Below are 66,159 nucleotides of genomic sequence, written 5' to 3' on the forward strand. Positions count from 1 at the left end.
TTTTACTAACTTGATCACTAATAATCAGAATAATTAGAGAGTGCTCTTCTCGACCATTGATGACCTGATAAATCCTACCTCTGCAAACCTATGTGAACTTTCCTTCACATGTAAATGTGATGAGTCTGTGGCATATTTCAGAGATACCCAGCCTAATGTTGGTTATCAGGGAAGACCTGATGAGAAGTTTGAAAGTATGTGCCCTAGCCGACCACGCAAAGGCACTATGGAGTCATTTTCCCTGGTTGCCACAGACATGCTCAGGAAAGTGACATCACAATTTAAGCCTTCTACCTGCCTTCTCCATCCTATCCCCACCACCTTCTTCAAAACACTTTTTAATTGCATATCTGAAGAAGTGCAAGCTATTGTTAATCCCTTCCTGTTCACTGGCACTTTCCTCACTGCACTAAAAACTGTTACGATGAAACCCCTTCTAGATTCTTCAGCTTTTAGCAATTTTCGGTCAATCTCCAACCTTCCATTCTTAAGCAAAATTCTGCCAACTGTTATTTTAATTGTTATTCCAATCTGGTTTTTGTGCCCACCACAGCACAGCGACAGTCTTAGATAAAGTGGTACATTATCTAATGGCCAACACAGATGCCAAACAGCTCTCTGTACTCTTAGATTGAAGCATTCAACACTATTGACCATGATGTCCTTCTGAACAGACCGGAGAGGTGGGTTGGCCTCTCTGGTCCAGTTCTAAATTGGTTTAGTTTAGTTTTTGGTTTAGTTTTTTGTCACCCTTGGTGAACATAACTCTGAGAAAATAGATATCACAAGTCGCGTTCCACAAGGTTTCGATTTTGGGTCCTGTACTGTTCCGTTTATACAGTGACTTCGGAAAGTATTCAGACCACTTGACTTTTTACACATTTTGTTACATTACAGCCTTATTCTAAAATGGAGTAAAAATAAATAAATCTCAACAATCTACACACACCGCCCAAATATTGACAAAGCGAAAACAGTTTTTTATACATTTATGTAAATGAACAAAAACACAATGTTTTTTACATAAGTATTCAGGTCTTTTGCTATGAGTCTCGAAATTGAGCTCAGGTGCATCCTGTTTCCATTGATCATCCTTGAGATGTTTCTACAACTTGATTGGAGTCCACCTGTGGTAAATTCAATTGATTGAACATGATTTGTAAAGGCACACACCTGTCTATATAAGGTCCCACAGTTGACAGTGCATGTCAGAGCAAAAAACAAGCCATGAGGTCGAAGGAATTGTCCATAGAGCTCTGAGACAGGATTGTGTCGAGGTACAGATCTGGGGAAGGGTACCAAAAAATGTCTGTAGCGTTGAAGGTCCCCAAGAACACAGTGGTCTCCATCATTCTTAAATGGAAGAAGTTTGGAACCACCAAGACTCTTCCTAGAGCTGGCTGCCCGGCCAAACTGAGCAGTCGAGGGAGAAGGGCCGTGCTTCTACACCTGCATTGCTTGCTGTTTGGGGTTTTAGGCTGGGTTTCTGTACAGCACTTCGAGATATTAGCTGATGTACGAAGGGCTATATAAAATAAACTTGATTTGATTTGATTTGATTTGGTCAGGGAGGTGACCAAGAACCCGATGGTCACTCTGACAGAGCCTTAGAGTTATTCTGTGGATATAGGAGAACCTTCCAGAAGGACAACCATCTCTGCAGCACTCCAACACCAATCAGGCCTTTATGGTAGAGTGGCCAGACGGAAGCCACTCCTCAGTAAAAAGCACATGACAGCCCGCTTGGACTTTGCCAAAAGGCACCTAAAGACTCTCAGATCATGAGAAACAAGATTCTCTGGTCAGATGAAACCAGGATGGAACTCTTTGGCCTGAATGCCAAGCATCACATCTGGAGGAAACCAGGCACTGCTCATCAACTGGCCAATACCATCACTACGGTGAAGCATGGTGGTGGCAGCATCATGCTGTGGGGATGTTTTTCAGCAGCAGGGACTGGGAGACTAGTCAGGATCGAGGGAAATATGAACTTAGCAATGTACAAAGAGATCTTGATGAAAAACTGCTCCAGGGTGCAAAGGACCTCAGACTGGGGCGAAGGTTCACCGGACAATGACCCTAAACACACAGCCAAGACAATGCAGGAGTGGCTTTGGGACAAGTCTCTGAATGTCCATGAGTGGCCCAGCCAGAGTCCAGACTTGAACCTGATTGAACATCTCTGGAGAGACCTGAAAATAGCTGTGGAGCGACACTCTCCATCCAACCTGACAGAGCTTGAGAGGATCTGCAGAGAATAATGGGAGAAACTCCCCAAATACAGGTGTGCCAAGCTTGTAGCGTCATACCCAAGAACACTCGAGGCTGTAATCGGTTAAATCACATTATCTGGTGTAACAATCTACAGCGAAGAGAACTGGTGATCAGCAGATGATGTGAGAGGTGGTCATGATGAAACTGTCATTCCAAAGAAACATACAGAAAGTTCAGGGAATACTTGTAAAGCTGTGGGAGGAGTGTGCTCATGACCAAACTGCCATTCAGCTCCTCATGAGTCATCAGCTTGAAATTCAGCATAATATCTAATCCCTCAAGAGGGATATAGATCACGGGATACAGTTCTGCTGCAATGACACACGCAGGCAAGTTAATGATGTTTCTCTCCATATAGAATCGTCTCCAGGAAGAAGCCCAGGAACCACACGTTATTGTCTGTAAGACAATTTCTTTTTTACACTCTATTGTACAGTTTGAACAACAGTTGAACCATGCCAGCATAACATCAACATTAGGGTAGACTAGTTCAAATCAAATCACATTTTTATGTTCATATACACATTTTTAGCAGATGTTATTGCGGGTGTAGCGAAATGCATGAACATGCGTACATGTGCATAAGTAGGCAGACAGTATCTAGCTACAGCATGCTTAGGCAAATATCTTTTTTGTAAAACCAGCTTCAGTTTTAGAGATTTAAAACATTAAATTGTTGTATTGTTTTTTCTCCTCACTGTTTTCTAGTAAACTTAGCTAGCTAGCTTGCTGGATATGCAACACTTGTTATTTACATCTGTTTGGAATCCTATCTTGTGTCATGCATATTATTTTGTGAGATTAAAATGCATCCACGGTCATAATCATAACCAATGTGAACCCTACAAAGCTAGCTAGTAAAATGATTTACAGTTGCTTATGTTACATAGCTAGCTAGTAAAATTATTTACAGTTGCTGATGTTACATAGCTGGCTAATAAAATGATTTACAGTCATTTGTTACACATTTGCAAACAAGTTACAAATGTGAGGTGTGGTGCATAACAAGTTAGCAGGTGCCAGGCTAACTAGCTAGCCAACTCCAGTCATGTGCTAATGTTGGCTGGTAAACCTAGCGTTAGGTGGCTGGTTGTACGTTGTAGCTTGCTGTTTAGTAGTCATATCTACGACTAAAAAGAGAAGCGCTTTTACAATCGAGATACAAAAGATCTGATTGTACAACATCTTCTATTTTTAGTCATAGATATGGCTACTAGTAGTTGTTTAGCTAGCTACCTACCTAGCTAGCTACCTACCTAGCTAGCTACCTACCTAGCTAGCTGCATAGTTAGCAAACAGAAAAATGATTGATTACCCCCCACTGTAGTATGTTAGCCACCAATACACAATATGTTTTCAGTAGATAAACTAAAGTTGCCCTCTTGGTGCATCGGCTTTAGCGGAGCTTCTAACGTTAGCTAAATCCAACTCTTTGTTTCAAATCCTCTTCGCTATATTCAGGTTTAATGTCACGGTGTAGCTAATAGATGCTCCATCGTCAATGTTGATGAGAGGAATCACTTGAAGCCATTGCGTCTGATCAGTGCTTTCAGTTTTGTCCTCCACCTTCATCCTCTTAAGGATTAGCCCCTTTTTTTTCTCAATTTTCTCCTAAAATGCCATACCCAAATCTAACAGCCTGTAACTCAGGCCCTGAAGCAAGGATATACATACTCTTGGTACCATTTGAAAGGAAACACTTTGAAGTTTATGGAAATGTGAAAGGAATGTAGTAGAATATAACACAATAGATCTGGTAAAAGATAATACAAAGAAGAAGAAAAAAAAACATTATTTTGTATGTTTTTTGCACCATCATCTTTGAAATGCAAGAGAAAGGACGTAATGTATTATTCCATCCCAGCTGCAATTTAGATTTTTGGCCACTAGATGGCATCAGTGTATGTGAAAAGTTTTAGACTGATCCAATGAACCATTGCATTTCTGTTCAAAATGTTGTATCAAGACTGCCCAAATGTGCCTAATTTGTTTATTAATAACTTTTCAAGTTCATAACTATGCACTCTGCTCAAACAATAGCATGGTATTCTTTCACTGTAATAGCTACTGTAAATTGGACAGTGCAGTTAGATTAAGAATAATTTAAGCTTTCTGCCAATATCAGATATGTCTATGTCCTGGGAAATGTTCTTGTTACTTACAACCTCATGCTAATCGCATTAGCCTACGTTAGCTCAACCGTGGAAGGAACACCGATCCCGAAGTAGATTTATATAAAAAACGTCGGACTTTGGGGAGGGGCCGGAGCATGAAGCACCGCCCAACACAAGTTGTAGTCTTTCAGAGAATGGAAAAAAATGTGTCTGCTTGTACATTTAGCAATGAATCCGCCGATAGGATCATCGCTGAAAGACATCCAATGGCTCTATGAAGCAAGGACAACCATATCTCACTCACAAAAACGCAGTGGTATAAAGTACTTAAGTAAAAATACTTGAAAGTACAACCAGTTGTTGAAAAAGTACTAAAATCTCATACTTGAGTAAAAGTAAAGGTACCTTAATTAATAGAAAATGACTCAAGTAAAAATGAAAGTCACCCAGTAAAATACTACTTGAGTAAAAGTCTAAAAGTAGTTTGTTTTAAATATACTTAATTATCAAAAGTAAATGTAGTTACTAAAATATACTCAAGTATCAAAAGTAAAAGTACGAATAATAAAAAATTCCTTATTAAGTAAACCAGACGGCACAATATTCTTGTTTTTGTTTATTTACAAGAGAGAGAGAGAGAGAGAGAGAGAGAGAGAGAGAGAGAGAGAGAGAGAGAGAGAGAGGGGGAAGGAGAGAGGTGAGGAGAGAGGGGGAAGGAGAGATGTGAGGAGAGAGGGGGAAGGAGAGATGTGAGGAGAGAGGGGGAAGGAGAGATGTGAGGAGAGAGAGGGAAGGAGAAATGTGAGAGAGAGGGAAGGAGAAATGTGAGGTATTGTTCCCACTCTCCAACTATGCCCCGACTTTTGCCAGAAAGCTTCTCAAGTCATTCTTCAGAGCTTCTCTGTGACAAACTGGCACGTCTCCCTGGTCTCTGGTGACCAGAATGTTCTACAGCTGTATTTCTCCTTTATGTATTGTACTTTTTGTCTATTACTCAAGACAAGTACTGGCACTTTTGACCGAGGAGGACTCGTTGTTCTTCCTAGATACTTTTTGGCCGATCTGTAAGGTGCTTTTAAGTTAACAAGTCCTAGACACACCAGTTAAATCCTGGTCTATACCACCCAGTGTCATCAGTAGTCCGATGTTTTCAGCCCGTCAGGCCTTTCTTCTACTTAGGAGGTTATATTTTCACCAGATCAACAGGTCAATGTGATTTTTATTTTACAGGAGAGGTTTGTGTGAGATTAAATCTAATGTTATTAGTCACATGCTTTGTAAACAACAGGTGTAGACTAACAGTGAAATACTTCAAATGTTATTTGCAGTCCATGTGGTTTAAATAGAGAGGTTTGGAATGCGAGGAATGCCTTCATTCCCGTAAAACCCAAACGACTGACTGTTGAGTAAAACCATTACTCTCTCTCCTTTCCCTGTCAGCTGTGTCATTCAGCTCACCTGAGGGACGGGCCCTGAGGGACAGGCCCTGAGAGACGGGCCCTGAGGGACGGGCTGGGGAACACTTCAACGTTCCCCAAGTGTCCACAGTTGTGGCTGTGCTATCTGCAATCGATTAAGTTTTAACACACAGTACTGGATACTGGATGAATAAGTAGTAATTACATGCCAACATGGATTGTTCCAGCCAGCATTAGTCCACATGCAAGTAAAGTAGAGATTATCTGTTTGGGGACGGGAGTGCATTATTCAGGCGAGACAAAGTACCACAGAAATCTGGACAACATGACAAATTATTATTTTGTAGACACACACACAGACACACGCGCAGACACACACACAGACACACGCGCAGACCCACACACAGACAGGCAGTGTGACAAGGTGAACATAATCAGACTGGAAAACCATTTAAAGAGCAGTAATATAAATCAAATGGGATTTCCTCCATCACAGACCTCTCCTCTCATAGACTGTGTCCCAAATGGTACCCTATTCCCTACCAAATGGCACCCTATTTCCTCCCAAATGGCACCCTATTCCCTACCAAATGGCACCCTATTCCCTACCAAATGGCACCCTATTCCCTACAAAATGGCACCCTATTTCCTCCCAAATGGCACCCTATTCCCTACCAAATGGTACCCTATTCCCTACCAAATGACACCCTATTCCCTACCAAATGGCACCCTATTCCCTACCAAATGGTACCCTATTCCCTACCAAATGGCACCCTATTCCCTACCAAATGGTACCCTATTCCCTACCAAATGGCACCCTATTCCCTACCAAATGGCACCCTATTTCCTCCCAAATGGCACCCTATTCCCTACCAAATGGCACCCTATTTCCTACCAAATGGCACCCTATTCCCTACCAAGTGGCACCCTATTCCCTACCAAATGACACCCTATTCCCTACCAAATGGCACCCTATTCCCTACCAAATGGTACCCTATTCCCTACCAAGTGGCACCCTATTCCCTACCAAATGGCACCCTATTCCCTACCAAATGGCACCCTATTTCCTCCCAAATGGCACCCTATTCCCTACATAATGCACCCTATTCCCTACCAAATGGCACCCTATTCCCTACCAAGTGGCACCCTATTCCCTACCAAATGGCACCCTATGCCCTACCAAATGGCACCCTATTCCCTACCAAGTGGCACCCTATTCCCTCCCAAATGGCACCCTATTCCCTCCCAAATGGCACCCTATTCCCTCCCAAATGGCACCCTATTCCCTCCCAAATGGCACCCTATTCCCTCCCAAATGGCACCCTATTCCCTCCCAAATGGCACCCTATTCCCTCCCAAATGGAACCCTATTCCCTCCCAAATGACACCCTATTCCCTCCCAAATGGCACCCTATTCCCTCCCAAATGGTACCCTATTCCCTACCAAATGACACCCTATTCCCTACCAAATGGCACCCTATTTCCTCCCAAATGGCACCCTATTCCCTACCAAGTGGCACCCTATTCCCTACCAAATGGCACCCTATTTCCTCCCAAATGGCACCCTATTCCCTACCAAATGGCACCCTATTCCCTACCAAATGGCACCCTATTCCCTACCAAATGGCACCCTATTCCCTACCAAATGGCACCCTATTTCCTCCCAAATGGCACCCTATTCCCTACCAAATGGCACCCTATTTCCTCCCAAATGGCACCCTATTCCCTACCAAATGGCACCCTATTCCCTACCAAATGGCACCCTATTTCCTCCCAAATGGCACCCTATTCCCTACCAAATGGCACCCTATTCCCTACCAAATGGCACCCTATTTCCTCCCAAATGGCACCCTATTCCCTACCAAATGGCACCCTATTCCCTACCAAATGGCACCCTATTCCCTACCAAATGGCACCCTATTCCCTACCAAATGGCACCCTATTTCCTCCCAAATGGCACCCTATTCCCTACCAAGTGGCACCCTATTCCCTACCAAATGGCACCCTATTTCCTCCCAAATGGCACCCTATTCCCTACCAAATGGCACCCTATTCCCTACCAAATGGCACCCTATTCCCTACCAAATGGCACCCTATTCCCTACCAAATGGCATCCTATTTCCTCCCAAATGGCACCCTATTCCCTACCAAATGGCACCCTATTTCCTCCCAAATGGCACCCTATTCCCTACCAAATGGCACCCTATTCCCTACCAAATGGCACCCTATTTCCTCCCAAATGGCACCCTATTCCCTACCAAATGGCACCCTATTCCCTACCAAATGGCACCCTATTTCCTCCCAAATGGCACCCTATTCCCTACCAAATGGCACCCTATTCCCTACCAAATGGCACCCTATTTCCTACCAAATGGCACTGGTCAAAAATAGTGTCATAGTCGTATTGCCTGGCGACCCAAACTACTTGCTCCAGCCAAGTACTACTCTTCTCCGCAATGAGTACCTCCCCTATGATCTGAGTACCTCCCCTATGATTTCTAGAATGGAAACACATTCTAGACCGTCTGATTGGTCCCAGAAACCAAGGTGTTGAGCCAGAGCATAGGTAAATAAAGTTTAGAAAATGTGTCATTGGCTTCGTTACTCTGATTGGTTAGAGATGATCCAATCACTAATCACTTTTGTTTTGTACAACAACCCTCTTTATGACGTCACCACAAACGACTTCTACGATGTCAGTCTCAGACAGAAGAACGTAGCGAACGTAGAGCAGAGAGGATGAATTCAGTTCGAGTCGTCAATCAAACAGTCGTAACCCCCCTCAGAATCTCCAGGGGGAGTCCTGCTAGTCTCAGAATCTCCAGGGGGAGTCCTGCTAGTCTCAGAATCTCCAGGGGGAGTCCTGCTAGTCTCAGAATCTCCAGGGGGAGTCCTGCTAGTCTCAGAATCTCCTGGGGGAGTCCTGCTAGTCTCAGAATCTCCTGGGGGAGTCCTGCTAGTCTCAGAATCTCCAGGGGGAGTCCTGCTAGTCTCAGAATCTCCTGGGGGAGTCCTGCTAGTCTCAGAATCTCCTGGGGGAGTCCTGCTAGTCTCAGAATCTCCTGGGGGAGTCCTGCTAGTCTCAGAATCTCCAGGGGGAGTCCTGCTAGTCTCAGAATCTCCTGGGGGAGTCCTGCTAGTCTCAGAATCTCCTGGGGGAGTCCTGCTAGTCTCAGAATCTCCTGGGGGAGTCCTGCTAGTCTCAGAATCTCCAGGGGGAGTCCTGCTAGTCTCAGAATCTCCTGGGGGAGTCCTGCTAGTCTCAGAATCTCCTGGGGGAGTCCTGCTAGTCTCAGAATCTCCAGGGGGAGTCCTGCTAGTCTCAGAATCTCCAGGGGGAGTCCTGCTAGTCTCAGAATCTCCAGGGGGAGTCCTGCTAGTCTCAGAATCTCCAGGGGGAGTCCTGCTAGTCTCAGAATCTCCTGGGGGAGTCCTGCTAGTCTCAGAATCTCCAGGGGGAGTCCTGCTAGTCTCAGAATCTCCTGGGGGAGTCCTGCTAGTCTCAGAATCTCCTGGGGGAGTCCTGCTAGTCTCAGAATCTCCAGGGGGAGTCCTGCTAGTCTCAGAATCTCCTGGGGGAGTCCTGCTAGTCTCAGAATCTCCAGGGGGAGTCCTGCTAGTCTCAGAATCTCCAGGGGGAGTCCTGCTAGTCTCAGAATCTCCTGGGGGAGTCCTGCTAGTCTCAGAATCTCCTGGGGGAGTCCTGCTAGTCTCAGAATCTCCAGGGGGAGTCCTGCTAGTCTCAGAATCTCCAGGGGGAGTCCTGCTAGTCTCAGAATCTCCAGGGGGAGTCCTGCTAGTCTCAGAATCTCCTGGGGGAGTCCTGCTAGTCTCAGAATCTCCTGGGGGAGTCCTGCTAGTCTCAGAATCTCCAGGGGGAGTCCTGCTAGTCTCAGAATCTCCTGGGGGAGTCCTGCTAGTCTCAGAATCTCCTGGGGGAGTCCTGCTAGTCTCAGAATCTCCTGGGGGAGTCCTGCTAGTCCCACCGCAGGATGAAAAACACCAGGGATAATAATAACATGACTGCCTGGTTTTCCAGATGAACTTCTAGGAAGTAATACCGGACTATTAACCCTTTCATAATATTTAGAGGGAAGAGCCTAGCGAGGGAAGTAACATGTTATTAGAAGGGCTTTACTCCTGACTGGCGTGTTAAAGACATCCAGTAAGTTTTACCAGGAGGTTTTACCAGGAGGTTTGTGGCTTTGAAATGTGGAGGTTGAGTGGCAGGTCTACTCGTGACTCCTCAGGTGCAGGGCTGGGGGCGCTGGGAATGAACTCTGGGGTTGGGCCGGACTGAACTGGGCTGAGCTGGGGCTGCTGGGGGCGCTGGGAATGAACTCTGGGGTTGGGCCGGACTGAACTGGGCTGAGCTGGGGCTGCTGGGGGCGCTGGGAATGAGCTCTGGGGTTGGGCTGGACTGAACTGGGCTGAGCTGGGGCTGCTGGGGGCGCTGGGAATGAACTCTGGGGTTGGGCTGGACTGAACTGGGCTGAGCTGGGGCTGCTGGGGGCGCTGGGAATGAACTCTGGGGTTGGGCTGGACTGAACTGGGCTGAGCTGGGGCTGCTGGGGGCGCTGGGAATGAACTCTGGGGTTGGGCTGGACTGAACTGGGCTGAGCTGGGGCTGCTGGGGGCGCTGGGAATGAACTCTGGGGTTGGGCTGGACTGAACTGGGCTGAGCTGGGGCTGCTGGGGGTGCTGGGATTGAGCTCTGGGGTTGGGCCGGACTGAACTGGGCTGAGCTGGGGCTGCTGGGGGTGCTGGGACTGAGCTCTGGGGTTGGGCCGGACTGAACTGGGCTGTCCTCTCCCTAGGTGTCAGGCTGTGTTGGGTCCTAACCCATACTCAGTGTTTAAAGCTGCACTGCGGAGTGTCTGAGCGGTATGTGAGACGTGGCGGAGCTGTGGAGGCCTGGCCAACCGGTAGATCTGCTCCATATGTTTGTCGAGCTCCACTCTCTGATCAGACACACTGAGACTCAATGTTCCCTATGTTTGTCGAGCTCCACTCTCTGTTCAGACACACTGAGACTCAATGTTCCATATGTTTCTAGAGCTCTCCAATCTCTGCAGAGCAGACAGACCTGAGACCCAAATGGCACCTTATTCCCTATATAGTGCACTACTTTCGACCCTATTCCCTATATAGTGCACTACTTTCGACCCTATTCCCTATATAGTGCACTACTTTCGACCCTATTCCCTATATAGTGCACTACTTTAGACTATAGTGCACTACTTATGGGCCCTGGTCAAAAGTGGTGCACTACATCAAGAATATAGGGTGCCATTTGGGATGCAGCCAGTCTCTCCTCGACCTCCCCTTGGCCTCACACAACCTGCCCCCCTGATCAACAGAAAACAACTTGCAACTTTTCTTTTTTGAGGGAGAAAAAAAAGAACAAAGCATTCACATGCTAAGACAGTGGACATATGGCTTTAACAAAGCATTCACATGCTAAGACAGTGGAAACATGGCTTTAACAAAGCATTCACATGCTAAGACAGTGGAAACATGGCTTTAACAAAGCATTCACATGCTAAGACAGTGGAAACATGGCTTTAACAAAGCATTCACATGCTAAGACAGTGGAAACATGGCTTTAACAAAGCATTCACATGCTAAGACAGTGGAAACATGGCTTTAACAAAGCATTCACATGCTAAGACAGTGGAAACATGGCTTTAACAAAGCATTCACATGCTAAGACAGTGGAAACATGGCTTTAACAAAGCATTCACATGCTAAGACAGTGGAAACATGGCTTTAACAAAGCATTCACATGCTAAGACAGTGGACATATGGCTTTAACAAAGCATTCACATGCTAAGACAGTGGAAACATGGCTTTAACAAAGCATTCACATGCTAAGACAGTGGAAACATGGCTTTAACAAAGCATTCACATGCTAAGACAGTGGAAACATGGCTTTAACAAAGCATTCACATGCTAAGACAGTGGAAACATGGCTTTAACAAAGCATTCACATGCTAAGACAGTGGAAACATGGCTTTAACAAAGCATTCACATGCTAAGACAGTGGAAACATGGCTTTAACAAAGCATTCACATGCTAAGACAGTGGAAACATGGCTTTAACAAAGCATTCACATGCTAAGACAGTGGACATATGGCTTTAACAAAGCATTCACATGCTAAGACAGTGGACACATGGCTTTAACAAAGCATTCACATGCTAAGACAGTGGACACATGGCTTTAACAAAGCATTCACATGCTAAGACTGTATAAACATGGCTTTAACAAAGCATTCACATGATAAGACAGTGGAAACATGGCTTTAACAAAGCATTCACATGCTAAGACTGAACACATGGCTTTAACAAAGCATTCACATGCTAAGACTGAACACATGGCTTTAACAAAGCATTCACATGCTAAGACAGTGGACATATGGCTTTAACAAAGCCTTCACATGCTAAGACAGTGGACATATGGCTTTAACCGAGTATAGCCCACAAAGATCTACGCCACGGCACAACCCAAGGGGGGGCGCCAACCCAGACAGGAAGACCACGTAAGTGACTCAACCCACTCAAGTGACGCACGCCTCCTAGGGACGGCATGGAAGATCACCAGTAAGCCAGTGACTCAGCCCCTGTAATAGGGTTAGAGGCAGAGAATCCCAGTGGAGAGAGGGGAACCAACCAGGCAGAGACAGCAAGGGCGGTTCGTTGCTCCAGAGCCTTTCCGTTCACCTTCACACTCCTGGGCCAGACTACACTCAATCATAGGACCTACTGAAGAGATGAGTCTTCAGTAAAGACTTAAAGGTTGAGACCGAGTCTGCATCTCTCACATGGGTAGGCAGACCATTCCATAAAAATTGAGCTCTATTGGAGAAAGCCCTGCCTCCAGCTGTTCGCTTAGAAATTCTAGGGACAATTAGGAGGCCTGCGTCTTGTGACCGTAGTGTACGTGTAGGTATGTACGGCAGGACCAAATCGGAAAGATAGGTAGGAGCAAGCCCATGTAATGCTTTGTAGGTTAACAGTAAAACCTTGAAATCAGCCCTTGACTCTCCTCAGTTTCATCAACAAAATAAAAACAAACGCTCTGGGGGAAAACAGTGCCGGTGTTTCCCTTTACTCAGATTTGAGCTTTCAGGTGAAGAAGGGCAAAGATGGTGTCGACAGAGATGTTCGCCTCGCTTTGAGTCCTTAGGAAACTATGCAGTATTTTGTTTTTTATGTATTATTTCTTACATTGTTACCCCAGGATATCTTAAGTCTTATTACATACAGCCGGGAAGAACTATTGGATATAAGAGCAACGTCAACTCACCAACATTACGACCAGGAATACAACTTTCCCGAACTGATCCTCTGTTTGGACCACCACCGAGGACAAAGGCTCTAATACCAGAAGCCAACCCAAGACAATGGCGAAGTAGAAGGGGCAGACGGAGCGGCCTCCTGGTCAGGCTTCGTAGATGTGCACATCACCCACTGCTCCCGAGTATACTACTCGCCAATGTCCAGTCTCTTGACATCAAGGTAGACAAAATTCGAGCAAGGGTTGCCTTCCAGAGAGACATCAGAGATTGTAACATTCTTTGTTTCATGGAAACATGGGTCTCTCTGGATATGTTGTCGGAATCGGATCAGACACCGGGCCGACAGAGATGAACACATCTCTGGGAAGAGGAAGGGCAGGGGTGTATACTTCATGATTAATGACTCATGGTGTAACCATAACAACATACAGGAACTCAAGTCCTTCTTCTCACCCGACCTAGAATTCCTCACAATCAAATGCCGGCCATATTACCTGCAAGAAAATTATTGTCAGTTATTGTCACAGCTGTGTACATTCCCCCTTCAAGCAGACACCAAGGTGGCCCTCAAGGAACTTCACTGGACTCTATGTAAACTGGAAACTATATACCCTGAGGCTGCATTTATTGTAGCTGGGGATTTTAACAAAGCACATTTGAGAACAAGGCTACCTAAATTCTATCACCCCCTGTCCACCGGACGTGCTACCTGTCCCAGACCTGCTGTTTTCAACTCTCTAGAGACCGCAGGAGCGGTAGAGATACTCTTAATGATCGGCTATGAAAAGCCAACTGACATTTACTCCTGATTATTATTTGACCATGCTGGTCATTTATGAACATTTGAACATCTTGGCCATGTTCTGTTATAATCTCCACCCGGCACAGCCAGAAGAGGACTGGCCACCCCTCATAGCCTGGTTCCTCTCTAGGTTTCTTCCTAGGTTTTGGCCTTTCTAGGGAGTTTTTCCTAGCCGCCGTGCTTCTACACCTGCATTGCTTGCTGTTTGGGGTTTTAGGCTGGGTTTCTGTACAGCACTTCGAGATATTAGCTGATGTACGAAGGGCTATATAAAATAAACTTGATTTGATATCAGCATATTGATTACACTACGCATGGGGGTAATACACTCGACCACTGCTACTCTTACTTCAGCGATGCATACAAGGCCCTCCTCTGCCCTCCCTTCGGCAAATCCGACCACGACGCCATCTTGCTCCAACAGTCCTGGCAGAAACTCAAACAGGATGTCACGAATCCCGCTTCCTGAGTCTGTTTTTGCCTGTGTTCTGTCCTGGAGTGTTTTTTCCGGTGTCCTGGAACGCACCCTGTCTGGTTGCCGGGCGACGTAGCTAGTTGGAAGATCTCTGAGTACCCGCACCTGTATCCCATCAGCTATCTGCACACCTGGTCCTGATCATCACCCCTCCACTTCATAAGCGCTGACCTGACATCCATTCACTGCCGGATCGTTAGCCATGAACAGTATGTTGTGCCAGCGTATCAGCCTCCAGTTTGATAGAGTTTGTTTTGTTGTTTTGTACGTCTTGCTTGCCTTGAACTTACCTCCGTTTGTTCTGTCTACAGTCATTCACCAGGAACACTCACCCCATTCCTGCCTGGTCGTCGGTGGCTTCTGTTACTCCCTTGGATCTGCCTATTCACTCCCATCAACTCACCTCCACTGCCCGCTCCGCCACCTGGATCTTTCTACCGCTACGTTTAAACTTGTAAATAAATACTCACCTTCATCCTACTCTCCTTGTCCTAGTCTGCTTCTGGGTTCAATTGTAGAAGAAGCGTGACACAGGATGTACCAGTGACTAGAACCGAACCATTCAATGCTGGTCTGACCGATCAGAATCCAAGCTTCAAGATTGTTTTACCACGCGGACTGGAATATGTTTCGGTCAGCCTCAGAGAATAAAATCGACCTATTTATTTATTTTTACTTTACTTAAACTTTATTTAACTTGGCAAGTCAGTTAAGAACATATTCTTATTCACAATGACGGCCTAGGAACTGCGGGTTTACTGCCTTGTTCAGGGGCAGAACGACAGATTTTTACCTTGTCAGCTCAGGGATTCGATCTAGCAACCTTTCGGTTACTGGCGCAACACTAACCACTAGGCTACCTGCCGCAAAAAACGCTGACTCGGTGAGTGAATTTATAAGTAAGTGCATTGGAGATGTTGTACCCACTGTACCCACTATTAAAACCTACCCTAACCAGAAACCATGGATAGATGGCGTCATTCGCGCAAAACTGAAAGAGTGAACCAACACATTTAACCATGGAAAGATGTCTGGGAATATGGCTGAATATAACCCGTGTAGTTATTCCCTCCAAGGTAATCAAACAGGCGAAATGCCAGTACAGGGACAAAGTGGAGTCGCAATTCAACGGCTCAGACACGAGACGTATGTGACAGGGACTACAGGAAATCACGGATTACAAAAAGAAAACCAACCACGTCACGGACACCGACGGCACGCTTCCAGACAAACTAAACAGCTTCTTGCCCGCTTTGAGGATAATACAGTGCCACCCTCACTGCCCACTAACAAGAACTAGCCCCCCCTTCTCCTTCTCCGTGGCCAACGTGAGTAAAACATTTAAACATGTTAACCCTCGCAAGGCTGCTGGCCCAGACGGCATCCCTAGTCGCGTCCTCAAAGCATGCGCAGACCAGCTGGCTGGTGTGTTTACGGACATATTCAATCAATCCTTATCCCAGTCTGTGGTCCCCACATGCTTCAAGATGGCCACCATTTTTCCTGTACCCAAGAAGGCAAAGTTAACCAAACTAAATGACTACCACCACGTAGCACTCACTTCTGTCATCATGAAGTGCTTTGAGAGACTAGTCAAGGATCATATCACCTCCACCTTAGTGGCCACCCTAGACCCACTTCAGTTGGCATACCGCCCTAACAGGTCCACAGACAATGAAATCGCCATCACACTGCCCCATCCCCCATCTAAGAATGCTGTTCATTGACAACAGCTCAGCATTCAACATCATGGTACCCTCCAAGCGCATAATTAAGCTGAAGACCCTGGACCTCAACCACGCCCTGTGCAATTTGGTCCTGGACTTTGATGGGCCGCCCCCCAGGTGGTGAAGGTAGGAAACAACATCTCCACCTTGCTGACCTTCAACACAAGGGTGTATGCTCAGTCCCCTCCTGTACTCCCTGTTCACCCACGACTGCGTGGCCATGCACGCCTCCAACTCAATCATCAAGTTTGCAGACACAACAACAGTAGTGGGCCTGATTACCAACAACGACGAGACGGCCTACAGGGAGGAGGTGAGGGCTCTGGGAGTGTGGTGTCAGGAAAACAACTTCTCACTCAACGTCAACAAAACAAAGGAGATGATCGTGCACTTCAGGAAACAGCAGAGGGTGCACCCCCCTATCCACATCGACGGGACCGCAGTGGAGAAGCTTCAAGTTCCTTGGCGTTCACATCACTGACAAACTGAAATGGTCCACCCACACAGACAGTGTGGTGAAGAAGGCGCAACAGCAACAAGAGGCTGAAGAAACTTGGCTTGTCACCCAAAACCCTCACAAACTTTTACAGATCCACAATCGAGAGCATCCTGTCGAGCTGTATCACAGCCTGGTACGGCAACTGCTCCGCCCTCAACCGCAAGGCTCTCCAGAGGGTGGTGCGGTCTACACAAAACATCACCGGGGGCAGACTACCTGCCCTCCATGACACCTACAGCACCCAATGTCACAGGAAGGCCAAAAAGATCATCAAGGACAACAACCACCTGAGCCACTGCCTGTTCACGCCGTTACCATCCAGAAGGCGAGGTCAGTAATGGTGCATCAAAGCTGGGACCGAGAGACTGAAGAACAGCTTCTATCTCAAGGCCATCAGACTGCTGAACAGCCATCACTAACTCAGAGAGGCTGTTTCCCATATTGAGACCCAATCACTGGACACTAATAAATGGATCACTAGTCACTTTAAACAAAGCCACCTTAAATAATGCCACTTTAATAATGTTTACATGTCTTACATTACTCATATCACATGTATATACCCTATTTTATACCATCTATTGCACCTTGCCTATGCCGCTCGGCCATTGCTCATCCATATAGTTATATGTACATATTCTCATTTACCCCATTTAGATATGTGTGTATTAGGTAGTTGTTGTGGAATTGTTAGATATTACTGCACCTTTCGGGAACCAGAACCACAAGCATTTCACTACACTCACATTAACATCTGCTTTCCATGTGTATGTGACCAATAACATTTGATTTGATTTGAAATAAAAGGTGACATGTAAATGACAGAAAAGTAAAAGTTGAAGTTTATTTAGTCTTCATAAACAAAGCGTAGCATTAGAACACTGTCGTTTTACAACAGCGAATCATATTCATATGAAGGTATGAATATGAATAGTGTTGAGGAGGTGTTTATTACTGGAGTCCACCACCAGGAGGCGCTATAGGATGCTTGTGATGGTGATAGTCCAGTCCCTACCCCTTTAGATCTGACAGGATATAGGATATCAGCAATATGGTCCAATCTTCCCCTTTGCCATCTGATTCTAGCCCAAGCCTATCTGTCATGTTGTTTCCCCCCAGTCCTTAGAGATGGGCCACAGTGCCAGGAAACAGACCACTCAACTTCCCTGATAGTGGAACATACAACAGATGTGGTGCAACAATACAAGACAATGAAACAGATTGTCACTCAGTCTGTCGTCCAGCCTCTCAGCTGTGATGAGACCACCCTATGGTGTCAGGGTGGATATTGGACAGACACGTGTGCGTGTGCGTGTGCGTGTGTGTGTGTGTGTGTGTGTGTGTTTACGTATATTTGTGTGCTTGATCATGCATGTGGATGTTACTTCCTCCTGTTACCCAGCTGTACCCCTGGTGTCCAGACACACTGTTACTTCCTGCTGTTGTTACCCAGCTGTACCCCGTGTGTCCAGACACACTGTTACTTCCTGCTGTTGTTACCCAGCTGTTCCCCCCTGTGTCCAGACACATTGTTACTTCCTGCTGTTGTTACCCAGCTGTACCCCGTGTGGAACACATATGGAATCATGTAGTAACCAAAAAAGTATTTTAGATTTTAGATTCTCCGGGACAAGTCTCTGAATGTCCATGAGTGGCCCAGCCAGACCCCGGACTTGAACCCAATCGAACATCTCTGGAGAGACCTGAAAATAGCTGTCCAGCGACGCTCCCCATCCAACCTGACAGAGCTTGAGAGGATCTGCAGAGAAGAATGGGAGAAACTCTCCAAATACAGGTGTGCCAAGCTTGTAGCCTCATACCCAAGAAGACTCAAGGCTGTAATCGCTGCCAAAGGTGCTTTAACAAAGTACTGAGTAAATGGCCTTAATACTCATGTAAATGTTTTTATAAATTTGCAAAAATTTATAAAAACCTGTTTTCGCTTTGTCATTATTATTGTGTTTTAGATTAATGAGGGAGGAAAAAAACGATTTAATCCATTTTAGAATAAGGCTGTAACCTAAAAGGCACTGCATATTGTGAATCACCCATAAGGCCATATCGCCATAGAAACACACCATATACTGTAGCGTGGCACTTCCGAGAGACTCTAGCCTATCACGTTGGTCTCTGTCACTAGACCAGGAGTCACCAGGGATCACTAGCTTGTGGACCGTACCCAGAACATGCAGTGGAGTCACCAGGGATCACTAGCTTGTGGACCGTACCCAGAACATGCAGTGGAGTCACCAGGGATCACTAGCTTGTGGACCGTACCCAGAACATGCAGTGGAGTCACCAGGGATCACTAGCTTGTGGACCGTACCCAGAACATGCAGTGGAGTCACCAGGGATCACTAGCTTGTGGACCGTACCCAGAACATGCAGTGGAGTCACCAGGGATCACTAGCTTGTGGACCGTACCCAGAACATGCAGTGGAGTCACCAGGGATCACTAGCTTGTGGACCGTACCCAGAACATGCAGTGGAGTCACCAGGGATCACTAGCTTGTGGACCGTACCCAGAACATGCAGTGGAGTCACCAGGGATCACTAGCTTGTGGACCGTACCCAGAACATGCAGTGGAGTCACCAGGGATCACTAGCTTGTGGACCGTACCCAGAACATGCAGTGGAGTCACCAGGGATCACTAGCTTGTGGACCGTACCCAGAACATGCAGTGGAGTCACCAGGGATCACTAGCTTGTGGACCGTACCCAGAACATGCAGTGGAGTCACCAGGGATCACTAGCTTGTGGACCGTACCCAGAACATGCAGTGATTTGATCCCTTTGAAGGCCTCCTTCTGGACCTTTGCTGATCTTGTTGTCATGGATGTTCCGGGGCAGGTTGGCAGGTAGCTGGGTCAGCTGGTTGTAGGACAGGCAACAGATTTAACATGATCCATGTTAAAGAAGGTCTTGGGATGGATTTTTAGAGATCTTGTTGTTTACCAGGAACAGGGAAAGGGAAGATATTCAGCAACCCTTGGAGGACAACGGAGGTTGTTTAGGAAAAAACATTGGCCTAAGATAAACTAAAAGGGGCCGTCTTTATTTTCAAGGCCGGGTGAAGCTAAGGACCCCAAAAGCAACATCCAGAGTCATATTTTTTCTCGTAGGCAACATTGCTTGGCATTGCTTGGCAAGGTGGTCTGACCTACCTATACAATTACAGTTTAATCATATAGCCTTCTACAGGGTGTTTTACAGAGCCTGTATAGACCGATGGATCTACAGGTAAACGCTGGTTCAGTTTTTCATTCCGTCCGGAAGGAGACTGCGATAAAGCACTACTTGGCTCAGGTATTCCTTCATTTTTGGTTAATCGCAAGCTGTGACCTCAAAGCACAATCAAAGGTCTCCGTCTGAAGAACAGATGTTAGTGGTTTGTTTTCTCTGTTGTCCACACAGCCAATCTCTCCCTCAGCTGTTACAGTGTTAGAGTGGGTCATGTAGTACGGTGTCCATATCAGGACCGAATCACACGACCGTGGACATTCTGATTCTGTCCTAATATGGACACCGTGTTTCATAGAGGCCTATGGGGGATATGGGTGTCTGAAGGTGATTCTGTCCTAATATGGACACCGTGTTTCATAGAGGCCTATGGGGGATATGGGTGTCTGAAGGTGATTCTGTCCTAATATGGACACCGTGTTTCATAGAGGCCTATGGGGGATATGGGTGTCTGAAGGTGATTCTGTCCTAATATGGACACCGTGTTTCATAGAGGCCTATGGGGGATATGGGTGTCTGAAGGTGATTCTGTCCTAATATGGACACCGTGTTTCATAGAGGCCTATAGGGGATATGGGTGTCTGAAGGTGATTCTGTCCTAATATGGACACCGTGTTTCATAGAGGCCTATGGGTGTCTGAAGGTGATTCTGTCCTAATATGGACACCGTGTTTCATAGAGGCCTATGGGGAATATGGGTGTCTGAAGGTGATTCTGTCCTAATATGGACACCGTGTTTCATAGAGGCCTATGGGGGATATGGGTGTCTGAAGGTGATTCTGTCCTAATATGGACACCGTGTTTCATAGAGGGCTATGGGGGATATGGGTGTCTGAAGGTGATTCTGTCCTAATATGGACACCGTGTTTCATAGAGGCCTATGGGGGATATGGGTGTCTGAAGGTGATTCTGTCCTAATATGGACACCGTGTTTCATAGAGGCCTATGGGGGATATGGGTGTCTGAAGGTGATTCGGACTCGGGTGAAAAAGTCTGCGTTTACACAGGCAGCCCCATTCTGATCATTTATTGGCAAAGAGATCTGGGCCAGGTTCACTAAAATTATTCTAACGATGAACTTTGCTTTAAGATGCTTTTGGGAAAAGCAAATTGGGCTGCCTGTGTAACCGATCGCTGCCCGTATCTCTACTCAGCAAATTGGATGCAGTCTATCACAGTTTTGTCACCAAAGCCCCATATACTACCCACCACTGCGACCTGTACGCTCACTTTGGCTGGCCCTCGCTTCATACTCGTCGCCAAACCCATTGGCTCCAGGTCATCTATAAGTCTTCGCTAGGTAAAGCCCCGCCTTATCTCAGCTCACTGGTCACCATAGCAGCACCCACCTGTAGCACGCGCTCCAGCAGGTATATCTCACTGGTCACCCCCAAAGCCAATTCCTCCTTTGGCCGCCTTTCCTTCCAGTTCTCTGCTGCAAATGGCTGGAAGGAATTGCAAAAATCGCTGGAGACCCATGTCTCCCTCACTAACTTCAAGCACCAGCTGTCAGAGCAGCTCACAGATCACTGCACCTGTACATAGCCCACCTGTTAATTACCCATCCAACTACCTCATCCCCATTTATTTATTCATCTTGATCCTTTGCACCCCAGTATCTCTACTTGCACATTCATCTTCTGCACATCTACCATTCCAGTGTTTAATTGCTAAATTGTAATCATTTCACCACCACGGCCTATTTATTGCCTTACCTCCCTAATCTTACCTCATTTGCACACACTGTACATAGACTTTTCTATTGTGTTATTGACTGTATGTTTGTTTTACTCCATGTGTAACTCTGTTGTTTGTGTCGCTCTGCTCTGCTTTATCTTGGCCAGGTCGCAGTTGTAAATGAGAACTTGTTCTCAACTGGCCTACCTGGTTAAATCAAGGTGAAATAAAATAAATATTTAAAAAATGGTTACAGTTTGAAGCTTTTTCTTGAGTGAATAGCTTGATGAAAGCAAGTCAATAGACTTGAGAAAATATACCTCTCCATTGATATCACATACATTATCAAGCATTTCACACATATTATCCAGATAATGACAGACAGAAAGCCAAAGGGTTTGACTTATCCCACCCAGATCACAGGTATTTTACCTACAGTCAGTTACTCCACTACGACCTGATGTCTCCCTAGTCCCTCCATTAGAGAGGAAATAGTGACCAGTAGGTTAACTACAGTCAGTTACTCCACTGTGACCTGATGTCTCCCTAGTCCCTCCATTAGAGAGGAAATAATGACCAGTAGGTTAACTACAGTCAGTTACTCCACTGTGACCTGATGTCTCCCTACTCCCTCCATTAGAGAGGAAATAATGACCAGTAGGTTAACTACAGTCAGTTACTCCACTGTGACCTGATGTCTCCCTACTCCCTCCATTAGAGAGGAAATAATGACCAGTAGGTTAACTACAGTCAGTTACTCCACTGTGACCTGATGTCTCCCTACTCCCTCCATTAGAGAGGAAATAATGACCAGTAGGTTAACTACAGTCAGTTACTCCACTGTGACCTGATGTCTCCCTACTCCCTCCATTAGAGAGGAAATAATGACCAGTAGGTTAACTACAGTCAGTTACTCCACTGTGACCTGATGTCTCCCTACTCCCTCCATTAGAGAGGAAATAATGACCAGTAGGTTAACTACAGTCAGTTACTCCACTGTGACCTGATGTCTCCCTACTCCCTCCATTAGAGAGGAAATAATGACCAGTAGGTTAACTACAGTCAGTTACTCCACTGTGACCTGATGTCTCCCTACTCCCTCCATTAGAGAGGAAATAATGACCAGTAGGTTAACTACAGTCAGTTACTCCACTGTGACCTGATGTCTCCCTACTCCCTCCATTAGAGAGGAAATAATGACCAGTAGGTTAACTACAGTCAGTTACTCCACTGTGACCTGATGTCTCCCTACTCCCTCCATTAGAGAGGAAATAATGACCAGTAGGTTAACTACAGTCAGTTACTCCACTGTGACCTGATGTCTCCCTACTCCCTCCATTAGAGAGGAAATAATGACCAGTAGGTTAACTACAGTCAGTTACTCCACTGTGACCTGATGTCTCCCTACTCCCTCCATTAGAGAGGAAATAGTGACCAGTAGGTTAACTACAGTCAGTTACTCCACTGTGACCTGATGTCTCCCTAGTCCCTCCATTAGAGAGGAAATAATGACCAGTAGGTTAACTACAGTCAGTTACTCCACTGTGACCTGATGTCTCCCTACTCCCTCCATTAGAGAGGAAATAATGACCAGTAGGTTAACTACAGTCAGTTACTCCACTGTGACCTGATGTCTCCCTACTCCCTCCATTAGAGAGGAAATAATGACCAGTAGGTTAACTACAGTCAGTTACTCCACTGTGACCTGATGTCTCCCTACTCCCTCCATTAGAGAGGAAATAATGACCAGTAGGTTAACTACAGTCAGTTACTCCACTGTGACCTGATGTCTCCCTACTCCCTCCATTAGAGAGGAAATAATGACCAGTAGGTTAACTACAGTCAGTTACTCCACTGTGACCTGATGTCTCCCTACTCCCTCCATTAGAGAGGAAATAATGACCAGTAGGTTAACTACAGTCAGTTACTCCACTGTGACCTGATGTCTCCCTACTCCCTCCATTAGAGAGGAAATAATGACCAGTAGGTTAACTACAGTCAGTTACTCCACTGTGACCTGATGTCTCCCTACTCCCTCCATTAGAGAGGAAATAATGACCAGTAGGTTAACTACAGTCAGTTACTCCACTGTGACCTGATGTCTCCCTACTCCCTCCATTAGAGAGGAAATAATGACCAGTAGGTTAACTACAGTCAGTTACTCCACTGTGACCTGATGTCTCCCTACTCCCTCCATTAGAGAGGAAATAATGAGTCATTGTTACTGTAGCAACCGAAAATAACACTAAGTCAGCAGAGAATGTAACATAGCGATAGCGTGATCCAAGAACACATTTTAAGCAGTATGTAGTTCTGGAATAAATGTGACAAGATACATATGCAGTCGAAGAAACAATGTTCATGAAATCAATAACTTGTACTAGTAACCGATAACATTCATGTACTGAAATGCACTTATATAATATCTTTGATGATACAGTGGTAGCAATACATGGTTTTAACATCTTCACAAGATACGGGAATGCCAATGGTGGAGGTGTTGCCTTTTATGCTGAGAGTCATATTCCTGTAAATCTACGAGAGGACCTCATGTTAATGGCTGTTGAAGTAATATGACTAAAGCCCAGTATTGTGGGAAGCTGCTATACACCACTACGTGCTAACAGTCTGCTTGCCTGTCTGGTCCAGTCTCAGGTCGCTATGATGACAAATGGGTCTATCCATGATTATGTGCCCTTGTGGCCTATTTGATGTTGGGAAGACATATTTGAGCATGATAGCCTATTTGAAGTATAATGCATTTGCCAGACAGATTTCTGTGTGCTGTTTAGCTGGAATATTTTTTTTTATGGAAGCACGGATGTATTCTGTTATTTTAATCATTAGCCTCTACAAATCGGTGGGTCCCCCGCTGGACGGTTGAGCTAACGTAGGCTAGTAGGATTAGCATGAGGTTGTAAGTGACAAGAATATTTCCCAGGACATAGACATATCTGATATTGGCAGAAAGCTTAAATTCTTGTTGATCTAACTGCACTGTCCAATTTACAGTAGCTATTACAATGAAATAATACCATGCTATTGTTTGAGGAGAGTGTACAGCTTTGAACATGAAAAGTTATGAATAAACAAATTAGGCACATTTGGGCAGTCTTGATACAACATTTTGAACAGACATGAAATGGTTCATTGGATCAGTCTACAACTTTGTACATGCACTGCCGCTATCTAGTGGCCACATTCTGAATAGCAACTGGGCTTAAATAATATATTATGGCCTTTCTCTTGCATTTCCAAGATGGTACAAAAAAAAATACAAATACAATTTATTTTTATTATATTTTACCAGATCTAATGTGTTATATTCTCCTTCATTCATTGCACATTTCCACAAACTTCAAAGTGTTTCCTTTCAAATGGTACCAAGAATTTGCATGTCCTTGCTTCAGGTCATGAGTTACAGACAGTTAGATTTGGGTTTGTTATTTTAGTCTAAATTTTTTTAAAAAAAGGGGCGGATTCTTAAGAGGTTTTTAAGTGCTCAAAATAAGTTTCTAACTATTAGGCTACTATATAATGAGGAGTGCCGATGGGAAAGTTTCTGTCTCTGCTGTGTAGCTTAAATGGCCCCATAGCTAAGCTAGTTAATGCATCTCTAAAATGGCTCCATAACTGAGCTAGTTAATGCATCTCTAAAATGGCCCCATAACTAAGCTAGTTAATGCATCTCTAAAATGGCCCCATAACTAAGCTAGTCAATGCATCTCTAAAATGGCCCCATAACTAAGCTAGTTAATGCATCTCTAAAATGGCCCCATAACTAAGCTAGTCAATGCATCTCTAAAATGGCCCCATAACTAAGCTAGTTAATGCATCTCTAAAATGGCCCCATAACTAAGCTAGTTAATGCATCTCTAAAATGGCCCCATAACTAAGCTAGTTAATGCATCTCTAAAATGGCCCCATAACTAAGCTAGTTAATGCATCTCTAAAATGGCCCCATAACTAAGCTAGTCAATGCATCTCTAAAATGGCCCCATAACTAAGCTAGTTAATGAGTCTCTAAAATGGCCCCATAACTAAGCTAGTTAATGCATCTCTAAAATGGCCCCATAACTAAGCTAGTTAATGCATCTCTAAAATGGCCCCATAACTAAGCTAGTTAATGCATCTCTAAAATGGTCCCATAACTAAGCTAGTTAATGATTCTCTAAAATGGCCCCATAACTAAGCTAGTTAATCCATCTCTAAAATGGCCCCATAACTAAGCTAGTTAATGCATCTCTAAAATGGCCCCATAACTAAGCTAGTTAATGCATCTCTAAAATGGCCCCATAACTAAGCTAGTTAATGTGTCTCTCATTCATACTCTTTAGCAGCAGCTGGGATTCTCACTTCCCAGTTCCACTTTTGAGTTCTGTTTTAGGAATGAGTCATGGCCAAAATAACCATTGAAATAGGTTGGAATTACCAGAAATGTCACTAACTCATACTCAACAAAAAACACAAAATAGGTCTAAGTGTATGTTTCCTTCAGTGCTTCAAAGCTTTGTGGCATCTGATATTTGCTTGCCACAGCACAAATTGCTCTCTGAAGTGTATATTATGTGAAACCCAGAGGGTCAAACTAGGGTTTGGCTGAAACACACAGCTATAATGGAAAGAGGGTTTTTACTCATGTTTCAGTATCATCTCGTATTGAGTTGGCGTGTAATATTTTCCTACACAAGATCAGTCGGTAGACTGAGATCTTGCGCTAACATCATAGCTTAGTATTGTGTACATTAAAGCCGGCTTCACTCTCTATCAATCAAAGTCTTTCAAGAATCAGTACGAATCATTTTCAGTTGATTTGTCTGCATGGTTCAGATTCATTAGACTTTAGGGCCATCATTTTTAAAACAGATTTGTTCTTAACTGACCTGCATGAATAAATAAAGGTTAAATAAAATAGATTCAAAATATGCATCTTCCACAACACAACCAGATGACTCGGTATCAAGCATAGAGCCTGCTTCACTCTCCTCTCACATTCTGCACGCTTAAATATCGAAAGGATTCAAATCTTTCAAGAATCAATACTATCATATTTACTATATTGAAACATGAATAAAGAGCCCTCTCCATTCTATTCTATGACCATGATTAGTTATGTCTGTGCTCATGAGATCGATAGATAGTCGACCTTTTCATATGAGTTCCATTCAGTGTAAACAGGATATACTGTACCCTTATTATGTCCAATTAGCTTAGCACCAGACACAGAGAGTTTACAGTTGATTCCATGGACACCAATAAACTGTGTATGTCCTCCAGACCTGGGTTCAAATACTATTTGAAATAGTTTCAAATACATTAGCTGAGCTTGCCTGGCATAAATTAAACCAATAAAATAGTCCCAAAACTGTAAACCCAGCCCATTTGGCACCCCAGGCAGGATGAAGCAAACACTCAAATTACTTGAAAGTTTTCAAATAGTATTTGAACCCAGGTATGATGTTCTCATTGAAATTAGGGGAAAATATGACTCGGCAGCTTACGGTAAAGTGAATTTTCCTATCTACTTACTGCATCATCAGAACAGAAGTCATGTGACAGGAAGAGATGTGATCAGTGGTTCATGGCTGATTCCTGGTGACTTTCTACAATGCCACCCCGAATAATGGCACATTAATAATGTATACATATCTTACATTACTCATATCACATGTACTCTACCGTTCAAAAGTTTGGGGTCACATAGACATTTTCTTGTTTTTGAAAGAAAAGCACATTTTTTGTCCATTAAAATAACATCAAATGGATCAGAAATACAGTGTAGACATTGTTATGTTGTAAATGACTATTGTAGCTGGAAACGACTGATTTTTTAATGGAAGATCTACATAGACGTACAAAGGCCCATTATCAGCAACCATCACTCCTGTGTTCCAATGGCACGTTGTGTTAGCTAATCCAAGTTTGTAATTTTAAAAGGCTAATTGTTATTAGAAAACCCTTTTGCAATTATGTTAGCACAGCTGAAAACTGTAGTTCTGATTAAAGCAGCAATAAAACTGGCCTTCTTTAGACTAGTTGAGTATCTGGAGCATCAGCATTTGTGGGTTCGATTACAGGCTCAAAATGGCCAGAAACAAATATCTTTCTTCTGAAACTCGTCAGTCTATTCTTGTTCTGAGAAATGAAGGCTATTCCATGTGAGAAATTGACAAGAAACTGAAGATCTCGTACAACGCTGTGTGCTACTCCCTTCACAGAACAGCGCAAACTGTTTCTAACCAGAATAGAAAGAGTGGGAGGCCCCGGTGCACAACTGAGCAAGAGGACAAGTACATTAGAGTGTCTAGTTTGAGAAACAGATGCCACACAAGTCCTCAACTGGCAGCTTCATTAAATAGTACCTGCAAAACACCAGTCTCAACGTCAACAGTGAAGAGGCGACTCCAGGATGCTGGCCTTCTAGGCAGAGTTCCTTTGTCCAGTGTCTGTGTTCTTTTGTGTCTGTGTTCTTTTCTTTTTATTGGCCAGTCTGAGATGTTGCTATTTCTTTCCAATCTAATTAAATATTCTGTTAGATGTTTAAAATATCACTTTACCAATCTTTATTTTGTCAAAATAATAGGCATTTTGGTGTCAAGTGTTTATCAAAATCTGTCCTTTTTGGTTCCAACCACCGGGTCTTCGTGAGATGCAGAGTAGAACGGATGATCGATGTCGTTCCCACCATGAAGCATGGAGGAGGAGGTGTGATGGTGACACTGTCTGATTTATTTAGAATTCAAGTCACACTTAACCAACATGGCTACCACAGCATTCTGCAGGAATATGCAATCCCATCTGGTTTGTGCTTAGTGGGACTATCAATTGTTTTTCAACAGGACAATGACCCAACACACCTCTAGACTGTGTAAAGGCTATTTGACCAAGAAGGAGAGGGATGGAGTCTGCATCAGATGACCTGGCCTCCACAATCACCCGACCTCAACCCAATTGAGATGGTTTGGGATGAGTTGGACCGCAGAGTGAATTAAAAGCAGCCAACAAGTGCTCAGCATATGTGGGAACTCTATCAAGACGATTGGAAAAGCATTCCTCATGAAGAATGCCAAGAGTGTGCTAAGTAGTGGCTACACTTTGAAGAATCTATAATATATTTTGATTTGTTTAACACATTTAAGGTTACTACATGATTCCATGTGTTATTTCATAGTGTTGATGTCTTCACTATTATTCTACAATGTAGAAAACAGTAAAAATAAAGAAAAACCCTTGAATGGGTGTCTGATCAGAAAGAAAGAATCAGCCAAACTTTTGACTGGCACTGTATATATACACAAAAGTATGTGGACACAACTTCTAATTAGTGGATTTGTCCACACCCGTTGCTGAAAGGTGCATAAAATCGAGCACACAGCCATGTAATCTCCATAGAAAAAACATTGGCAGAAGAATAGCCTTACTGAAGAGCTCAGTGACTTTCAATAAGTCAGTTCGTCAAATTTCTGCCTTGCTAGAGTCTAAGTCAAATCAAACTTTATTTGCCACATGCGCCTAATACAACAGGTGTAGACCTTACAACAGGTTGACCTTACAACAGGTAGACCTTACCGTGAAATGCTGACTTACAAGCCCTTAATTAACCAACAATGCAGTTCAAGAAATACAGTTAAGAAAATATTTACCAAATAAACTAATGTAAAAAATAATAAAAAGTAACACATTAAAATAACGAGGCTATATACAGGGGGTACCGGTACCGAGTCAATGTGCGGGGGTACAAGTTAGTCGAGTAGGTAAAGTGACTATGCATAGGTAATAAACAGCGAGTAGCAGCAGTGTAAAAACAAATAGGGGGGGTCAATGTAAATAGTCCAGGTAGCCATTTGATTAATTGTGCAGCAGTTTTATGGCTTGGGGGTAGAAGCTGTTAAGGAGCCTTTTGGTCCTAGACTTGGCGCTCCGGTACCGCTTGTCGTGCGGTAGCAGAGAGAAGAGTCTATGACTAGGGTGACTAGAGTCTTTAACCATTTTTAGGGCCTTCCTCTGACACCGCCTAGTATATAGGTCCTGGATGTCAGGAAGCTTGACACCAGTGATGTACTGGGCTGTACGCACTACCCTCTGTAGTGCCTTACGGTTGGATTCCGAGCAGTTGCATACCAGGCAGTGATGCAACCGGTCAGGATGCTCTCGATGGTGCAGCTATATACATTTTTGAGGATCTGGGGACCCGTGCCAAATCTTTTCAGTCTCCTGAGGGGGAAAGGGTTTTGTCATACCCTCTTCACGACTGTCTTGGTGTGTTTGGACCATGTTAGTTTGTTGGTGATGTGGACACCAAGGAACTTGAAACTCTCAACCTGCTCCACTACAGCCCCGTCGATGAGAATGGGGGCGTGCTCGTTCCTCCTTTTCCTGTAGTCCACAATCATCACCTTTGTCTTGATCACATTGAGGGAGAGGTTGTTGTCCTGTTACCACACTGCCAGGTCTCTGACCTCCTCCCTATAGGCCGTCTCATTGTTGTCGGTGATCAGGCCTACCACTGTTGGCCTATCACTGTTGTGCCACTTAATATAATGTTTACATACCCTACATTACTCATCTCATATGTATATACTGTACTCTATACCACCTACTGCATCTTGCCATCTTTATGTAATTCATGTATCACTAGCCACTTTAAACAATGCCACTTAATATAATGTTTACATATCCTACATTACTCATCTCATATGTATATGTATATACTGTACTGTATATCATCCACTGCATCTTGCCATCTTTATGTAATACATGTATCACTAGCCACTTTAAACTATGCCACTTTATGTTTACATACCCTACATTACTCATCTCATATGTATATACTGTACTCGATACCATCTACTGCATCTTGCCTATGCCGTTCTGTACCATCACTCATTCATATATCTTTATGTACATATTCTTTATCCCTTTACACTTGTGTGTATAAGGTAGTAGTTGTGGAATTGTTAGGTTAGATTACTTGTTGGTTATTACTGCATTGTCGGAACTAGAAGCATTTCGCTCCACTCGCATTAACATCTGCTAACCATGTGTATGTGACAAATAAAATTTGATTTGATTTGTGTCGTCAGCAAACTTAATGATGGTGTTGGAGTCGTGTTTGGCCACGCAGTCGTGGGTAAACAGGGAGTACAGGAGGGGACTAAAGTACACACCCCTGTGGGGCCCCAGTATTGAGGATCAGCGTGACAGATGTGTTGTTCCCTACCCTCACCACCTGGGGGCGGCCCGTCAGGAAGTCCAGGATCCAGTTACAGAGGGAGGGGTTTAGTCCCAGGATCCTTAGCTTAGTGATGAGCTTTGTGGGCACTATGGTGTTGAACGCTGAGCTGTAGTCAATGGAACAGCATTCTCACATAGGTCCTGTAGCGTAGCATCTGCGTCATCTGACCACTTCCGTATTGAGCGAGTCACTGGTACTTCCTGCTTTAGTTTTTGCTTGTAAGCAGGAATCAGGAGGATAGAATTATGGTCAGATTTTCCAAAATGGAGGGCGAGGGAGAGCTTTGTACGCATCTCTGTGTGGTGGTCTAGAGGGTTTTTTTCTCCTCTGGTTGCACATTTGACATGCTGGTAAAAATGTACATCTCTGGGGTCAAGCTTCCTGACATCCATGATATATACTATGCGGTGTTGGAGGAAAGCTCCAAAACTTGTCAAAGACTCTAGTCACCCAAGTCATAGACTGTTCTCTCTGCTACCGCATAGCAAGTGGTACCGGCACGCCAAGACTAGGACCAAAAGGCTCCTTAACAGCTTCTACCCCCAAGCCATAAGACTGCTGAACAACTAATCAAATCGCCACCGGACTATTTACAATAACGGCAGGTAGGTAGATCCCCCAATGTTTGTACACTGCTGCTACTCACTGTATATTATCTATGCATAGTCACTTCCCCCCTACCTTTATGTACAAATTACCTCAACTAACCTGTACCCCCGCACACTGACTCGGTACCGGTTCCCCCTGTATATAGTCTCATTACTAACCTGTACTCCTGCACACTGACTCGGTACCAGTTCCCCCTGTATATAGTCTCATTACTAACCTGTACTCCTGTATATAGTCTCATTACTAACCTGTACTCCTGTATATAGCCTCATTACTAACCTGTACCCCTGCACACTGACTCTGTATCCCCTGTATATAGCCTCATTACTAACCTGTACCCCTGCACACTGACTCTGTATCCCCTGTATATAGCCTCATTACTAACCTGTACCCCTGCACACTGACTCTGTATCCCCTGTATATAGCCTCATTACTAACCTGTACCCCTGCACACTGACTCGGTACCGGTACCCCCTGTATATAGCCTCATTACTAACCTGTACCCCTGCACACTGACTCAGTACCTGTACCCCCTGTATATAGCCTCATTACTAACCTGTACCCCTGCACACTGACTCGGTACCGGTACCCCCTGTATATAGTCTCATTACTAACCTGTACCCCTGCACACTGACTCGGTACCGGTTCCCCCTGTATATAGCCTCATTACTAACCTGTACCCCCGCACACTGACTCGGTACCGGTACCCCCTGTATATAGTCTCATTACTAACCTGTACTCCTGTATATAGCCTCATTACTAACCTGTACCCCTGCACACTGACTCAGTACCTGTACCCCCTGTATATAGCCTCATTACTAACCTGTACCCCTGCACACTGACTCGGTACCGGTACCCCCTGTATATAGTCTCGTTATTCTTATTGTGTTACTTTTTATTATTATTTTTTCTTTCGTTTATTTGGTAAATATTTTCTTATTTCTTTCTTGAACTGCACTGTTGGTTAAGGGCTTATAAGTAAGCATTTCACGTTATGGTCTACACTTTTTGTATTCGGCGCATGTGACAAATACAGTTTGATTTGATCTCTGGACATGTTACAGCCTTATTGTAACCCTGCGTCACCAGGACCTCGTCTCACGTGGCACCCTATTCCCTATGGGCCCTGGTCTAAACTAGTACACTATATAGGGAATAGGGCTCTGGTCAAAACTAGTACACTATATAGGGAATAGGGCCCTGGTCTAAACTAGTACACTATATAGGGAATAGGGCCCTGGTCAAAACTAGTACACTGTATAGGGAATAGGGTGCCATTTCAGAAGCAGAACAGATCCAGCCTCAGTGCTTTTGATTGAATGAGGTTTCTCTACAATGGATGAAACTCTTCAATCTTTAAATTAAAGGTTTCAGGAAAAAGTCCAAGAAGTTGTGCCTCAAATCCCCAAGACAGTTTCCATCCATGGTAAAACAGTTTAATAATAAAGATGAATAAGAAATGGAAGGTACATAAAGTGCGTTTACATAGCAGAATGTTTCCCTCAGACCTTTTACTTGACAGTATATTAACATGTAGCAGGTTGTAAGCATCACTCAGTAATATTGAGACACAGTCGGAGGCTGGTGATGGTGATTTTAGTGACATTTTCCTGATATACTGTAACAATCCGTACTTGACAGATTTCGGGACACGGCCATTGACAGTTTCTTTGTTTTTTTACTAGAATAACAGACAGAATACACCGGCTGAATTCCACGTGGACTTCCTGTTGATCTGAGAGGATCATCGTCATTTATTCTTCTTCTTCCTTTGTGATTGGCTGAACCAATATGGTAATTACTTGATCTTGCCTTCCGATTGGCTGTGTGGAAAATGTAGCCATATTGTTTCCACCTTTCAGATCTACAGGAGTGCCTAAAGAGAAAGGGCTAAGGGGTCTGTTTGGAATTCAGCCACAATGTCAGAGGCATGTTACTTGGTCCACTGAGGTTTCAAGACGATGCTGGAGTAGGACCGTACGCAGGAGAAGGCGGTGGATGAGATCTTCCTGGGGTCGATGTAGTTGTTCTCCAGACGCAGCGTCAATATGTTAGCGTCTTCGTCGTTCTGGGGGTCACAGATAGCGTCCTCTGCAAACGTCCTGTAAGATGTTGAAAAGTTAATTGGTTGTACAGCATGAAGTGATTACTCTGTACTGGACTGGTTGTCGAGAAGAAAGTCAATACTCTTGAATTGATAAATCTTATGTGTTCTGTGAAGGCCTTTTCAAATCATGCTCCTCTCCCAAAACTACAAACTGATCAGAAAGGGTTAACAGTCCTGTCACTTGGTTATTATAGCCCAATGATCAATCACTTGAATTTGCTTACTTCAGCATCTTGGGATAAATAACTTTAGTTTATTTTACTGCAGTCAGTGAACTGTAGCTAGTGTATCTATTGAAAAAGCACATGGTAAAATGGTGCATCTGTAAACATTTACGTCAATGTACAGTAACAATCCAATACCTAATTTTGTTGTTATTGAGGCGTAGGAAGTGCAGGGTGCTCATCTGGTTGATACCAGGGGGAACCGTATCCAGCTGGTTGTGGTCTAAACACAGCTCTGTCATGGAGGTATAGGTGCCCAAGAAGGACTGTGGCTCTACTCCCTCCCCATCCAGCTTGTTGTAGGACAGGTACAGGTACTCTATGCCCGGCTCCATGTGGGCAAACACAAACCCTGAATTTTAAAACATAGAACAAGATGAACATTGTATTCCCAGAAGATAGCACTTAAGAAGTATTGATTAAAACACTTGTCCTCGACGGTAAATACCTGGGATCCTCTCGATCTGGTTCCCTACCAAGACCAGGTGAACTAGAGCTCTGGGCAGGTAGGATGGGACCAGGTACAGACGGTTGTAGGCCAGGTCAATGGACTCCAGGTTCCTGATGGATGGACAGGAGTGTGAGTGAGTGAGTGAGTGAGTGAGTGAGTGAGTGAGTGAGTGAGTGAGTGAGTGAGTGAGTGAGTGAGTGAGTGAGTGAGTGAGTGAGTGAGTGAGTGAGTGAGTGAGTGAGTGAGTGAGTGAGTGAGTGAGTGAGTGAGCCAACACATGAAAGAGACAGGAATATGTTATTCCCTGTAAGATTTATTGATAAGAAAAAGAAGACTTGTGAAATATTACTGTTTTCTTACTTGTGACTGATCCATGCTAGAGGTGCAATCCTGGACTCCTCCAGTCTGTTGTGTCTCAGAGAGATCACGTTCAGGTTAGTGGTTTGGTTGAAGACAGAGTCAGATATCTCCTCTATCAGGTTGTTCTCAAGATAAATCTCCTGCAAAGAAACAGAATGATACAATGAAGAATGGAGATGCTCTGATGACACCCTTTGTTCCTCTGGGAGAGACGCTCTGATGAGACCCTTTGTTCCTCTGGGAGAGACGCTCTGATGACACCCTTTGTTCCTCTGGGAGAGATTTCTCTGTTGAGACCCTTAGTTTCTCTAGTGTATACTCAACATACATAGCTGTTGTTACTGAACATGTTATACTGGATGTTAATTGACGCAGGCCTCCATGTCTGTGGTCAGCCTGACTGTTTGGGTTAGCCATCGTTGGTATGTTTGTTCAGATTGTTTCCCCGCAGGTAGACCTCAGTGGTAGTTTTAAGGAGAAAATGTCTGACAGAGCCACTCCTTCCTGGACTGACACGGCGCCTTGCCTTTAACCAGAGCATGAGAGTCGTGGATAAGACTTTTTAATCACGAAAAGGGTTGCAGTTGCTTCACCATGTTTCATCGAAATGTGTATCGTCCCCTTAGCAGTGAAAATGTACACTGTGTCTGTCTAAAATTGCAGAGAGGTAGCAAAATAAACGTAGTGGTCAAAAACAGAGCCTTGAGGAACTATAAAAATGTACCTTAGATTTATCCAAGGTTTTTCTATAAAATGTATAAAAGCTCACCAGTAGAGATGGGGGCAGGCCCTGGGGGACGGTCCTGAAGTGGTTTCTGCCCAGACGGAGGTAGGAGAGCTGGGAGAGAGGTCTGAAAGCTAGAGGATCAACGTTCCCTTCACTCAGGAGATTCCCCTCCAACTCCAAGGTCAACAGGTCGCTCAGACCTTCGAGAAATTACACCGAAAATTTAAATATTTTCCTATAAAAGTCAAACCGTCTCCCTGAGTTTGTTTACACTTTCAGACTCTTCCAATAACAATTATGTATGTTTCTGCTGTCAAAGTGTTTTAGATTGAAGCCTTAGATGGCCTGAAACGCCCCCAAAAGAAGTTTGAAAAGTAATTTGTATTTTTGTCCAGTAAGTAGCAGCAAGCAGATGAGTTATTTCTTTGTATTACCTTGGAAGCTGTTCTCTTCGATCCCTTTGAGGTGATTCTCGTTGATCTTCAGCTCCTGTAGTGTTGATGGGAAGTCTGGTAGGACCGTCTCTAGGAGGTTGTTGTCCAGGTAAAGACGGCTCAGGAACTTCAGGCCCTGAACAACAAACATTAACAACGTCTGTGTGTGTGTGTGTGTGTGTGTGTGTGTGTGTGTGTGTGTGTGTGTGTGTGTGTGTGTGTGTGTGTGTGTGTGTGTGTGTTGGGGTGTTGCGAAAGCTAGAAGATAAATGTCAGTTGTTTCGTTGACATGTAATAGTAATGGACAATAAATTTACCCTCTATAGGACGGTTGAGCTAACATGCACTAATGTGATTAGCTTAATGTTGTTACTTACAAGAAAATTTCCCAGGACATAGACATATCTGGGCAGAAAGCTTAAATTCTTGTTAACTGCACTGTCCAATTTACAGTAGATATTACAGTGAAATAATACCATGCTATTGTTTGAGGAGAGTGCACAGTTATGAACTTGAAAAGTTATTAATAAACCAGTTAGGCACATTTGGGCAGACTTGATACAACATGTTGAACAGAAATGCAATGGTTCATTGGATCAGTTGAAAACGTTGCACATACACTGCTGCTATCTAGTGGCCAACGACTAAATTGCACCTGGGCTGGAATAATACATTATGGCCTCTCTTGCATTTCAAAGATGGTACAGAAAAAATACAAAACAAGGCATGGTTTTTTCTTTTTATTATCTTTTACCAGATCTAATGTGTTATATTATCCTACATTCATTTCACATTTCCACAAACTTCAAAGTGTTTCCTTTCAAATGGTACCAAGAAAATGCATATCCTTGCTTCAGGTCCTGAGTTACAGACAGTTAGATTTGGGTGTCGTTTTAGGCGAAAATTGAAAAAAAGGGTCCTATCCTTCAATAAACATGTTGTGTCATTGACATGTAATAGTATTGGCTCATAAAGTAGATCAATAAACATGTGTCATTGACATGTAATCATAATGGATAATAATCTGTCATTCTGTCAAAGTGGAAACAGTTAAATATTGTACATCGAAATAGCAGGCCTATTTATTTTCTTTGAAATACTTTAGGTGGGTGTGCTTGAACCGTAGCAGTGGGTGGGTGGGGTTTGGAAAGAAAACTGTCGATGTTAGCAAACCTGTCACGATAGGGAGTTTCTTGTTAACAAAATCAAGCTTTATTTTTGTTATAGAAAAGTCCTGACTGTCTCTAGATTCTCACCTTAAGGGACCTTGGAAATAGAGAAGAAAAACATATCCCTGAACGGCACTTGGATTAAAACAGAGACAAAAACCTGGCTGCCTCTGCCAGGAGGCTGGAACTTGGATTAAAACAGAGACAAAAACCTGGCTGCCTCTGCCAGGAGGCTGGAACTTGGCCACAAGTGGATCTTCCAGCAAGATAATAACCCATAAGCAAACATCAGAATCCACAAGGAAATGTTTAGTTGACCACAAAATCAACAGTCTCCGGATTTTAATCACATTGAACTTCAGTACTTTGAATTGAAGAGGGCGGTCCAGAAGCGCAGACGAAGGATATCAAGCATCTGGAAAGATTCTGTATGGAGGAATGGTCTAAGATCCCTCCCAATGTGTTCTCCAATCAGATTCTGTATGGAGGAATGGTATAAGATCCCTCCCAATGTGTTCGCCAGTCAGATTCTGTATGGAGGAATGGTCTAAGATCCCTCCCAATGTGTTCTCCAATCAGATTCTGTATGGAGGAATGGTCTAAGATCCCACCCAATGTGTTCTCCAATCAGATTCTGTATGGAGGAATGGTCTAAGATCCCTCCCAATGTGTTCTCCAATCAGATTCTGTATGGAGGAATGGTCTAAGATCCCTCCCAATGTGTTCTCCAATCAGATTCTGTATGGAGGAATGGTCTAAGATCCCTCTCAATGTGTTCTCCAATCAGATTCTGTATGGAGGAATGGTCTAAGATCCCTCCCAATGTGTTCTCCAATCAGATTCTGTATGGAGGAATGGTCTAAGATCCCTCTCAATGTGTTCTCCAATCAGATTCTGTATGGAGGAATGGTCTAAGATCCCTCCCACTGTGTTCTCCAATCAGATTCTGTATGGAGGAATGGTCTAAGATCCCACCCAATGTGTTCTCCAATCAGATTCTGTATGGAGGAATGGTCTAAGATCCCACCCAATGTGTTCTCCAATCAGATTCTGTATGGAGGAATGGTCTAAGATCCCTCCAAATGTGTTCTCCAATCAGATTCTGTATGGAGGAATGGTCTAAGATCCCTCCCAATGTGTTCTCCAATCAGATTCTGTAAGGAGGAATGGTCTAAGATCCCTCCCAATGTGTTCTCCAATCAGATTCTGTATGGAGGAATGGTCTAAGATCCCTCTCAATGTGTTCTCCAATCAGATTCTGTATGGAGGAATGGTCTAAGATCCCTCCCAATGTGTTCTCCAATCAGATTCTGTATGGAGGACTGGTCTAAGATCCCTCCCAATGTGTTCTCCAATCAGATTCTGTATGGAGGAATGGTCTAAGATCCCTCTCAATGTGTTCTCCAATCAGATTCTGTATGGAGGAATGGTCTAAGATCCCTCCCAATGTGTTCTCCAATCAGATTCTGTATGGAGGAATGGTCTAAGATCCCTCTCAATGTGTTCTCCAATCAGATTCTGTATGGAGGAATGGTCTAAGATCCCTCCCACTGTGTTCTCCAATCAGATTCTGTATGGAGGAATGGTCTAAGATCCCTCTCAATGTGTTCTCCAATCAGATTCTGTATGGAGGACTGGTCTAAGATCCCTCCCAATGTGTTCTCCAATCAGATTCTGTATGGAGGAATGGTCTAAGATCCCTCCCACTGTGTTCTCCAATCAGATTATGTATGGAGGAATGGTCTAAGATCCCTCTCAATGTGTTCTCCAATCAGATTCTGTATGGAGGAATGGTCTAAGATCCCTCCCAATGTGTTCTCCAATCAGATTCTGTATGGAGGAATGGTCTAAGATCCCTCCCAATGTGTTCTCCAATCAGATTCTGTATGGAGGAATGGTCTAAGATCCCACCCAATGTGTTCTCCAATCAGATTCTGTATGGAGGAATGGTCTAAGATCCCTCCCACTGTGTTCTCCAATCAGATTCTGTATGGAGGAATGGTCTAAGATCCCACCCAATGTGTTCTCCAATCAGATTCTGTATGGAGGAATGGTCTAAGATCCCTCCCACTGTGTTCTCCAATCAGATTCTGTATGGAGGAATGGTCTAAGATCCCTCCCACTGTGTTCTCCAATCAGATTCTGTATGGAGGAATGGTCTAAGATCCCTCCCAATGTGTTCTCCAATCAGATTCTGTATGGAGGAATGGTCTAAGATCCCTCCCACTGTGTTCTCCAATCAGATTCTGTATGGAGGAATGGTCTAAGATCCCTCCCACTGTGTTCTCCAATCAGATTCTGTATGGAGGAATGGTCTAAGATCCCTCCCAATGTGTTCTCAAATCTCATAAAAGATTTTAGAAAAAGGCTCAGCGTCGTGATCCTCGTAAGGGCAGGATGTTGTAGAAAACATGAGATCCAATCATTTTGACCCCTGTCTTTTAAAAATATATATATTTTGTATTACTTTAACAAAATATTTCTCTGAGCAAGTATATTAGTATAAAATAATATAATCTTCCCAAAAATGTTTAGCATACAAAACATTGTTAAAATGTTACATCCTGAATTTAAAATGGATTAATTTGAGATTTTTTTGTCACTGGCCTACAGGATTGTTTTTTGAAATTGCACTAATTAATAAAAAATGAAAAAATGAAATGTATTGAGTCAATAAGAATTCAACCCTTTTGTTATGTATATATCTAAATCTATCTATATAAATATATCTATCTATATCTAAATAAGTTCAGGAGTAAAAATGTTTCTTAACAAGTCCCATAATAAGTTGAATAGACTCTGTGCAATAATAGTGTTTAATATGATTTTTTAAATGAATGACTACCTCATCTCTGTACCCAGACATACAGTTATCTGTCAGGTCCCTCAGCCGAGCAGTGTATTTCAAACACAGATTCAACCACAAAGAACAGGGAGGTTTTCCAAAGCCTTGCAAAGAAGAGCACAGATTGGTAGATGGGTAAAAATACAAAAAGCAGACATTGAATATCCATTTGGTGAAGTTATTATCAACACCCAGTCACTAGATACAGGCGTCCTTCCTAATTCAGTTGCCAGAGAAGAAGGAAACTGCTCAGGGATTTCACCATGAGGCCAATGGTGACTTTAAAACAGTTACAGAGTTTAATGGCTGTGATAGGAGAAAACTGAGGATGGATCAACAACATTGTAGTTACTCCACAATACTAACCTAAATAATAGAGTGAAAAGAAGGAAACCTGTACAGAATAAAAATATTCCAAAACATGCATCCTGTTTGCAACAACACAAAACATGTGGCAAAAACAATTCACTTTTTGTCCTGAATACAATATGTACATGTAGGTGACTCAACGTACACTCACTGGACTCTGAACACACACACACACACACACACACACACACACACACAATACAATATGTACATGTAGATAAAATGACTTGGATAATAAACAAAGAGTAGCAGCAGTGTTTGCGTGTCTGGCGTCAATATATATATAAATATATAAGAGAGAGCGAGTGTGTGTGTGTGTGTTGGAGAGTCAGTGTAGCATGTGTGTGTGTGTGTGTGTGTGTGTGTGTGTGTGTGTGTGTGTGTGTGTGTGTGTGTGTGTGTGTGTTGGAGAGTCAGTGTAGTATGTGTGTGTGTGGTTAGAGACCAGTGAGTGTACGTTGAGTCTGTTCAGTGCAAAACATATGAATAAATAGTAATAAAATAAGTGTGTGGGGGGGGTGTCAATGCAATTAGTCCAGGTAGCCATTTTGTTATCTATTTAGCAGACTTACGGCTTGGGGATAGAAGCTGTTCAGGAGCCTGTTGGTGTCAGACTTGATAAACTGGTACCGCTTGCCGTGTGGAAGCAGAGAGAACATTCTATGGCTTGGGTGGTTGGAGTCTTTAATTATATTCCAGGCCTTCCTTTCACACAACCTGATATTGATGTCCTGGATGGCAGGGAGCTCGGTTCCAGTGATGTACTGCGCGGTCCGCACCATGCGATCGAGGGTGGTGCTATTAACAGTACCTAGCATTGATGCAGCCGGTGTGACTAACTTTGAAAGCGTGCGGGCCGATGCCAGAAGAGAAAGACTTGAATTATGAAGGTGAGACTCTTACTTTGAAAGCGTGTGGAACTGCTTGTTTTTCATATGAATGAATATACTCTTATTTTGAAGGTGAGACTCTTACTTTGAAGGTGTGTGGGGCGATGCCAGCAGTTGTCAACTTATTCTTTCCCAGGTTGATGGACTCCAGGTTGGGGATGCCATTGAACGCCCCCACTGGGATGGTTGTGATGGAGTTACCTGGTGGTTCAGCACAAACATATTATTCACATTATTATCCTCAATGCTTAGATAGTCTAGATCAGGGGTGTCCAACCCTCTTACTGGAGATCTACAGTCCTGTGGGTTTTATCTGCTCAACAAGACCTTAAAGAGGAACTGCCCCTAAAAAAAAAAAAAAAAAATCCTGAAAACGGTCAGAAACATTTATTGTCGTGTCAAAATTAACTACAAAGTGAAAATAGGAGTCAGTCTGGTCTAAAACGGAGTTTGGATCCTCAGCGTGTCACAATGAGAGTCAGTCTGGTCTAAAACGGAGTTTGGATCCTCAGCGTGTCACAATGAGAGTCAGTCTGGTCTAAAACGGAGTTTGGATCCTCAGCGTGTCACAATGAGAGTCAGTCTGGTCTAAAACGGAGTTTGGATCCTCAGCGTGTCACAATGAGAGTCAGTCTGGTCTAAAACGGAGTTTGGATCCTCAGCGTGTCACAATGAGAGTCAGTCTGGTCTAAAACGGAGTTTGGATCCTCAGCGTGTCACAATGAGAGTCAGTCTGGTCTAAAACGGAGTTTGGATCCTCAGCGTGTCACAATGAGAGTCAGTCTGGTCTAAAACGGAGTTTGGATCCTCAGCGTGTCACAATGAGAGTCAGTCTGGTCTAAAACGGAGTTTGGATCCTCAGCGTGTCACAATGAGAGTCAGTCTGGTCTAAAACGGAGTTTGGATCCTCAGCGTGTCACAATGAGAGTCAGTCTGGTCTAAAACGGAGTTTGGATCCTCAGCGTGTCACAATGAGAGTCAGTCTGGTCTAAAACGGAGTTTGGATCCTCAGCGTGTCACAATGAGTGTCAGTCTGGTCTAAAACGGAGTTTGGATCCTCAGCGTGTCACAATGAGAGTCAGTCTGGTCTAAAACGGAGTTTGGATCCTCAGCGTGTCACAATGAGAGTCAGTCTGGTCTAAAACGGAGTTTGGATCCTCAGCGTGTCACAATGAGAGTCAGTCTGGTCTAAAACGGAGTTTGGATCCTCAGCGTGTCACAATGAGAGTCAGTCTGGTCTAAAACGGAGTTTGGATCCTCAGCGTGTCACAATGAGAGTCAGTCTGGTCTAAAACGGAGTTTGGATCCTCAGCGTGTCACAATGAGAGTCAGTCTGGTCTAAAACGGAGTTTGGATCCTCAGCGTGTCACAATGAGAGTCAGTCTGGTCTAAAACGGAGTTTGGATCCTCAGCGTGTCACAATGAGAGTCAGTCTGGTCTAAAACGGAGTTTGGATCCTCAGCGTGTCACAATGAGAGTCAGTCTGGTCTAAAACGGAGTTTGGATCCTCAGCGTGTCACAATGAGAGTCAGTCTGGTCTAAAACGAAGTTTGGATCCTCAGCGGGTCACAATGAGAGTCAGTCTGGTCTAAAACGGAGTTTGGATCCTCAGCGTGTCACAATGAGAGTCAGTCTGGTCTAAAACGGAGTTTGGATCCTCAGCGTGTCACAATGAGAGTCAGTCTGGTCTAAAACGGAGTTTGGATCCTCAGCGTGTCACAATGAGAGTCAGTCTGGTCTAAAACGGAGTTTGGATCCTCAGCGTGTCACAATGAGAGTCAGTCTGGTCTAAAACGGAGTTTGGATCCTCAGCGTGTCACAATGAGAGTCAGTCTGGTCTAAAACGGAGTTTGGATCCTCAGCGTGTCACAATGAGAGTCAGTCTGGTCTAAAACGGAGTTTGGATCCTCAGCGTGTCACAATGAGAGTCAGTCTGGTCTAAAACGAAGTTTGGATCCTCAGCGTGTCACAATGAGAGTCAGTCTGGTCTAAAACGGAGTTTGGATCCTCAGCGTGTCACAATGAGAGTCAGTCTGGTCTAAAACGGAGTTTGGATCCTCAGCGTGTCACAATGAGAGTCAGTCTGGTCTAAAACGGAGTTTGGATCCTCAGCGTGTCACAATGAGAGTCAGTCTGGTCTAAAACGGAGTTTGGATCCTCAGCGTGTCACAATGAGAGTCAGTCTGGTCTAAAACGGAGTTTGGATCCTCAGCGTGTCACAATGAGAGTCAGTCTGGTCTAAAACGGAGTTTGGATCCTCAGCGTGTCACAATGAGAGTCAGTCTGGTCTAAAACGGAGTTTGGATCCTCAGCGTGTCACAATGAGAGTCAGTCTGGTCTAAAACGGAGTTTGGATCCTCAGCGTGTCACAATGAGAGTCAGTCTGGTCTAAAACGGAGTTTGGATCCTCAGCGTGTCACAATGAGTAAATGAAGGTTTAGATTACAATGACACTATATATACAAAAGTATGTGGACACCCCTTAAAATGAGTGGATTCGGCTATTTCAGCCACACCCGTTGCTGACAGGTGTATAAAATTGAGCATACAGCTATGCAATCTCCATATGCAAGATGGCGCCGACAGAGATGGTCGCCTCGCTTCGAGTTCTTAGGAAACTATGTATTTAGTTTTTAATGGATTATTTCTTACATTGTTACCCCAGGAAATCTTAAGTCTTATTACATACAGCCGGGAAGAACTATTGGATATAAGAGCAACATCAACTCACCAACATTACGACCAGGAATACGACTTTCCCGAAGCGGATCCTCTGTTCGGACCACCACCGAGGACAATGGATCTGATACCTGTAGCCCGACCCAAAACAACGGCGCAGCAGAAGGGGCAGATAGAGCGGCAGGCCCCTTTCCTGTTTCAGCATGACAATGCCCCCGTGCACAAAGCGAGGTCCATACAGAAATGTTTTTTTGCGATCAGTGTGGAAGAAATTGACTGGCCTGCACAGAGTCCTGATCTCGACCTCATCGAACACCTTTGGGATGAATTTGAACGCCGACTGCGAGCCAGGCCTAATCACCCAACATCAGTACCTGACCTCACTAATGCTTTTATGGCTGAATGGAAGCAAGGCCCTGCAGCAATGTTCCAACATCCTACTGGAAGCCTACCCAAGAGAGTGGAGGCTATTATAGCAGCAAATGGGGGGACCAACTCCATATTAATGCCCATGATTTTGTAATGAGATGTTCAACAAGAAGGTGTCCACATACTTTTGGTCATGTAGTGTATGTTTAGCAGAGGTCTTCTGTGTATAAAAGGACACGGAAGGGTAAAAAAGCCACTAGCGACACACTTAGAGGTTCATCCAACGACACACTTAGAGGTTCATCCAACGACACACTTAGAGGTTCATCCAACAACACACTTAGAGGTTCATCCAACACACTTAGAGGTTCATCCGACACACTTAGAGGTTCATCCGACACACTTAGAGGTTCATCCAACAACACACTTAGAGGTTCATCCGACACACTTAGAGGTTCATCCAACAACACACTTAGAGGTTCCTCCAACAACACACTTAGAGGTTCATCCAACACACTTAGAGGTTCATCCGACACACTTAGAGGTTCATCCAACAACACACTTAGAGGTTCATCCAACAACACACTTAGAGGTTCATCCAACAACACACTTAGAGGTTCATCCAACAACACACTTAATCTTGCGACTACAGGGGGTGCTGTTCCGAATTAGCATTTTGTCGTCTCCAAATTAAACTGCCTAGTACTCAATTCTTGCTCGTACAATATGCATATTATTAATTCTATTGGATAGAAAACACTTTCTAGTTTCATACAAAGTTGGAATGATGTCTGTGGGTGACCCAGAACTCTTTCTACAGCGAAATCCATGACAGACAGTGAAAGGTCTGAGAGCGAAGCTCTGGTTTCAGATCAGTTTTTAAGGTCTCTGTCTATCCTATGGAACGACACGAACTGCACCCGCCTTCCCCTGGATGTCAGTAACCAATGAGAAGTGGAATGGGCCTTCTCCGTAGCTCTCAGAGGTTATAAAAGACCAAGGAGTGAGAGTAGCCCCCCTTTCGACGCTCGCCCTTACGCAGGAAGGGACCTCCGGATGCCATTTTCACAGGCTCGGTTATCAACTTGAAATGTATCCGTCTGTAATTTAATTCGATATAGGACTTAGAAACATCATAAGGTAGTTAATTTAAACCGTTTTATAGCAATTTATATCCGTTTAGTGCGATTTTGATGCATTTCTATGTGAAGCACCGGGCACATTTCGGGGTCCCGGTCGAACGTTAGCGGGCATTTAGACGGACAAAGGACATCTTTCGACCAAAAGAAGATTAAACCCAAGAAAGAATACATTGCCCAAGAATCTGATGGAAGAACAGCTCAAAGTAAGCAATATTTAATATGATAAATCGTTGTTCTGTCGAAATATTTTAAACGCATATTTCGCCATTTTGTTTGGTATAGCTTCACTTGGCGAACCCTGTATTGAAAAGTAAGGATAATTTTAAAAATGTAAGTCAGCGGTTGCATTAAGAACTAATTTGTCTTTCGATTCCTGTCAACTCTGTATTTTTTAGTCAAGTATATGATTAGCTTTCGATTAAACTAGATCACTCTGAAAGCTGACGTCCCTCATTTTGATGCTTGAGTTGTGACTATTTCCATTGTATAACCACGGTTTTGTATGGCTAAATATGCACCTTTTCGAACAAACTGTATATGTATGTTGTAAAATGATGTTACAGGAGTGTCATCGGAAGAATTCTGAGAAGGTTAGTGAAAAAATTAATATATTTTGGCGATGATAACGTTATAGCTCCCTTTGCCTTGAATTCATGCTCTACTAACGTTTGCACATGTGGTATGCTAACTTATCGATTTATTGTGTTTTCGCTGAAAAACGCTTAGAAAATCTGAAATATGGTCTGAAATCACAAGAACTGTGTCTTTCCATTGCTATGCTTTGTCTATTTTTATGAAATGTTTTATGATGAGTAAATTGGTCATACACGTTGCTCTATCTAGTAATTCTAGTCGATTTGTGATGGTCGGTGCAATTGTAAACTGTGATTTCTACCTGAAATATGCACTTTTTTCTAACAACACCTATCCTATACCATAAATATGTTATCAGACTGTCATCTGATGAGTTTTTTTCTTGGTTTGTTGCTATCAATATCTTAGTTTAGCCGAATTGGTGATAGCTAGTGGTGGAGAGAGAAAATGGTGGACAAAGAAAGATGGTGTATTTTGCTAACGTGGTTAGCTAATAGATTTACATATTGTGTCTTCCCTGTAAAACATTTTAAAAAACAGAAATGATGGGTTTATTCACAAGATCTGTATCTTTCATCTGGTGTCTTGGACTTGTGATTTAATGATATTTAGATGCTACTATTTACTTGTGAAGCTATGCTAGCGATGCTAATCAGTGTGGGGGGGGTGGGGGGTGATCCCGGATACGGGGTTGATACTCGTGAAATTAAAGGTTCCTCCAACAACACACTGAGAGGTTCCTCCAACAACACACTTAGAGGTTCATCCGACACACTTAGAGGTTCCTCAAACACACTTAGAGGTTCATCCAACAACACACTTAGAGGTTCCTCCAACACACTTAGAGGTTCCTCCAACAACACACTTAGAGGTTCATCCGACACACTTAGAGGTTCATCCAACACACTTAGAGGTTCATCCGACACACTTAGAGGTTCATCCGACAACACACTTAGAGGTTCCTCCAACAACACACTTAGAGGTTCCTCCAACAACACACTTAGAGGTTCTACGAGTGGTCTGAGGCAGTAGGCAAATAACACGCGACTTTCAAGTGCAACTTCATATAATATTTTGGGAAACTCAGCTTTAAAACTGCAACATAAAAAAATATATATATATTATTTTGTATTATTTGACCCCCTTTTTCTCCCCAATTTTGTGGTATCCAATTGGTAGTAGTTACTGTCTTGTCTCATTGCTGCAACTCCCGTACGGACTCGGGAGAGGCGAAGGTCGAGAGACATACGTCCTCTGAAACACAACCCAACCACTGCTTCTTGACAACGCACATCCAACCCGGAAGCCAGCCGCACCAATGTGTTGGAGGAAACACTGTACACCTGGCGACCTTGGTCAGCGTGTACTGCTCCCGGCCCGCCACAGGAGTCGCTAGTGCGCGATGAGACAAGGATATCCCTGCTGGCCAAACCCTCCCCTAACCCGGACAAAGCTGGGCCAATTGTGCGCCGCCCCATGAGCCTCCCGGTCGCGGCCGGCTGCGACAGAGCCTGGGCTCGAACCCAGAATCTCTGGTGGCACAGCTAGCACTGCGATGCAGTACCTTAGACCACTGCGCCACCCGGGAAACCCCCCAAAAAACTGCAACATTTTCTCTCAGCCTCTCAGGTGAAATGTGTAGAATTGCAGGAAGTTAACTGTTATTTCCCCCCCCAAAAAAATGGGGCCTTGAGAAACTATGGTATGCCACTGCTTGTGTTTAGAATAACTGTTGTACTCTGCATGACTACGTGTCCTGCAAGTCAAAACACGGTCCAAAAGGCCTAATTATTATTGCCTAATTACGCAAAGCCTCCATTACTGCAGCATAAGCCAATAAGCATGGGAAACTGAGAAGTCTATCCTCAGGTCCCCCCCCCCCCCCCCCCTCAGTTTTTACACCTGTTAACTTTAGTCCCTGTGGCCATATTAGGTATTACTAAACACACTACTCAATAAAGGGATTGTTTTAGTTGTGTTTAGAGTGGTTGTGAATGTAATTCCTATCTGCACACAGAGACAAAATAGAAGTGGATGACCTATAATATCTTACTGTATTGGTTCATGCCTGTAACAACGTTCAGGGAAGGGTAACATACACAGACTTACCCTCCAGACTTAGGGACTTGAGCTCAGGGATGTTGAGAGGAGGGAAGTTGGTCAGTTTAGCGTTCTCACACGTCACAGTGACATCAGAGATATCACAACCCAGCGGGAGGGTGATCCCAGGTCTACGTACCACCACTCCTTTCCCATTCTCCTCTTCTCTGTCAGTGGGCGTGGCTAGGGGAGGAGGAAGGAGGTCCTCTTCGGTCGGCTCATCTGGAAACATTTGGAAAACATCTCCTCTCAGCAGCCACTCCATCTCCTCCTCTTCCTCCTCCTCCTCTTCTTCCTCTTCCAGCTCTGCTAGTTCCCTCAGTTTCTCCTTCAGCTCCTCCTCATGTCTTCTCCTCTCCTCCTCCAGCTTCCTCTCCCGCTCCTTCATGGCCACCTCCTCCTTGAGTCTCCTTGCCTCCTCCTGCCTCCTCTCTTCCTTCTCCATTCGCAGCCTCTCCTCCTCGTGCCTCCTCTCCTCCTGCCGCCTCCGCTGTCTCTCCGCCTCCTCCTTCTGTTTCTTTCTCCTCTTTTCCTTCTTGAGGAGACGCTCCTCCTCCTCTCTATTCAGGAGCTCAATCTCGGCCTTGGTGCGGGTCACCACGGGGTCAAGGATTGGGTCAAGGTCAGGGGTCACAGAGTCAGGGTCGTAGGCTACTGGGGAATCGCCAGAGAAGTCAAGGACATCACCATGGGAAGCTGGCCCAGCCAATCAGAACCACAGAGTGTTCGAGAGGAGGCCGGAGAATGGAGGGAGGGGAAAGAGGGAAGCAGAAATGGCCCAGTGAGAATTCATGTCTCCATCAATGATCATTTCAAAGGTATTAACTGCTATTTCAGATGAGTTCTTGTTTTAATTAGTCATATGTACAGGATATGCATAGTATGCATCGTCCAATGAAATGCTCACTTGGAGGTTCCTTCTGGACAATGAAACAACAATAAGAAATAGTAAAAGATAAGAATACGACGTCAAGTCAAATGTCTCAGCAGAATAAACATCATAGCATCAGTGTAATACAGGAAGGTACAATTTATAGTTCAATATTTACACGTGTTTTGGGGAAGGGGGGGGATGGGGGGTTGTATATAAACTGAGCAGTTTAATAAGAGTCTGGAAGCAGCAGTTGTGATGTGTGGAGAGAGGTGGGGGGGGGGGGGGGGGGGGTGTAGCATGAATGTATATGTGTATCTGTCTATGCATGTGTACTAAGGTGCAGAGAGTCAGTGCAGATGTCCAGGTGTTCAGCAGGCTGCTGAAAACAGTCTGAATAATACTGTGAACATTATGTTAACGCCCTTTTAGTGTAAAAGCTGTTTGAAAAGTCTGCCTGAAACTTCAGCCTGGTTTGGTGGGATGGAGTTTTGGCCTGTCTGGTGTTTTGGCCTGTCTGGTGTTTTGGCCTGTCTGGTGTTTTGGCCTGTCTGGTGTTTTGGGCCTGTCTGGTGTTTTTGGCCTGTCTGGTGTTTTTGGCCTGTCTGGTGTTTTTGGCCTGTCTGGTGTTTTTTGCCTGTCTGGTGTTTTTGGCCTGTCTGGTGTTTTGGCCTGTCTGGTGTTTTGGCCTGTCTGGTGTTTTGGCCTGTCTGGTGTTTTGGCCTGTCTGGTGTTTTGGCCTGTCTGGTGTTTTGGCCTGTCTGGTGTTTTTTGCCTGTCTGGTGTTTTTGGCCTGTCTGGTGTTTTGGCCTGTCTGGTGTTTTGGCCTGTCTGGTGTTTTGGCCTGTCTGGTTAAATCACCAGGTGGTAAATCCGTTCATAAACGAATAAGAAAGAGTTCCAAACCTTAATACCAATAACAGCTAGTTTTGTAAATAAGAATTGGTTCTTAACTGACTTGCCTAGTTAAATAAAAAAAAATACAAGTTTTCAGTTTTCCCCTCCCCCACTCAGAAAATCCTAGCAAAATTCTTGTTTGAGAAATTGTTCTTTGCGAAGAAGCAATTTTTTATTTATTTTTTATTTATTTTTGACTTTTTAATTGAAAACAATCACAGTAAGGTACTTAATTGTTACCCAGAAATGATTGGATATTGAGATTTAAAAGAATAACTGCATTGGACCTTTAAACTAAGTTAAGCTAGATAATGATACTCTTTAACCCAACCACATCATTAAGACAAAACACCACCTACCTGTGTCCATGCAGACAGGGCAGCACTCGCCAGAGGGGGTGTAGGGGAAGTGACATCGTTGACGAGGACATGTGACCTCGTCACACAGCACCTGCCCTCCGCTACACAGACAGGTAACACACGGCTTGGGGGACCAGACGGCCTGCTCAAACATGGTGATGCCCTGGTATACACACTGGCCCTTTTTACCTGGATGGAGAGACGGGGAAGGGCAGGTTTGTTAGGAGATGCTAGGTGACACATGGCTTGGGGGACCGGCGGCCTGCTCCTACCATAGAGATGTATAGAGATCTCTACTTGGAAATAACATTTTTTTGCATAAACATTGCCATCAAAGATATTAATAACTAACACAAGATAATTCATATGTCGTTTCCAATGGGAGCAAATGAAGCACAGTGGGCAAAACAATCAAGTCGGTTAGGGAATGCATTCTCTGTGAAGTGCACGTGTGCAATAACTATAGGTCGCCTTTGAACTCCTTGTAAACAATGCTATTTTTTTTAAACTTTGGCAAAGGGTCAATTCTACAAAACTTTGTGCACTTTGTGTGTAACAGATCCTAGTTTTGGGAACAGAAAACTGTGAGAAAAATCGTCAGAATGTCGCCCCAATTCCATCTCGCTCCATACTCTCCCACGGCCGGCCACTGGGCTTCCTCTCCTCAACATATTTGGTGGGGAATGGAAAATCCAACCAGATGTTTCAGATTTATACATCCGTTGAAACATCTGGCTCCTTGTTCTGTCTGTGTTGCCATTGAGGGCTTCCACCATTTTAAAGTAGTTAACTGGGTGGGGATTCCTATTGGTTGGGAGGCTTCAGCCAATGATCAGAGCATTGTCTTCTGTAAGTAAGCGTGACAAATAACATTTGATTTGATTCTAATTGGTTTGCCTAGTTTGGAAATGGCTTTAAACTATATCCTGCCATCTAGTGGTCACAATAAATACATGACAAAAGACCTGGTTCAATATATCCTCAATGGAGCTGCCCATACTGTCACACATGCCATAATGGCACAGATACAAATGTTGAGACCTCTTTCCTTCTCTACGACTCCAACATGCTGAGGCCTTGGCATACATATGCCCTTCTTAGCTGGGGGAGGGAAAGAGAGAAGGGGGGAAACGGGAGAGACAAAGAGAGGAGAGAGAAACATGGTGATGCTCCGGTACACACTTTGGCCCTTAGTTCTTACCTGGAGGGAGAGACGGGGCAAGGCAGAGGGGTTGATACCTGGAGGGAGAGACGGGGCAAGGCAGAGGGGCTGATACCTGGAGGGAGAGACGGGGCAAGGCAGAGGGGCTGATACCTGGAGGGAGAGACTGGGCAAGGCAGAGGGGTTGATACCTGGAGGGAGAGACGGGGCAAGGCAGAGGGGCTGATACCTGGAGGGAGAGACTGGGCAGAGGGGCTGATACCTGGAGGGAGAGACTGGGCAAGGCAGAGGGGTTGATACCTGGAGGGAGAGACGGGGCAAGGCAGAGGGGTTGATACCTGGAGGGAGAGACGGGGCAAGGCAGAGGGGTTGATACCTGGAGGGAGAGACGGGGCAAGGCAGAGGGGTTGATACCTGGAGGGAGAGACGGGGCAAGGCAGAGGGGCTGATACCTGGAGGGAGAGACGGGGCAGAGGGGCTGATACCTGGAGGGAGAGACTGGGCAAGGCAGAGGGGCTGATACCTGGAGGGAGAGACTGGGCAAGGCAGAGGGGTTGATACCTGGAGGGAGAGACGGGGCAAGGCAGAGGGGTTGATACCTGGAGGGAGAGACTGGGCAAGGCATAGGGGTTGATACCTGGAGGGAGAGACTGGGCAAGGCAGAGGGGTTGATACCTGGAGGGAGAGACTGGGCAAGGCAGAGGGGTTGATACCTGGAGGTAGAGACGGGGCAAGGCAGAGGGGTTGATACCTGGAGGGAGAGACGGGGCAAGGCAGAGGGGTTGATACCTGGAGGGAGAGACGGGGCAAGGCAGAGGGGTTGATACCTGGAGGGAGAGACGGGGCAGAGGGGCTGATACCTGGAGGGAGAGATGGGGCAAGGCAGAGAGAGAGAGAGGGCCAGAGAGAGAGAGAGAGAGGACCAGAGAGAGAGAGAGAGAGGACCAGAGAGGGCCAGAATTAAAGAGGGGGAGAGAGGGCCAGAGAGTGAGAGAGAGAGGGCCAGGGAGAGGAAGACAGAGAGAGAGGTGTGGTGGTGAACCAACCCGGGATGACATTGTAGTTAGACTGTCTCTCGTCAACACTCTTGTATGACTCAATGAAAATAGACACTCCATCGTCTCCTCCGGCGTTGGCCGGAAGGCTCCCCAGCCTCGTCAGACCCAGGGGGGTTTGAGATCGCTGATTGTCCCTGTTCCCCCTGGCTCTCCCCTGCCCAGGCCCTCCTGCCTTCCTCCTCTTCCCCCATTCTAGCTCTCCTCGCTGGCGCTGGTTGAACTCCGGGCCCCCTGGTTCCCCTGGCCCTCTCCTCCTCCTCCCCTGGCCAGCCAGCACTCTCTGGTCCTGGGCCCCATCTTCAGCTCCAGACACCTCCAAATACAGGTAGACCAGGAGCGATAGAGAGAACAGAACCCAGGGCTCCATAGAGGCTCGGGAGAAAGTCAGGCTAGTCTGTAGAGTAGAGAGAGTAGAGTATTACTTTATTAAGCCCAACTTGGGAAATTGTTTTATCCCAGCATGCATCGTCAATGAATTACAAAATGACAAGACATGCAACAATGACCAACACATGATTTAAAAAAATACACAATCATATGAAGACACATGCACCCTAGTATCCCTAAAAGTCTGTATCCCTACTCTGAGGAAAACAGGCAACATCTTCCAATAGGAAGATCTCATAAAACAGTTAATCAATTACACTCATTAAAAAGCTTCATGGCTGTAAAACGTTGGAACGAGGGGTTTAGATGCCGGTGAAGCCCCTTGATATAGAGAGCTGTCAGACACTGCATACCAAATGGCACCCTATTCCCTATATACAGTGGGGAGAACAAGTATGTGATACCGATTTTAAGAACAGGAGGGCTTCTTAAAGAAAAACTAACAGGTCTGTGAGAGCCGGAATTCTTACTGGTTGGTAGGTGATCAAATACTTATGTCATGCAATCAATAAAATGCAAATTAATTAGTTAAAAATCATACAATGTGATTTTCTGGATTTTTGTTTTAGATTCCGTCTCTCACAGTTGAAGTGATGATAAAAAATTACAGACCTCTACATGATTTGTAAGTAGGAAAACCTGCAAAATCGGCAGTGTTTCAAATACTTTTTCTCCCCACTGTAGTCCTATTCCCCATAGGGCTCTGGTCAAAAGTAATGCACTATATAGGGAATAGTGTGCCATTTGGGATGCTCACCATAATGTGCAGTTTCCACATGCTATACCTCCATAATAACACGCCTCTGGTCTCTAGTCCCAGTCAGACAGACAGTAGAATATGTGGACAACTACAAATACCTAGGTGTCTGGTTAGACAGTAAACTCTCCTTCCAGACTTACATTAAGCATCTACAATCCAAAATTAAATCTAGAATCGGCTCCCTATTTCACAACAAAGCATCCTTCACCCATGCTGCCAAACAGACCCTCGTAAAACTGACTATCCTACCGATCCTTGACTTTGGCGATGTCATTTACAAAATAGCCTCCAACACTCTACTCAGCAAATAGGATGCAGTCTATCACAGTGCCGTCCGTTTTGTCACCAAAGCCACATATACTACCCACCACTGTGACCTGTATGCTCTCGTTGGCTGGCCCTCGCTACATATTCGTCGACAAACCCACTGGCTCCTGGTCATCTATAAATCTATGCTAGGTAAAGCCCCGCCTTATCTCAGCTCACTGGTCACCATAGCAGCACCCACCCGTAGCACGCGCTCCAGCAGGTATATTTCACTGGCCATCCCCAAAGCCAACACCTCATTTGGCCGCCTTTCCTTCCAGTTCTCTGCTGCCAATGACTGGAACGAATTGCAAAAATCGCTGAAGTTGGAGACTCATATCTCCCTCTATAACTTTAAGTGTCAGCTGTCAGAGCAGCTTACCGATCATTGCACCTGTACACAGTCCATCTGTAAATAGCCCACCCAACTACCTCATCCCCATATTGTAATTTTTTGTTGTTGTTGCTCCTTTGCACCCCAGTATCTCTACTTGCACATTCATCTTCTGCACATCTATGTTAATGCTAAATTGTAATTATTTAGCTACTATTGCCCATTTTTTGCCTTACCTTCCTTATCTTACTACATTTGCACACACTGCATATAGATTTTTCTATTGTGTTATTGACTGTATGTTTGTTTATCCCATTTGTAACTCTGTGTTGTTGTTTGTGTCGCACTGCTTTGCTTTATCTTGGCCAGGTCGCAGTTGTAAATGATAACTTGTTCTCAACTTGCCTACCTGGTTAAATAAAGGTGAAATAAATAAACAATTAGGGAGAGCACGTCATCAAAGCGAGACGTTTGTTGTTGAACGCTGAAACCTGAACTAAAGACCTCGGTTTAAAAGCTGACAGTGTTTTTATATACTTTTATTTTATTTTGAATCCTGCGGCTCTGTTGGGCTAAATTACCGTGAGCGCTGCTATCTGTCCCGGGATCCTGACAGATTCCGCATAGGGGGAGAGACATGAAAGCCCAGCTAGCCTAGCTGGCTCAGAGGTCTCACATGAAGGTCACTATTGAACGGTGGAGAGACACGAAAGCCCAGCTAGCCTAGCTGGCTCGAAGGTCTCAAATGGAGGTCGCTATTGAACGGGGGAGAGACACGAAAGCCCAGCTATCCTAGCTGGCTCGGCGGTCTCAAATGGAGGACGCTATTGAACGGGGGAGAGACGTGAAAGCCCAGCTAGCCTAGCTGGCTCGAAGGTCTCAAATGGAGGACGCTATTGAACGATGGAGAGACGTGAAAGCCCAGCTAGCCTAGCTGGCTCGGAGGTCTCAAATGGAGGTCACTATTGAATGATGGAGAGACACGAAAGCCCAGCTAGCCTAGCTGGCTCGGAGGTCTCAAATGGAGGTCACTATTGAATGATGGAGAGACACGAAAGCCCAGCTAGCCTAGCTGGCTCGGAGGTCTCAAATGGAGGTCACTATTGAACGATGGAGAGACGTGAAAGCCCAGCTAGCCTAGCTGGCTCGAAGGTCTCAAATGGAGGACGCTATTGAACGATGGAGAGACGTGAAAGCCCAGCTAGCCTAGCTGGCTCGGAGGTCTCAAATGGAGGTCACTATTGAACGATGGAGAGACACGAAAGCCCAGCTAGCCTAGCTGGCTCGGAGGTCTCAAATGGAGGACGCTATTGAACGGGGGAGAGACACGAAAGCCCAGCTAGCCTAGCTGGCTCGGCGGTCTCAAATGGAGGTCACTATTGAACGATGGAGAGACACGAAATCTCCTGGACTCTGTCCATGCGTTTCAACTGTTCTGCCTGCGGTTATGGAACCGCCACCTGTCCCAGACCTGCTGTTTTCAACTCTTAATGATCGGCTATGAAAAGCCAACTGAAAATTATTCATGATTATTATTTGACCATGCTTGTCACTTATGAACATTTTGAACATCTTGGCATAGTTCTGTTATAATCTCCACCCGGCACAGCCAGAAGAGGACTGGCCACCCCTCATAGCCTGGTTCCTCTCTCGGTTTCTTCCTAGGTTTTGGCCTTTCTAGGGAGTTTTTCCTAGCCACCGTGCTTCTACACCTGCATTGCTTGCTGTTTGGGGTTTTAGGCTGGGTTTCTGTACAGCACTTCGAGATATTAGCTGATGTACGAAGGGCTATATAAAATAAACTTGATTTGATTTGATTTGTTTACTTTGCTTGGTTCCGGGACGATGTGGACCTCGCTGACTTTAAATGTAGCAATTGCTTACTTGCATAGGACTACGTGAGAGAAGTGGCTACTCTTAGCAAGCAAGTAGCAAACCTACACAACCTACTTTTTCTTCCACCCCAGTTGCCGGACGGCGCTCTGATCTGGTGGTAGTTTAGCTGCAGTGTCGGCTCTCCACAGCCGACTGGCCGGTGCTCAGCAGGGTTCCTTCCCCGAAGGGGTCTCTCCCTTCCCTGGAGAACGGAGCTGTTCTCGACCCAACCAACCAGCCATGGAGGAACGTCACTCGCCGTGGAAGTCGAAGAAGGCGTCCTCTGGCAACGGGGGTCTCCATGGGGATGTTGAGCCCGGAACTGACACAGACCAGAAACAGCTTTGCTGCCCTGGATCCAGAGGTTCCAGCGCCATCTTCCTTGGGGGCTTCCCATTCAAGATCGGATCCGGAGGTACCTGCGTCTTCGTCCTCTTTTCGGTCTCTCCCTCCGGTGGCTTCTACCTCGGGTTCAGATCCTCGGAGATCCCACCCTCATCAGACCATGAGGCTGCCCGAGAGACCGGCCCATTCAACATCACCAGCTGTCATCATAGGCAGCTCAATGGTGAAAAACATCTCGGTTCCCAAGGCAAAAACCTTGTGCTACTCAGGAGCACGAGTACAGAATATCACAAGGCTGATTCTGATGCCGGGAGCTGACACTGTCGTAGTTCATGTGAGGTCAAACGACATCAGGAGGGCTACTAGCCTATACTCTATACTATACTATATACAATAATTTCAGGTCTGGTGCCATCGTTGGGCCGCGGGAGTGAAAGATTCAGCAGACTGCTGGCATTACACACCTGGCTAAAAGACTTCTGTAGCTCTGCTGGAGTCACTTTTATTGATAACCTTGACACCTTCTGGAAACAGAAGATACTCTACAGGAATGACGGAGTCCATCCAAATCATCTTGGCTCCTGGACTCTGTCCACGCATTTCAAGGCTGCGTTAAAACAATGACAGTTCGATGATCCAAGACCAGCTCAGTTAATCCCTACCATTGTGACAATGAGTTGTCATAATGCTGCATCAAATGTACCTGATCTTAGGAGCATTGGCAAACACAATGTAACTAACTTCATTTATGTGCCCCTAAATGCCCTGAATACCTCTGTTAATCCTACAGCTATATGCAGTAATCATGAGCCTATAAACCAGAGTTACACTGTTAGCACTGAGGCGGTGTGCCCTAGTAGGAAGACCACTTTATGCAGCTCACCCTGCAGTATCAGCTCCAATGTAAATAACATGAGTAAGTCTACCTCTGATAAGCTCTCAGTAAAGCATTAAAAACAATCAAGCAACCCAGGAAAGTGCTAAAAATAGCCCACATTAACATATGTAGCCTAAGAAACAAGGTCCATGAAGTCAATAACTTGCTAGTAACAGATGACATTCATACTCTGACTACCTCTGAAACAGTGGTAGCAATACATGGTTATAACATCTACAGAAAAGACAGAAATGCCAACAGAGGCGGTGTTGCGGTCTATATTCAGAACCACATTCCTGTAAAGCTTAGAGACAAAATACTGTTGAAGTAATATGGCTACAGGTTCATCTGCCTCACCTGAAGCCCATTCTGGTGGGAAGCTGCTATAGACCACCAAGTGAAAACAGTCAGTATCTGGATAATATGTGTGAAATGCTTGATAATATCTGTGATATCAACAGAGAAGTATATTTTCTGGGTGATTTAAATACTGACTGACTATCATCAATCATTCAGTCTGTAACCAGTGTTCAGGTTGTCAGTCAACCTACCAGGGTAGTTACAAACAGTACAGGAATTAAATCAACAACATGTATTGATCATATCTTTGTGATCAGACAAATTATGCTACCCTCTGCCTATTGGCTACTTAGCTTTAAGCCTGTCTCAAAATACAACACTGCCTCTTTAAGACAAAATAAAAAGCTTTTTACCTGACTTGCTTTTTTTTCTTCTTACAAGAGCATGTTTTGTGCTCTCGTAAGAAACAGTCACTCCCCTATTGCTGACTACAAATGATCTATAACTGGGCTAACAACTCACTAACTAGCAAAGGATATGAACAACATGTGCACACATGGCTACATGCAGCTCTCGCTTTGACCTCAAAACAAGCTCATCTAATCACGACCGCTCATGCTGTAAACACAGTCCAGTTCAAAGTAAATGGCACAGATCCATACATAGCAATGGCCTATTTGCATATAGGTCTACTGCAGCTCTGATTGGTTATACGGCACTGGTCTCTGTAGAGTACGGGCTGAGTCATGCATGTCAATGCAATATAATCCTACTCCGATGTGTTCTGCCTACAACAAAATCTCTTGCATAGTTCGTTTTGTTTCGTTATGTTACATTGAAAGTGGCTAAAATTGTATTGATTCGATTACAATTGCCACAGTAAAGGGAAACATTGATAGAGTTAACAGGGAAAACTCTAGAACAGTAAAGATGATGTTTTGAGTCAAAATGCAAGCTGAGATCAACCGTTCAGATTATTGTTTTTACATGATTTAGAAAACGGAAGCCTACTGCAACAAAATCAGTACTGTAGCAATGAGGTTTGAGCAGTAAGCTACAGGCCCACTACATTATCACTGCATATTGGCTATGCTTGAATTGCCCTGCCTATACATTGTTGTTCGGGCCAAATGTTTTAATTATATTTCAAAATTTGAGGTAGGCTATATGATCACACCGGTAATAGATTCGTTGGTGTATTACTTGTGAAGCACGGCTGAGTGAGCATACATTTAAATATTAAAAAAGACCCAAGCCATTAATAAAAACAACATCCATCCCGTCACCTAGACAACAGCTGTTAATACAGGATCTACATCCATCCTGTCACCTAGACAACAGCTGTTAATACAGGATCTACATCCATCCTGTCACCTAGACAACAGCTGTTAATATAGGATCTACATCCATCCTGTCACCTAGACAACAGCTGTTAGTTAATACAGGATCTACATCCATCCTGTCACCTAGACAACAGCTGTTAATACAGGATCTACATCCATCCTGTCACCTAGACAACAGCTGTTAATACAGGATCTACATCCATCCTGTCACCTAGACAACAGCTGTTAATACAGGATCTACATCCATCCTGTCACCTAGACAACAGCTGTTAGTTAATACAGGATCTACATCCATCCTGTCACCTAGACAACAGCTGTTAATACAGGATCTACATCCATCCTGTCACCTAGACAACAGCTGTTAATACAGGATCTACATCCATCCCGTCACCTAGACAACAGCTGTTAGTTAATACAGGATCTAAAATTATCCTGCATTTGAAAACAGCTTCTACAACAAAGACCTGTATTCCTTGAACAAGCAGTATGGTTTCAGCTGTTAATACAGGATCTACATCCTTCCTGTCACCTAGACAACAGCTTCTAGAGACAACAAAGACCTGTATTCCTTGAACAAGCAGTATGGTTTCAGCTGTTTAATGTACTTGTTTGATTTCGTCAGCTCTTGCTTCAATGAAGCGGTGGTCTCTGCAAAAAAGCTGTGTTGAGCTTTAGCTCTGAGGCAGAGGAGAATCAGTCCTGTTGAGGATTGGGCTTTATTTACTCCAAGCTAGTTTGTATTGTAAACATATACTGGGATATTTCGACTGTTTCCTCAACCTTCCCAGGAGACCATCCTTCAACAGAATACCAGTACTGTTAACTCAGTGTTTAGTCATAAATAGTCCCTGGCATTGAAACATTAAAACCCCCTTCTTTGTCCAAAATGCCACCATATTCCTTATATAGTGTACTACTGTTGAAGGGAATAGGGTGCCCTTCGGGACACAAAAACCTCCCTCCATCCACTCAGAGGGGAGAAGAGAGGATGGGAAAGAGAGGGAGAAGAGAGGAGGGGAAAGAGAGGGAGAAGAGAGGAGGGGAAAGAGAGGGAGAAGGGAGGAGGGGAAAGAGAGGGAGAAGAGAGGAGGGGAAAGAGAGGGAGAAGGGAGGAGGGGAAAGAGGAGGGGAAAGAGAGGGAGAAGAGAGGAGGGGAAAGAGGAGGGGAAAGAGAGGAAAACATTGTGATTAACATGACCCTCTGGATGACTAGGCTCACATGGAGGAACTCTATACAAACAGGGGAGGGAGGGAGGGAGGGAGGGAGGGAGGGAGGGAGGGAGGGAGGGAGGGAGGGAGGGAGGGAGAAATACAGAGCTGACTAAAATAGAAAATAACCTAGAGGAGAGGATGAGACACTGAATGAGGCCATTTTTAGACTGTAATAATGAAAATCCATGACATAGTTGTCCTCTGGAACAGTCTTTTTCAAGGCTGTAACAACTATCTTTAAAAAACAATTTACTTATAAATGTTTTAGTTAAGTCTTACGAAATAGTTGGATATGATGTAATGCTGACAGGATTTGTTGACAACATCAGAAGGAAAAAGACTTGAAGTTATTTGATTAAAACAGCTTCTAACAGAAAGAAACAGGAAGTGACTTTTAAAGCTGTTTTACTAACATTGCAGTGAACTAAAAGTTGATGCTCATCGCTTACATGAAAACAGAATACGCTCCAGACAGGACAAGGATCAATAGGAGCCTCACAAGACAGTACACACCCCTCACTGCAGCCACATCAAAACTCCAACACAGTAAACTTAATGACTAGCGACAACCAGAAAGCAAAATAACCCAGTATACTTTACCGGAGGTTCGCAGGCAGGCTGTCTGTACGGTGCAAGGCCAAGTAATTCCTTCCCTCTCCCAAGACAGATGTAGGACAGTGTGCTCTACTCTGCCAAGCAGATAAAAGTTTTAAAAACAGACGGAGAGACAGAGAGGAGCCTGCTCTGCTACGCTCCGCTCATAGAAGCCTGGGGAAGCCAAGGCTTTCCTAGCGGCAGTCAGAGTCTGAAAGCTAAAAGCAGGGAGAGCTTACAAGACAGTGTAATGAGTTAGAGAGAGAGAGGTTACTTACAAAACAAGACAGTGTTATCGGTAAGAGAGAGAGAGAGGTTACTTACTAGACAGTGTAATGGGTTAGAGAGAGAGGTTACTTACTAGACAGTGTAATGGGTTAGAGAGAGAGGTTTCTTACTAGACAGCGTAATGGGTTAGAGAGAGAGGTTACTTACTAGACAGTGTAATGGGTTAGAGAGAGAGAGAGAGGTTACTTACTAGACAGTGAAATGGGTTAGAGAGAGAGGTTTCTTACTAGACAGTGTAATGGGTTAGAGAGAGAGGTTTCTTACTAGACAGCGTAATGGGTTAGAGAGAGAGGTTTCTTACTAGACAGCATAATGGGTTAGAGAGAGAGGTTACTTACTAGACAGTGTAATGGGTTAGAGAGAGAGAGAGGTTACTTACTAGACAGCGTAATGGGTTAGAGAGAGAGAGGTTACTTACTAGACAGTGTAATGGGTTAGAGAGAGAGGTTACTTACTAGACAGTGTAATGGGATAGAGAGAGAGGTTACTTACTAGACAGTGTAATGGGTTAGAGAGAGAGGTTACTTACTAGACAGTGTAATGGGTTAGAGAGAGAGGTTACTTACTAGACAGTGTAATGGGTTAGAGAGAGAGAGAGGTTACTTACTAGACAGCGTAATGGGTTAGAGAGAGAGGTTACTTACTAGACAGTGTAATGGGTTAGAGAGAGAGAGGTTTCTTACTAGACAGCGTAATGGGTTAGAGAGAGAGAGGTTACTTACTAGACAGTGTAATGGGTTAGAGAGAGAGAGAGAGAGAGGTTACTTACTAGACAGTGTAATGGGTTAGAGAGAGAGAGAGAGAGAGAGGTTACTTACTAGACAGTGTAATGGGTTAGAGAGAGACAGGTAACTTACTAGACAGTGTAATGGGTTAGAGAGAGAGGTTACTTACTAGACAGTGTAATGGGTTAGAGAGAGAGGGGTTACTTACTAGACAGCGTAATGGGTTAGAGAGAGAGGTTTCTTACTAGACAGTGTAATGGGTTAGAGAGAGAGGTTACTTACTAGACAGTGTAATGGGTTAGAGAGAGAGGTTACTTACTAGACAGTGTAATGGGTTAGAGAGAGAGGTTACTTACTAGACAGTGTACTGGGTTAGAGAGAGAGGTTACTTACTAGACAGTGTAATGGGATAGAGAGAGAGGTTACTTACTAGACAGTGTAATGGGTTAGAGATAGAGGTTACTTACTAGACAGTGTAATGGGTTAGAGAGAGAGGTTACTTACTAGACAGTGTAATGGGTTAGAGAGAGAGGTTTCTTACTAGACAGTGTAATGGGTTAGAGAGAGAGAGGTTACTTACTAGACAGTGTAATGGGTTAGAGAGAGAGCTTACTTACTAGACAGTGTAATGGGTTAGAGAGAGAGAGAGAGGTTACTTACTAGACAGTGTAATGGGTTAGAGAGAGAGGTTACTTACTAGACAGTGTAATGGGTTAGAGAGCGAGAGAGAGGTTACTTACTAGACAGTGTAATGGGTTAGACAGAGAGGTTACTTACTAGACAGTGTAATGGGTTAGAGAGAGAGGTTACTTACTAGACAGTGTAATGGGTTAGAGAGAGAGGTTACTTACTAGACAGTGTAATGGGTTAGAGAGAGAGGTTTCTTACAAAACAAGACAGTGTAATGAGTTAGAGAGAGAGAGAGAGAGGTTACTTACTAGACAGTGTAATGGGTTAGAGAGAGAGGTTACTTACTAGACAGTGTAATGGGTTAGAGAGAGAGGTTTCTTACAAAACAAGACAGTGTAATGAGTTAGAGAGAGAGAGAGAGAGAGAGAGAGGTTACTTACTAGACAGTGTAATGGGTTAGAGAGAGAGGTTACTTACTAGACAGTGTAATGGGTTAGAGAGAGAGGTTACTTACTAGACAGTGTAATGGGTTAGAGAGAGAGGTTTCTTACAAAACAAGACAGTGTAATGAGTTAGAGAGAGAGAGGGAGAGGTTACTTACTAGACAGTGTAATGGGTTAGAGAGAGAGAGGTTACTTACTAGACAGTGTAATGGGTTAGAGAGAGAGGTTACTTACAAAACAAGACAGTGTAATGAGTTAGAGAGAGAGAGAGAGGTTACTTAGTAGACAGTGTAATGGGTTAGAGAGAGAGGTTACTTACTAGACAGTGTAATGGGTTAGAGAGAGAGAGAGGTTACTTACTAGGCAGTGTAATGGGTTAGAGAGAGAGAGGTTACTTACTAGACAGTGTAATGGGTTAGAGAGAGAGAGAGAGAGAGAGAGAGGTTACTTACTAGACAGTGTAATGGGTTAGAGAGAGAGAGAGAGAGAGAGAGAGAGAGAGAGAGGTTACTTACTAGACAGTGTAATGGGTTAGAGAGAGAGGTTACTTACTAGACAGTGTAATGGGTTAGAGAGAGAGAGGTTACTTACTAGACAGTGTAATGGGTTAGAGAGAGAGGTTACTTACTAGACAGTGTAATGGGTTAGAGAGAGAGGTTTCTTACTAGACAGTGTAATGGGTTAGAGAGAGAGAGGTTACTTACTAGACAGTGTAATGGGTTAGAGAGAGAGGTTACTTACTAGACAGTGTAATGGGTTAGAGAGAGAGGTTACTTACTAGACAGTGTAATGGGTTAGAGAGAGAGAGGTTACGTACTAGACAGTGTAATGGGTTAGAGAGAGAGGTTACTTACTAGACAGCGTAATGGGTTAGAGAGAGAGGTTTCTTACTAGACAGTGTAATGGGTTAGAGAGAGAGAGGTTACTTACTAGACAGTGTAATGGGTTAGAGAGAGAGGTTACTTACTAGACAGTGTAATGGGTTAGAGAGAGATGTTACTTACTAGACAGTGTAATGGGTTAGAGAGAGAGGTTTCTTACTAGACAGTGTAATGGGTTAGAGAGAGAGAGAGGTTACTTACTAGACAGTGTAATGGGTTAGAGAGAGAGGTTTCTTACTAGACAGTGTAATGGGTTAGAGAGAGAGAGAGGTTACTTACTAGACAGTGTAATGGGTTAGAGAGAGAGAGAGGTTACTTACTAGACAGTGTAATGGGTTAGAGAGAGAGAGAGGTTACTTACTAGACAGTGTAATGGGTTAGAGAGAGAGAGGTTACTTACTAGACAGTGTCATGATATTTCGGATTCCAAATTGAGCAGCAGCTGCTGAAAAAATGAGCTCCTACAAATATTGAAATGTACATGGTTTTTAGAGTGAAGTACTGCAAGACTGAATTGGAGACAAAACAAGCAACAAACAAAGAAGATAGGCTTTTGAAAAAGTAACTATTTTTCATAAAATAGGTAGTTATCTTAGCTAGCTGAATTGTTTACCAGTTGCTAAGCAGTTGCTAGGGACTCTCCTGGAAGAAGCTAGCTAGCTAACAAACAATAACAAAGAATATCTAGTTAACAGAAGAAAGGAAAGACAAAATACTGACAGAAGAAAAAGGACATCAAAGTGAAACTGTCCTCTAAAGACACAAGAGACAATAGTACAAGAAACAACACTTCTATTGCGTTTATATTCTATTTCTATAGCTTCTTCAAGGTTTCCAAGATGGCGTAGCAGTCAGACGTCCTTTGTCCTCGTCTTGTCCCGTGTATATATGTTTTGTCTTTTTTTGTCTTTTTCTTCACATATCTTTTTATATATTTTCTTCTAAAAACTCTTTCTAAACACTCTCCTGCAACCCGCCTCACCAAATGTGGTGCAGATCTTTTTTTTTTTTTCAAAAGTATTGTAGCGACCCGCACAGACAGCTGTGTGTTATGTGTTAGGCTAGTAGGTGGTTGTGTTCGCGGGGTCCGACATGTCAGTCAACCTGCTATCTGCCAATCACGGGAATGCCGGGAATGTTCTGATGCCGGGCATCCTGGCGGTTGGCGGAGTGGCGTGGAGGGGGGTTGGGCAGGGGGATGGAGCATTGGAAGTTAAGACCAGGTTTTGCCTTTGTTCTCTTTCTTACGTCTGGGCTTCACAAGAGAAGGTCACGATTGGCTTGTGGGTTATCTTTCATTTATTTGGCGTGGGCTACGGCCAAACAGTAGCCTGTGTAAAGTTGGTTTAATAAACCGTCCATTCGTAAACTCAATCCTCTGTCTGGACAGTCGTTCTTTTATGATCTAGTCAGGTCATTACAGTATTATTCACCTCGTATCCTCAATCCTCAACAAAAGCTAGCCAGAAGTTAACCAGCTCACTAGCTAACGTTAGTATTCAGCTAACCACGGCTAGCGGTCATCAGCTATCCTTTAGCTCGGAAAGCTATCCCCAGTTTTGTACAACGCGACTCAGATAGAGCATACCGGACTTATTTTCTCTCCACATTTCTCAGGATTTCTACCGCAAGCTCTGGACATTTACACCTGGATCTTGCAGCTAACTAGCTGCTATCCGAGTGACTATTGGCTAACGTCAATTCCGGAGCAAAGTTTACCCAGTATTGAGTTGCTTTGTGCCTACTAACTGAACCAGCCCCACTATGAGGTGATCCGGTCCACGAGACGGCTTGAAACAGGCTAGCTAACGCGGCATGGTTGGCTGTACCACTGCTAACCTAGGCTAGGTGTAACACGGCCTGCCTCAGCAAGCACACTGGTAGCTTGGCTCTCTGGCACAGGTCACATAACACTAGTTAAAGCTCTTTTGAGGTTCAAGCCGAGACTGAACAAGTAAATGTCAGTCCCCACTCCATGCACACAGCACTTTGCCTTCAGATATAAGACTCCGTCCCCTTTAAACCAGGGGCACAGGGATGTGTTATTTCAACTGCTGTTGGAAGTCGGGGTAGCCTAATGAACACACCCCTACTGTGGAAGTCGATGTAGCCTAATGAACACAACCCTGCTGTGGAAGTCGGGGTAGCCTAATGAACACACCCCTGCTGTGGAAGTCGGTGTAGCCTAATGAACACACCCCTACTGTGGAAGTCGATGTAGCCTAATGAACACACCCCTGCTGTGGAAGTCGGTGTAGCCTAATGAACACACCCCTGCTGTGGAAGTCGGTGTAGCCTAATGAACACACCCCTACTGTGGAAGTCGGTGTAGCCTAATGAACACACCCCTACTGTGGAAGTCAAGAATCCAGTGGTGTCATTTTATTCAATATAAAACACCTCTTTACAATCACCTATTTACAAATATCGTAACACTTTACTTGACACCCAGTGTCATCACATGTTCATAACACTGTCATGACATACTTCGATCTTTGTGACATATATTGTGTTATTTTATGGCTGGTTATAACACCTCCACAAGAGTCCAAACCTACAACACAAGGCAAAGCATTCCATTACACCATAGCCTACTGGTCAACAGTATGTTAAATGTTACATAACATTTTCTGAAATTAACCGTATTAAATTATCATGGTAATTGCGTACACATTGATGTCAGA

The 66,159-nt window shown here is 44.4% G+C and overlaps 1 protein-coding gene across 1 annotated transcript; it reads right to left on the bottom strand.

Moving 5' to 3' along the window:
* Positions 1-32,795: 32,795 nt before the first annotated feature.
* On the bottom strand, positions 32,796-60,621 carry LOC120020243 (extracellular matrix protein 2-like). Its single transcript, XM_038963781.1, has 12 exons — positions 60,515-60,621; positions 52,164-52,569; positions 49,956-50,144; positions 48,296-48,524; positions 47,838-48,253; positions 41,030-41,145; positions 35,672-35,807; positions 35,280-35,437; positions 34,511-34,650; positions 34,148-34,260; positions 33,838-34,051; positions 32,796-33,470 (listed from the first exon to the last, which is right to left on the bottom strand). Exons 2-12 carry the CDS (start codon positions 52,540-52,542, stop codon positions 33,302-33,304), a joined length of 2,259 nt encoding a protein of 752 aa, XP_038819709.1. The 5' UTR covers positions 52,543-52,569; positions 60,515-60,621; the 3' UTR covers positions 32,796-33,301.
* Positions 60,622-66,159: the final 5,538 nt, after the last annotated feature.

Source organism: Salvelinus namaycush, chromosome 2 (genome assembly GCF_016432855.1).
Source record: "Salvelinus namaycush isolate Seneca chromosome 2, SaNama_1.0, whole genome shotgun sequence".
NCBI lineage: Eukaryota > Metazoa > Chordata > Actinopteri > Salmoniformes > Salmonidae > Salvelinus > Salvelinus namaycush.

Excerpts from the sequence above, each read along its gene's own strand:
- LOC120020243 (XM_038963781.1), bottom strand. The coding sequence starts at position 52,542 with ATGGAGCCCTGGGTTCTGTTCTCTCTATCGCTCCTGGTCTACCTGTAT. Across the intron at positions 50,145-52,163 it reads TAACTACAATGTCATCCCGG|GTAAAAAGGGCCAGTGTGTA; the intron begins GTTGGTTCACCA and ends CTCTCCATCCAG. Across the intron at positions 34,052-34,147 it reads CCAGATCGAGAGGATCCCAG|GGTTTGTGTTTGCCCACATG; the intron begins GTATTTACCGTC and ends TTTAAAATTCAG.